The following is a 70,750-nucleotide window of genomic DNA, read 5'->3' as shown; positions in this document are numbered from 1 at the left end:
ATGAAAAATGCCCCAGAATTTCTCCCTGTGAAGACACTGTAAGTATAATGTAATACAAACATCACAATGACTGATACTGAAAGTATCTTTCATCTGATCTTTACAAAGAGATCATATAAGTTTATCTAAAGTCCGTATAAATTCACAAGCTAAACCATAAACCTCTTCTACCAGACGATAAGGTGAAAAAGAAAAAATATCAATTTTAACTATGAAACAATACTCAATGCCTTTCTATAATAATTTTTCATAAGTTATTTTCTCCATGATGTGTTAAAGCCAAAAACCCAAAAGAAATAGGAATTCAAACTCTAAAGTACTACTCTTGAAACCTTCAAGAAAAAAAAATACAACTTTAATTTAGATTAATACAACTCTTTAATATATTTTCAGAGAAAAAAAAAGAGTTTGAAAACATACAGAATAATATAGACTATATAAAACCTGGAATTTTTAGATTGCTGAGAGCAGTGTAATATGCTGGTCTATTTTTTAATTGTAAACCACCATTAAAACATTCTAAGAAAAAATAGGAAATGGCTTATAAGGCTATAATGTTATCCATTTCCCAGGAAAAGTGACTTTCTTCCCCTAAGTCATACCAAACATACCTCAGGCACAGTGACCACTACACATCCCACTTTCCTCTCAGGAACACTTCTGGTACCGAAGCTGAAATGGAGCTAAACCTATCTGAAAAGTCTGATGTTACACATCACGTTGGTTTTGTAAGAAGTCAAAGAACAGCAGAATGTTGCTGATATCATTTTTCCTTCTCTCTACCCTAGCAAAAGGCCAAAGTACAATTGAGCATTACAAATGAGCTTGTTATGCTTCCCACGAGCTAATTCAGTGGGGAATACATTTTCCTTTAGCATAAATAATCCTTTGTCCCTAACAGAGATCCACAGTAAGAAGCTTCCGAGACCATTTTTTAAAAATGCAGCAGAGAAGCTGCTCCCATTAAAATAAGGAGTCCCACATAATCAGACAAGAGCTTGAACAGTTGGAACTGCCAACCTCAAACAAAAGAAGGCTTAAATTATAAGGCGTGTGCAAATCAAGAACAGTGACACAGTCACAAAGCAGCTATCACAAGAATGTTTAGCAGTTGCATTTATTATGGAAAATTCAACAAAATTAGTTTTATGAAAGAAATGAAGAATTTGTGCACAACCTTCAGTCACTGAACTTTAGCAGTCTATTTAAATATAATATATATACACATACATATATATTTTTTTCCCACATCATTCTTATCTCATAGAACTACTTTAAAGATGACAAAAGGACAACCATCTTGATTACCTTTTAAAAGTAGTTATTTAATAAATGTTACTCAGATAAGTTATAACATATCTTCATATGTGGAAAACTATCATGTACACAAATATATGCTCTTACTGGAAAACTTTCATTAGTTGATGAGACTCTATCAGTGAATCATCAATTAACTCCAGAGTATTCACTGTGTTCCAGATACTAAGAGCCAGTGATTTGATATTTTCGAGTCATTCTCTTTCTAAGCCATTTCTGTCTCAAGCATTATAATCCCAAAAGCAGTTTCTTGTCTACTGCTAGCCCAGTCCCTAACCCGCATCACAACTGCAATTCTTGCCTCTTACTCAGCTTATTACCTACTTTCCTCTTATCTATCTTTCCCTAAAAGTCTCAGTCTCTACATTTTTTTCCCCACATAAACTAATTACACTGAATCAGCAACTCTTCACTTTGAAGCTGCATCTTAATTAGCAACTTACTGGCCTTTTTGGTTTCTGTTTTTTGTCTGTCTTTTTGGAGAAGACTACTTTAATTCTGGGCCATCTTGAGGAAGTCTTCTCCTTTAGATCTAGAGGGGGTCAGGGGGGTGGCGGGGGGGAAGCTCTCATGTGACCAAGGCCAGACTACTTGCTAATGGGAGTCTTCAACAAGACAAACCACAAGTGAGGAATACCACGCTCAATTTTTTAAATCTGGAGAAAATGTTAGAAGCACATAATAAGCTCATCTACCTGAAACTTGAACTGAATTTGGGCCTAGTCCACTTTGCCCATGGGGTCACAAAAGAGTTGGACATGACTTACTGACTGAACAACAACATTCAGAAATAGTTTCAGCCATGAGATCTTTAAGATTATTTATCGTAAGGCTCTTTATACCAATTTGACTTCAGATCATGATGGGAATTTAAAAAAAAAATGCCAGCCTGTGGAGCTGCTCCTTTGTTCCACAGCTGTAGGCTCTGAAACCAAGTACATTTTAATTCCTCACTCACATTATATTAATAAAATATGGTGGGGAGAGCACAAGTGGCAGGGCTCAGTCCTGGAACAAATCAAGGGCTGATTTGTAAAATAATGGCCAAAAAGCAAAGAAATAAAGTAAGATTCCTCAGAAAAATAACATTAATTGCCACTGCAACACACCGATAGCACCCAGCTGACAGATAACTGCCAAGACACATAAGCTGCAGGGATATGATAAATGCCCAGGTTGGCACAGTGGTCACTGCTGAGGAGGGAAGGAAGGTGAGATTAGGATGGAAATCCACAGAGGCAACTGTACCAACAAGATTCTCATTCAAGAGAAGTGGTGAGAACACAAGTGTTCTTACATTACTGTGTACTCCCTTCTGTGTGCCAAAAAACATTTCATCATTTTTAATGCTTCATTTAGAAAAACAGTTGGAAGAAAATATCCTGATTTGTTCAGGGGAATAAAAAAAACTATCTTCTCAGTTTTAAAATTCTGAGTTAAATATTTCTTAGTTGCCTAGAAGAGAAAATAGAAATGCTGTATTCATACCATCCCCTTCATGGATCACAGCCTTGTCGTGGTGAAGGGGCTTGCGTAACTCAACGAAACTATGAGCCATGCCATGCAAGGCCACCCAAGACAGACGGGTCATAGTGCAGAGTTCTGACAAACTGTGGTTCTCTGAAGGAGGAAATGGTAACCCACTTCAGTATTCTTGCCGTGAGAACCTCACAAACAGTATAAAAGGACAAAAGGATATGACACCAGAAGATGAGGCCCCCCAGCTTGGACGGTGTCCAATATACTACTGGGAAAGACCAGGGGGCAATTACTAATAGCTCCAGAAAGAATGAAGTGGTTGGGCCAACGTGGAAACAATGCTCAGTTTATATGCATTATATGCTCATTATATGCTCAGTGGATACGCCTGGTGGTGAAAGTAAAGTCTGATATGGTAAAGAACAATACTGCACAGGAACATGGTAAATTAGGTCCATGAATCAAGGTAAGTTGGATGTGGTTAAATGCGAGATGGCAAGACTAAACATTTATATCTCAGGAATGAGTGAACTAAAATAGACAGGAATGGGCAAATTTAATTCAGATGACCATTATATCTACTATTGGGGGCAAGAATCCCTTAGAAGAAATGGATTAGCCCTCATAGTCAATAAGAGTCCAAAATGCAGTACTTGGGTGCAACCTCAAAAATAACAGAATGATCTCAGTTCATTTTCAAGGCAAATCATTCAACATCATAGTAATCCAAATCTATGCTTCAGCCACTGATGCTGAAGAAGCTAAAGTTGATTGGTTCTATGAAGACTATTGGAGAAGGCGATGGCACCCCACTCCAGGACTCTTGCCTGGAGAATCCCATGGACGGAGGAGCCTGGTAGGCTGCAGTCCACGGGGTCGCGAAGAGTCGGACACGACTGAGCGACTTCACTTTTCCTTTTCATTTTCATGCATTGGAGAAGGAAATGGCAACCCACTCCAGTGTTCTTGCCTGGAGAATTCCAGGGACAGGGGAGCCTGGTGGGCTGCCGTCTATGGGGTTGCACAGAGTCGGACACGACTGAAGCGACTTAGCAGCAGCAGCAGCAGCATGAAGACTATAAAACCTTCTAGAACTAACACCAAAAAAAAGATGTCCTTTTCATCATAGGGGATTGGAATGCAAAAGTAGGAAGTCAAGAGATACAGAGAATAATAGGCAAATTTTGGTTTTCTGGAGTACAAAATGAAGCAAGACAAAGGATAACAGTTTTGTCAAGAGAACACACTGGTCACTGCAAACACCCTTTTCCAACAACACAAGAGAAGACTCTATACATGGACATCACCAGATGGTCAGTACCAAAATCACATTGATTGTATTTTTTGCAGCTGAAGATGGAGAAGTTCTATACAGTCAGCCAAAAAAAGAAAAAAAAAAAGACCTGGAGTGGACTGTGGCTCAGAACATGAGCTTCTTATTGCAAAATTCAGGCTTAAACTGAACAAAGTAGGGAAAACCACTAGACCATTCAAGTATGACTTAAATTAAATCCCTTATGATTATACAGGGAAAGTGACAAATAGATTCAAGGGATTAGATCTGGTAGACAGAGTGCCTAAAGAACTATGGACAGAGGTTCATTACGTTGTACAGAAGGCAGTGACCAAAACTATCCCCAAGAAAAAAGAAATGCAAGGAAGCAAAGTGGTTGTCTGTGGCGGCTTTACAAATAGCTGAGCAAAGAAAAGAAACTAAAGGCAAGGGAAAAAGGGAAAGATAAATCCAGCTGAATGCAAAGTTCCAGAGAACAACAAGGAAACATTAAAAAAAAAAAGCACCTACATGAATCAACAATGCAAAGAAACAGAGGAAAACAATAGAATGGGAAAGACTAGAAATTTCTTCAAGAAAACTGGAGATATCAAGGGAACATTTGATGGGCACAGTAAAGGGCAGAAACAGTAAGGACCTAACAGAAGCAAAAGAGATTAACAAGAGGTGGCAAGAATACACAGTAGAACTATACAAAAAAGGTCTTAATGCCCAAATAACCACGATGGTGGGTCACTCACCTAGAGCCAGATATCCTGGATGTGAAGTCAAGTGGGCCTTAGGAAGCATTACTATGAGCAAAGTTAGTGGAGGTGACAATTCCAGCTGAGCTATTTCAAATCCTAAAAGATAATGCTGTTAAAGTGCTATACTCAATATGCCACCAAATTTTGAAAACTCAGCAGTGGTCACAGGATTGGAAAAGGTCAGTTTTCATTCCAATCCCAAAGAAGGGCAATGCCACAGAATGTTCCAACTACAATTGTGCTCATTTCACATGCTAGCAAGGTTATGCTCAAAATCCCTCATGCTAGAGGCTTCAGCAGTATGTGAACTGAGAACTTGGAGATGTACAAGCTGGCTTCCAAAAAGGCAGAGGAACCAGAGATCACATTGCCAATATTTTTTTTTAATCATGGGAAAAGCAAAGGAATTCCAGAAAAACATCTACTTCTGCTTCTTTAACTACACTAAAGCCTTTGACTTTGACCATGCACAACAAGAGATGGGAGTACCAGACTACCTTACCTGTCTCCTGAGAAATCTGTATGTGGGTCAAGAAGCAACAGTTAGAATTGGACATGGAACAGCTGACTAGCTCAAAACTGGAAAAGGAGTACAACAAAGCTGCATATTGTCACCCTGCTTATTTAATCTATATGCAGAGTACATCATGTGAAACGCCAGGCTGGATAAACCACAAGCTGGAATCAAGATGCTGGGTGGAATAACAACAACCTCAGATATACAGATAATACTACTCTAATAGCAGAAAGTGAGGAGGAACTAAAGAACCTCTTGATGAGGGTAAAGGAAGAGGGTAAAAAAGTTGACTTGAAACACAACACTAAAAAACTAAGGTCATGGCATCTGGTCGCATTGCTTCATGGCAAATAGGGGGAAAAGTGCAAGCAGTGACAGATTTTATTTTCTTAGGCTCCAAAATCACTGTAGATGGAGACTGCAGCCATGAAATTAAAAGACTCTTGCTCCTTGAGAGGAAAACTATGACAAACCTAGACAGTGTATTAAAAAGCAGAGACATCACTTTGCCGACAAAGGTCCATACAGTCAAAGCTACACAGTTTTTCCAGTAGTCATGTATGGATGTGAGAGCTGGACCAAAAAGAAGACTGAGCGCCAAAGAACTGATGCTTTTGAATTGTAGCGCTGGAGAAGATTTTGAGTCCCTTGGACAGCAAGGAGATCAAACCAGTCAATCCTAAAGGAAATCAACCCTGAATATTCATTGGAAGGACTAATGCTGAAGCTGAAGCTCCAATACTTTGACCATCTGATGAGAAGAGCCAACACATTGGAAAAGACCCTGATGCTGTGGAAAACTGAAGGCAAAAGGAAAAGGGATCCTTTTGGAGAAGGTAGAGGATGAGATGGTTAGACAGCACCACTAACTCAATGGACATCAATCTGAGCAAACTCCAAGACAGTAGAGGACAGCGGAGCCTTGCGTTCTGCAGTCCATGGGGTCGCACTGAGTCAGACAGGACTTAGCGACTGAACAACAAATCTGTACAGAACACAGTTCCTGTTTTTTAATGTATAAAATAAGTCACCATAAAGGCACCATTGGGGTACTAGAAAGTAGCAGACCCATCTGGTTTGAATTTCAGATGATCTTGCGATAGTAAGCTTCCCTGGTGGCTCAGACAGTAAAGGGTCTGCCTGCAATGCAGGAGACCTGGGTTCAGTCCCTGGGTTGGGCAGATCCCCTGGAGAAGAAAATGGTGACCCACTCCAGTACTCTTGTCCGCAAAATCCCACGGATGGAGGAGCCAGGTAGGCTACTGTCCATGGGGTCGCGAAGAGTCAGACACAACCAAGTAACTTCACTTCCTTTTTCACTTGGGGGTAGTTAACTTCTCTAAATCCATGTTCTCATTTGTAAATGGGATACCACCACCTCCCTTGTCTGCTTCATGTAAAGATTAAATGAGGTGATACAAATAAAGTACCTGACACATACCTAGCACTTAACAAGTGAATTGTTGTGATGATACCATGATGAAACATAATTATAGTGTACTTAACATAATTCATCAAATTAAAAAGAGATAACAAAACTAATACTGAGAAATCATTAAATGTAATTTGGAAAGCTTCTTTTTTCTAACAAAAAATTTACAACGTATTGTAATATAGTTAGAAATGAACGACTCTTTGTGAGCCCATGGACTATATACAGTCTATGGAACTCTCCAGGCCAGAATACTGGAGTGGGTAGTCTTTCCCTTCTCCAGGGGATCATTCCAACCCAGGGATCGAACCCAGGTCTCTCACATTGCAGGCAGATTCTTTCCCAGCTAAGCCACAAGGGAAGCCCATAAATGAATATTAAAAACTCTAAAATACCAACAACCTAATTGGGAGTATACTCAAATATGGATTTGTGACCTACAAGTCTATTGCTAGAATAAGTCTTCAGGTGTGTCACAAAGAGGCTCTTTGCTCCACTCAAGCTGTCCCCCTCAGCATCCTCTCTACCAGTTTTGCTCATTTCTGTGGCTCTATCACTGTTCAGACGACATGTTCATTCAAGCACGGCCATTCCTTCATTTATCCAAGTATTTACTTACACCCTTTATTAAACTAGGCACCCCAGGCAAGAGATGCAGTGATGAGCATAACAGATGTGATGCTCTCATGGAGCCACTACATTTGTTTGTGTACATTAGTGAATACACAGATGAATATACAATGTTAAATCATGATAATTGCTTTGGAGGAAAGAACAGAGAGAGAACAGCAAGGGCCTACTTTAAAGACTCAGACTGAGTGATATAGGAATGGTTTTGCCAGAGAAAAAACATGAACTTGAAGAATGGTGGGAATCAGCCAGGGAGAGAGAAGAGGAAAAGTTCTATGCATAGAGAATACTTTTTACAAAGACTCTGAACAGAGAGCATTTGGTGCATTCTGAGGACTGAAAGAAGCCAGTATGACTGAAGCGTGAAGCACGTGTGCCGTAGGATAGGGCTGCAAAGTTAGGCAGTAGCCCCACCACACAAAGCCAAGTTGAGGAAATTAGATTTTATTCTAAGTGCAGTAGGAAGCCATGGAAGAGTTTTAACCAAAGGAAAGACATAATGTAATTCATAGTTTTAACAGATCTCCCGCAGCGGGGCAGGAGACATGGGAGCAAGATAGTGATGGGTTTAACAGAGAAAAGGGGGAAGGAAAGAGAAGGACAGGTGGGTAGAGACGTGGGGAAAAGAATCAGTGGCTTCAGTGAGAGAAGGAGAAGCAGAGAGGAGTGGAAACAGGGAGAGCAAAGGAAATTGAGCACATAGATGAGATGGAGAGCAGTCTGGAAGGGCAAGAGGAGTGGACCCACTGCAACAGTTCAGCGACAAATGATGGTGACTGAGCAGGGATGCTGATAATGTCTCAACCAGAGAGAAGTGGATGGATCTGACATCTATTTTAAAGTTAAGAATCAAGACTTGATAATGGTTAGAGATGGAGGGTGAAGGCAAAGGATGTCAGCGCAGAGTGAATTGTCAGGAATGACTCCAGGTTTTCTGGTTTAAGCAACTAAGCAAATAGATGATGGCAGTGTTTAGTGAGATGAGGCTGATGGGCATCTGAACAGACTGAAGCAGGGAACCCAGCAGAGATGGCAAAAGTGCTGTGATTTGGTCATGTTTAATTTGAGAAGCCTTTAAAGACATTCAAGCTAAAATGTCATTTTGGCAGTTGGAAATCTAGAGCTAAGAAGAAAGTTTGGGAGCAGACAGAAATTGTCAGCAATCCTTGGGAGATAAAGCCGCTAGAAAGAATGAGACCTTTCTGGAGAAATCAGTGATTAGGGCCTAGAACAAGTCCTGAGAAAATCCAACATCTAGACGGAGAAAAAGAGTCATCAAGAGGGACAGAGTCTTCATCTAGATTATTCCAGCTTTACAACTCTTCTGATTTACCTTCTCCCAGGAGCCCTTCCTGACTGGCCTAAATTAATTCTGCTTGTATCTGTAGCTCTTGAATTCACGTAGCATTTCTCCCAATTCCTTATTTATACACTGCTTTATACTATTTCTTCATTATTTCTGTACAGTGCTTGACTAAGTTGTGACCCTATGGACTTAATTCATTACATTCTAGTTCTTTGAAAATTGGTAATTCATTGATGACATACATAGCAACTTTCTGTTAAAACCCCTATTTTGTAACAATGTAATAATATGAGAAAATTTTTTGAGTTTTTAGAAGGAGAAACACTGAAGAGATAACAATTATAATTATTGCCTGCATCTTGTAAACATTACTTCTGAGGCATTTCTCTATGGTAGTTACATTTCAATTAAAATAGGGAAATTCAAAGTGAGACAACTGACTGACAGACTCAATTTTCCTATTCTCTCAAGTACTATGTACACTGCAAGCTTCATTAAGGATTTAAAAATAACAAAGTAGAGGGAGAAACAAATAATAGGAAGAAAGTAACACACACACACACAGAAACATACACAGCCAGTTTACAGTATGTATGCATTAACCTTAACCCCTTACTTTCCTCACAACAGTCAGCTTGAAAAACAATTACTGAAATAACTGAACTTTCATGCTCTCCAAACTTAAATTGAAATTGACAGGCAAAAAAAAAAAAAAAGACTGCTTCTTAGTAAAAAGTACAGTAAATACGCAAAAACTGAATGGGAAAATATAAATTAGGAAACATTACTTTTGAACTGACCAAGTCTCCAAACATCAATGGACTCATTTAGTTTTTTAGTAATAGCAGTATACTGTTGACATTATTCCTTTATCACACACTTTGATTTACCATCACAAATTACTTACCACTATTTTTTAATGCAGTAGTCAAAATAAACCGAAACCCATGGAAAAAATGAACCTGGGCCATACAAACAACTTTGTGCAAAGAAGCTTAATTCTGGGTATATAAATGCAAGAGTAGTGTGATTAAAAAAAGAGGCTGGACATTGGAGTGAGACAGTCTAGACTGAATTCTGGGTGAACCCAGGAGCTTAATTTCTTTCTCTGAGCTTCAGTTTCCTCATCTATAAAATGGAGAAAACACCAATGACACTGCAGGATTACTAACAGGTTTAACAATATATAAGTAAAGCATCTAGAACAGGACCTGATACATGCTAGGTAATAATGCATTTGATAAACAGTTGTCGTTATTGTTCCGGCTCTCAGTCATGTCCATCTCTTTGCGACCCCGTGGACTGAGCCAGCTGGGCTTCCCTGTCCTTCACTGTCTCCCTAAGTTTGCTCAAACTCATGTCCAGTGAGTCAGTGATGCCATCCGACTATATCATGCTGATAAACAGTAATGAGTACTTTACATGTACAAACTTAATTAATAAATGATAAATATTAATACCACTACCTCTGGTACTGCCTTCACCTTTTGCTCCTCCCTGCCCAGCAGCACAGAAATAATGCTAGTTACGTGTCAGGCAATGTACTAAACTAGTTACATGGATTATTTTATTTGAACTTCACAAACGTCAGAGCAATAAGGTAGCAACTATTTAATATTAACCTTTGTTTACACAGTAGGAAATACAGACTTAGAAAGATTAAATAACTTGCCTAAGGCCACATAGTAAAGTGTGACTTCAGAGCCCCCACACTTAGAAACACATAAAAAGAAACATTACTTATAATTCATTAATGTGGAAATAGCAGACAAACCTACCACGCAAAGTCCGTTGGTTTTTAATGAGGTTTTGAAACAGATGAGTCAGACAGACACATATCAGGATCTACACCAGACGACTACCACCAGTTTCCACTTCTTCATTCAAATCCATTCCAATCTCCTCCTAAATGGAATCTGAGGTGGCGAAAATGCCAATTCCTAATTATTTAAGTGCCAATTGAGATCAGACAGCAGTTCACAACATGCTTATCTTCTGAGACAGTAGGTATTAAAACTCTTCACACAAACGAAGCTAAACCCAAACTCTGACCTAGACTGGGCCGGCAAAGAAACATCTCTTCACTTAATAAGAACTGACCAGCTTCTCTAGCAGACGTTCCACGAAGCACTCTAAATCAGTAAGACTCAATCCTGCGGTTCGAAGAGATTAGTTAGGAACCAGGCGCGACTGAATGGCAAGCACAGGCTCCAAAATTTTCCTTCGACTTCCAAGGCAACCTACAAACCTCCCCGCAACGCAGCCCTTCAAACCGAAACGTGCGGGTGGGAAAAGCAGCGCTCACAGCTTTGAGGTGCGTCCCCTCTTCCCGTTCATCTCGGCGACATGACCCTCGGGTGGGCCGGAGGGAACAGAGAACAAACTTTTCCCTCTGCCAGATGGCAAAATAACTATCTGCACTTTCCCTTCCAAGGTCAGTGACTTGGAAGTTCTTCCCAGGGGCGACACCGAGGAATTTAGTGACCCTATATGAGCTAGGTGCTTGGAAACAAAGGTGCCTCTGGAGAGGCTAAATTTCAGACTCTGATCTCTTCCTGGATTCTAAAGCAGAGCGGCATGGAGTGATCACCTCATCCGCCGCCTAGCACACCTGCCGCCCCAGCACACCTGTGGCCCCTGCACCAAACCTGGATGGACAGGAGAAGGCAGGGACTTGCTTCATCTTGACGGCCCCAAGGACCAATCAGCGCAGGCGACTCCCGCAGCGGACCAATCGCACATCAACTTGAATCCCGCAGCTCCCAGCCCCTACCGAACCAACCTTTGAGTGGGCTGAGCGCGAGGCCTCTTCCAATGCCAGTTGAGGCACCGCAGCCCCAAGAAGGCGAGTAAGAGTCCGCGAGGAAAAGAGAACGGCAAACAAAGTACTCACCCGCACAGGCGCAGGAGGGTCACTTCTCCCTGCTGGGCAACATCTCACTCAATCTGTGCCTGGCCGGCACGCCCCTACCCAACCGCCGCCGCGGCTGCCTCAGGATCAGGGTTCGCCGCGGCCTGTTTCGAAGGAACCAATCGCCGCGGCCTGTTTCGAAGGAGGCGGAGAGGGGGCGTGGCTGGAGGCCCCGCCCCGCCCCCAGGCCTCTAGGGAGCACGAGACCTGCGTGGGTCCTGGTCAGGGAGCTAGTCTCCTTCCTCTGCCGTCACACAACTCTGGCGGCAAAGTCGCTCTTCTCACAGAAAACGGCTTGGTCACAGGGCACGTCCTTTCATCTGGCCCCTCAGCGACAACAATAAACCCTATTTGTCCAGATTAGCAGGAGAGGTGAATCAGTCTCTTCTCGAAGCATCCTGGAGTGTTGCTCAGAGTTGCCCTGAGTTTTATCCTGATCTGTTAAGAGCCCCTCCCAATCCTAAATCCAACCGAGATTTCACTGTATTGAGGGCGATGTCGTTTCCGGATACAAACTGTCATCCTTTTGAGGGGCTTGGGGAGAGGGAGAGAAACCCTGCAGTTCCAGACCACAACTGAAAGCAGAAAGAGGATGTTGGCTGTTCCTTCGGGAAACACCAGAGTAGGGCGTGGGGGAGGGGTGGGAGAAGGATTTGACCGCAACGCAATGAGAGATAGGAGGGTTGAGGTAAAGTGGAGACTGGTCTTGAATATAATAAAAGATAGGTCTCTGATCACTAAACGTGGCTTGTTAATATGGGGATAAAGTCAGAGCCGAAAGCCTGGAAGGCCAGGCCCTTTCTCTCAGCTTTATTTTGTCAAATTATGTCGCCTTTCTGGGTCTCAGTTTCCCATCTGTAAAGAGTGGAATTGACCAGGAATGATGCTCTTTAGCTGGAGAAAGAAATGGCAACCCCCTCCAGTATTCTTGCCTGGAGAATCCAGTGGACCGAGGAGCCTGGTGGGCTGCTGTCCATGGGGTCACACAGAGTCGGACACGACTGAAGCGACTTAGCATGCCCGCATGCATTGGAGAAGGAAATGGCAACCCACTCCAGTATTCTTGCCTGGAGAATCCCAGGGAAGGAGGAGCTTGTGGGCTGCCGTCTATGGGGTCGCACGGAGTCGGACACGACTGAAGCGACTTAGCTGCAGCAGCAGCAGATGCCCTTTAGCATTTATTCCTTCATTCACTTATCAAAAAAAGAAAAACGAAGAGGTACTGTTGCTTGCTGAAAGACTAGAAAGAGAAAAGTCTTTACCTTGAAAGTGCTCAGCAACGTGGTAAAGACTCAGTGGAAATCAGAGAATCTGTGAAAGAGGAAGGGTGACGGTCAGAGGCTTGAAAGGACTTGAATTTTGAAGGACAAATAGGAATCTGCCAAAGGAGAGGATAATTAAGAGTGAGGAGTGCTTTCTAGGCAGAGAGAATAAGCTTCCAGGGATGTGAGAGCATCTGGAATGCTCTGGGAATTGTAGTCCTGAATGACAAGTTTACGGATTTAGTGAAGTGAAGTCGCTCAGTCATGTCCGACTCTTTGCGACCCCATGGACTGTAGCCTACCATGCTCCTCCTTCCGTGGGATTCTCCAGGCAAGAATACTGAAGTGGGTTGCCATTTCCTTCTCCAGGAGATCTTCCCAACCCAGGGATTGAACCCGAGTTTCCCACATTGCAGGCAGACGCTTTACCATCTGAGCCACTAGGGAAGGGATTTAGGGATTTAGAGGTATTGATAAATCAGGCTGGAGGAGTAAGCACAGAGGAAACCTTTGTAGATACTACGGAATTTAGATTCTTTCTTGCAAGCAATTGTGACTGATTTGTGTTTTAAGGGGAAAAAATATTTTTGAGGGGTTTGGAGATGGAGCCTGGTGGGCTGCCGTCTGTGGGGTTGCACAGAGTCGGACACGACTGAAGTGACTTAGCAGCAGCAGCAGCAAAGATTGGCAGCAATTCTAAAAATTAAAAGATTATAATTACTTAAACTAGCTCAGAAGGGATAGTGAGAGGTGTCTGGAGATACTTAAAAGGCTGATTTATCTGGACTTGGTATCGTATGACAGTGATGCCAATCTAAGGAACACAAAGAAAACAACACTGGGGGGAGAATAATGCATTTTGGTGTGAGGTCATGTTCACTTTGAAATGTGAGGGGAATGTGCACGTTGAGGTGTTCAGAAGATATGGTTGGAAAATTAGGTCTGAAGCTGGTTAAACTGGTTTGTGCAAGAGACAGAGATTTGAGAAGTCAATTTAACAAATACACTTAAGCGCTTGTTCTGTACCAAACTCCATCCTACTATCATGTAAGAATTGAATCGCTAGTCTATGTCTGATGCAGGATACAGCATGCTTGGGGCTGGTGCATGGGGATGACCCACAGAGATGTTATGGGGAGGGAGGTGGGAGGGGGGTTCATGTTTGGGAACACATGTAAGAATTAAAGATTTTAAAATTAAAAAAAAAATAAAAATAAAAATAAATAAATAAATAAATAAATAAATATATCCTGACATTAAAAAAAAAAAAAAAAAAAAAAAAAAAAAACAAACTCCATCCTAAGCAGTGGGGTCCTGCTCTTGCAGAACTTACCTTCTGGGTTAGCCGGGTAAAGATGGTCATCAAAAAGTTGACATTTAAGTGATCATTGAATGTGATACCCAAGAGTGGTTGCTCCTTTTTTACTGGTGTCTTTACCAGAACCCTTTGTTGTCTATGACTGCAGTAGATCCATTTTCACAGGACCTGGTGTTCAAATCAACCTATGTTTTATAGCGGGGGTCCCCAAACTCTGGAATCTAATGCCTGATTAACTGAGGTAGAACTGATGTAATAATAATTGAAATAAAGTACACAATAAATGTAATGCACTTGAATCCTGCCAAAACCTGCCCCCCGCCCCCCACCACACACACACACACACACTCTGGTCCATGGAAAAAACTGTCTTCCATGTAACTGGTCCCTGGTGTCAAAAAGGTTGGGAACCAGTTTTACAGTGTTTCTGTTTAAAACTAAAGGGGCAATTTGTCATATCATTTCATTCAGCCAAACTTTTAGTAGAGTTCTGATTTTATGTTGGATTTGTTGAGCCCGAATATCAAATAGGTACACTGCTCTCCAGAACCTTAAGAATAAGTAAATTGTGTCACACAGATTTTGTTTGATGAGTCAATAGTTAACAGTTCTATTTTTTCTTACATGCATGGTATGTACCTAAACATTTGAATACGATTTATTAAAAATTGAAACTATGTTATGTGAAGTATGTATACATTCTCTCTCAAACACACTCACACACACACTCATACACACCACTTAATATTTCTGTAAGCCATTTGCTGAAATGTTGGCAGCAGGGTATTTTCATGGTTGGTTTCTTTTTATTTTCATTGTCTATTTGGTTTGTCTTGGTAACTCCTCTAGCTTATAAAGGACAGTGTGGTGAAAAGTAAATCCAGAGTCATGAAATCTGTGCAAATCAGATTCTCTAAGCCCATCTTCCTCATTGGTTAAAGATGGGGAATGGATGAGGAGTTCCCTTCTAGATTCTTTGATTCTTATTGCTTTTCCCTTATGAATACAAAAGTCCCCCATGTTGCTCTCTCAACCTCACTTTTACAAGAATTCTCAGTACCCCATCCCCCTAGTACCCCACCCACTAAGCACATTTACCATCTTACCTGCCTTGATTTTAACACTGCAATTAGTAATTGAGGGTTTCAACTAGTGAGCTGCAATTTACTTTCATGTGTAGATTTTCTAATTGGTGGTTAGGTTAATAGTAATGTTTTAGGTGTTCTCACTTGAAATTGGCATGGTTGTAACATGCAAAGCAAGCCTCACCAGTTTGCTTCCATCAGATGACAAAGTATCTTATTTAATAGTTCTAACTTTCTCCAGATTGTGATGAAAGCATCATGCTTGGAGATCTAAATTTTTCAAGTTATTACATTAGGAATATTCATTCATCTGACTACACATCTCTACAGAACACAGAAGAGTCACTCATAATCTCATAATCCTTGAATATTGAAATACAATTTGGTTTTTTCACAACCCTATAAGAATGCTCCTTTATTGCTTAAAGTTTACTGTAGTTGTTGGAGATGTTTTTCTTTGATTGATTTATTAGTTGTTTTGTTCTGCATTTTGTATTTTCTGCTGTTGTTTCTAATGTTTTGACATTAGCTATCAATCCATGGATTCTGCCTTGTGTGAACTACTGGATGAAATTTGGGGGCTACAGATGGCTTGATTCACTCAGTTAATTAAACTACTCATTCAGCAGATGATCTATTGAGAGCCAATGTTAAAAACAAGATTAAGTTCAATCTTAAAGAGATGTTATTGATTTACATTAACAAATATTATCTATATGTAATTCAATAATATAAAATTTTATAAGTTATGATCAATACTAAAATGTCATATTTACATAGTGAATCGAATAGCCTCCCCTCCAAAATTCATATCCACCTGGAACCTTAGTTGTTGTTCAGTCACTCAGTTTTGTGATCCCATGGGCTTCAGCATGCCAGGCTTCCCTGTCCTTCACTATCTCCCAGAGTTTGCTCAAACTCATGTCCATTGAGTTAGTGATGCCATCAAACCATCTCATCCTCTGTCATCCCCTTCTTCTCCTGCTTTCAATCTTTCCCAGTATCAGGGTCTTTTCCAATGAGTCAGCTCTTCACATCAGGTGGCCAAAGTATTGGAGCCTCAGCTTCAGCATCAGTCCTTCCAATAAATATTCAGGGCTCATTTCCTTTAAGACTGACTGGTTTAATCTTCTTGTTGTCCAAGAGACTCTCAAGAGTCTTCTCCAGCACCACAATTTGAAAGCATCAAATCTTTGGCAGCAAAGTGATGTCTCTGCTTTTTAATACGCTGTCTAGGAACCTCAAAATGTGTCCTTATGTGGAAATAAGATATGTATAGGTGACTCCCTCTTTAGGTTTGTTTATTTGCTAGTTTGGCTCACAGAACTCAGGAAAGCAGTTCACTTACTATTACCAGTGTATTATAAAGGCTACATCTCAGGAACAGTCAAATGAAAGAGACAAAGGGTAAATGGAGGAGGGTGTGGAGCTTCCACTCTCTGGCACATCACCCTCCTGGCACCTCGATGTGTTCATCAGCCCAGAAGCTCTCCAAATACTGTCATTTAGTGTTGTGTGTTTTTTTTAATTCGAATTTCCATTACATAGGTATGAATGATTAAATCATTGGCCATTGGCAACTGACATCGATCTCAATGTTCTCCCTTCCCCAGAGTTGGAGGAATGGGACTGAATTCTAACCCTCTAATCACGTGGTTGGTTCCTCTGGCAACCATCCTCCACCCTGAAGCATCTAGAGGCCCCCAAGAGTCACCTTAGCGTTAACTCAGGTATGGATGAAAGGATCTTGTTATGAATAATAAAGATCCTCCTATCACTCAGGAAATGCCAAGAGTTTTAGAATCTCCATGTCAGGAACTGGGGACAAGTTATGATACTTGCTATTATAAGGTCTTAACCACCTGAATAAATCCAGACCTAGGAGATTAACTTCTATCTCCATCTACAGGACACCCTCAGCTCCAGCTCAGTTCCCACCACTTGCTTTCCCCCTGATGCCTTAGGCTCTGGAAACACCAAACCGCTCAGTTCCCCAAACTGACCCTTCTCCTTCAGGCATCCAGAAATTTACTTCTCTGTCTTAAATGTCCTTTCCTCACCACCCACTTCCCTGGTGAGTTTGCAACTTCCCATTTACTCTTCATTCATCAGCTCAATTCCTTTTGATGGTGGGTTCTGAGATCTTTATTTTGCAGAGGTGAAACTGAGGCTTACAAAGGTACTGTGCACCCTCCCGCTCTGGCCCACATTACTTCTGGTCCTTAAACATCTGTACAGCTCCCCCACCTCCCCTTCTTTTGCTCCTAGCACTGTGTTCACCTTGAATCCTCTCCTTTCTTACCCATGAAGTCCTGACTTCTTCCAAGCCCAGGGCAAATGTCACCTCCTCCATGAGATTTTCCCAGGTAAGCCCACAGCACTTTCCTCTGCTTTTCTTTTAAGCCCCTCCAGGCAGTTACTGGGTCTTAATCATCTTTATTTCTCCCATGGAGATTAGCATAAAGATTTTACTTAGTGCGGACTCAAGTCTTTTTTCTTGTTGAAACAAATGGAAATCAACTAATGTTAGCCCCAACTCACTCCCTTCTCTACTGACTAGCCTTTGTTAGAACTTCAGGATTGCCTTAATATTTTAAAACTAAAAACTCTCTGCTGCTAAGCAAGCTCCAATTTGGCTGATTTCAGGAGTAAGGGACATGTAAACTCATTACTTACAGAAGGTGTTTTATTATATTTACTGAAGGATGGTGGGGAGAAGAATGCAACAATATAACAATGAAGGAAGGAAATGAACTAATTCCTGCTTTAGGGGAAGTATACACAGCTGTGCACCCAGCTGAAGGAGTGTTTTCCAAAAGCAAAACAAACAAATAAATGAAAATGAGTAATTACATGCACTAAAGCCAGTAGAGAGCACTGTTACGAGAGAAAAGGGAATGTCCCATCACTGGAGTTATCTGCATACTCTGAATGTGTAAATGCCACCTCAGGACCTTAAGTAGGGAAAGAAATTGCTTGATGGAATATTTTATGTGAGAATCATTAACTCTTCTGTATGCTATGCTCTGTGAACTTTGAAGAATAAGAAATTATCAAAGGGCTATCACAAATGAATGAATATTCACCAGGACCTCCGGGGATGAGAAAAGCACTATTTATGTTGTAAGAGTTTATCTTTGTGGAAATTACCCCCTCAGACTCAATAGGATGCCATTCATTGTTTAAAGAAATAAGTTTGTATATTTTTCAAAGTTTGTTCCCAAAGAAAAGCCTGTTGCCATTATGTTCGGTTTATTGCCCAAATTGAACACAACTCTTTAATAAAATATATGCAATAAGATAAGATGAAGAGCAAAGTGAGAGCTTCCCCTATTTCAACAGACTTACAGTAATGATTAATTTAATTTGGCAAACAGGGCAAGCCAATTTGAATGAAAAATTCCCTGAAGCTTTGTAAAATACAATACAGAGAGAGTATTTCAACCTAGCCCCATATTTACAATTGCTAGGGTTATATAACTACCACATAAATATAGAGAAAAATTCTGGCATGAAGCCAGGTACAAATGCAATAAAAGAAAGTTATGTATCAGATTTATATCAGGAAAATGAAGAGCTGGATCCTGCCTCTGCAGTGCTCATCACTGCACATCCCAGATTTCACAGAGAAGTGGGGTAAACTTGTGGTCATTCACTCTCCATGACATAAGCATGTCTGCGTGGTGATGGTTGAATGTCCTCAACTCAGTCAGGCGACCCAGAAGACAGGCAAAATGTTGAGGATTCTCAGGCTGATGAATTTTACATAACTTTTGTAGCACATCAAGCAGTGGTTCCTGAAGCTTCTCTACTGCCTCTCTGTCCTTTATGTATTGTCTGTCTGTTTTTCAAGTTCAAAATAAAATGACAAAAAAAGTGGAAAAGTAAAAATTTGGCATAATGACAGCAAGGTTAACTTTTTTTGAACTGTAACTTACAAATACTGTGTACTTAAAATTGGCAAAGTATTCACATTGATGAATTTTTACACATATGTATATATACTCCTGTAATTAGATCAAGCTATAAAACACAATTAGATCAAGCTATAAAACCTCTACTGCCCCCCAGCTGCTGCTGCTGCTGCTAAGTCGCTTCAGTGCGACCCCATAGATGGCAGCCCACCAGGCTCCCCCGTCCCTGGGATTCTCCAGGCAAGAACACTGGAGTGGGTTGCCATTTCCTTCTCCAACTGCTCCCAGAGGCCTGACTAATTCTTCCGATCAATGCGTTCAGGAAAGACTTCACACTACCCTTTGGTTTTAAACTGTATGCTCTGTTACCTGTGCTTAGTCATTTTAACTCTACACTTTGTAATAGAATGTTGCCTTGAGCCTGAAATATACAGAATAACCCATTCTCAAGGCTCTGACCTTTAAAGGTAAGACACTTTTCCATTCATTTAGAGATAAAATGTTGCAGAACAGAGAATAACATTTGTCTTGTTGGAGGTTTATAGGAACATTATAACCAGACCTACCTGAACAGCTGCAAGAACAAAGGATTCTAGCACCAAGAAGTTTGCAGCAAGCAACCACACCCCCTCCAATTTTATTATAAAAGAAGCCTGAATTCTAACTTGGGTGAGGTGGTTCTTTGGAACATTAGTCCACCATCCTTAGTCTGCTGGCCTTCCATAGAAAGTTGCTGTTCCTTATCCTAACAGCTCATCTCTTGATTTTTCGGACCACCATGTGGAGAGCAGTACAAGCTTGGGCTTGGTGACGAATGCACCCAGAAGGTAACCCCAAGAACAGACGTAAGTGTCATCCGTGGTGAGTATATTCTGAGGAGTGGAATTTCTGGGTCATTCTTTCTAAAATTATAATTTCTCATGGTAAAACAAAGTAACAACTATCAATAGCACCTGCCACAGTATCATATATTAAAATGGTTTAAGCTTAACACTGTAATTAGCTTTACAAATCAGGAACATGACATTACTTATTCCCAAATAGTTAATCAAAAAATATAGACAAATTTTATGTACAGAGATTCATTTCAACATTGTTTAAAACAAGAGTAATGACAAATCTGGAAACATCTTGAATATCCAAATGTGGTAACAACTGAGTAAATGATTACACATCATACAACATGATGTACATATTGCAACAAAATTCTACCAGTATGATTTTTAATGACATGGAAAAAGTATAAAGACAGTATATTCTTTATTACTTTAAAAAAGTAATAGTTTCATTTATGTCCTGCTCAAATTGCAACCCTTTAGATGAGCCTTCCCTGACTAGTGATTACAACAGCATTCTGCTGCCACTTTCTTTCCTTATATGACAACTTAATTTTTTTGTAGTATTACCACTCTCTGAAAATTCTTTTTGTTTCTTTATTCATTGTCTTTCTCCCTCTGCTAGGATGTGAACTACATCCTGCCTGTTTCTTTGCTGCTGCTATATCCCGCAATGTCTGGAAACATGTTTAGTGTATAAAGGTGTTCAAAATGCAATTATTAAATGAATGAGCATGATGTTCAGAAAAAGGCTGAGAAGAACTACACTGAAATGTTAACAATGGTTCAATTTGAGTGATGGAATTATAGGCCATTTTACTTTCTCTTTGTTTTTTTATCCAAGATTTTCCTTAATATTCCTACTATCCTTGAGAGGAAAACCGAAAAATGGGATAAAAATAAAGATATAACATTGAAATTACCTGGAGAGAGGATAACAATTGCTGTAAGCAGAGCATACTCTTCTTGAGTCATTTTCAATTCAGCAATACTTTTATAAAAGCTAAACATAGGCGTTATATATTCATCAGAGATACCTATGGGGGAAAGTTGAAAAATTGCAGAGGCATAATTAAATTTTTGAATGACTGAAAAGTGTAAAACTACAAACACATTATACACACACAGACAATATTTATATCCATATGTATACATTTAAATAATGACTATATATAAATATCCCCGTTAAAGGTGAGACACTGCAAAAAAGATCAGTTAACAAAATCCTTAAAATATAAACTAATCAATGATTTATCTTTGATCTTGACTGTGGCTTTGTTTTAGTCACAACTTTGTGACAATATTCTTGAATTACCAAAAGAATCTCTGAACTTCACCGTGTTCTAGATGGGGCTTGGTTAATCTTTTAAATATCACTATCTATAATCAAGACATAGACAGCATCTTAACCAACAAAAAATTATTGTTCTTTAGTCCGGAAGTATAAACTCTACTTAATACATTGGCTAGAGTTCTTTACAGAGTTCCCATCTCTCTCTGAAGTATCAAACCGTTTATCCACTGCCTACCAGGCAGTGGTACTTGGTTTCTCTCTTCAAACTCAGCATGTCCAAAAGCAAAGACACCATGTACAGAACTAAAGTCCTTATCTTCCTCCAAATCCACTTCTTTCCTGATGTTCCCATTCTTAGTGACTGGTATCCTCACCCACCCAATTGTCTCTACCTGGTAACCAAGATTCAGCCTCCCGCTAACTCAGTCCGGTGCTGAGTCCCCTGGATTGGACCAGCTAACTCTCACTTGGCACCTGGTTGACCTAGTTTAACTTTTTAATTGTTTTCATCTGGATTACTCCACTTGCCTCCTCACTGGTCTTCCTGTTTTCAGTGTGGTCCCTTTCAATCCATCCCTGAATCACCCTTCTAAAATTCAAACCACACCGTGTCTCCCCAATTCTTTCAAACCTTCAAAATCTCTCCATGGTTTTGGCATAAATGTCTTCCTTTTTACATAAGAAACTCTAGGCCCTGTCCCTGGCCTTTCCCACCGCTGACTACTCACCCACATGATAACAACAGAAGTTAACATTTGAGTACTCACTATGTATTAGGTGCACTTCTTGCGCTGGGAATCATTTAATCGAACACCCCATAAGATGAGCACAGAGAGGTTACATAACTTGACCAGACACACAGCTGGTGAAAAGTGGGACCAGGATTCAAACTAAAGCTAGTAGGCCTCACAGTCCTGGCTGTTAGTTGTGGCTAAGGGGTCCCATCTTTCTATCACACAACCTTTACTCCAGCTGTGTTCAGGCACTTGGAGTTCCCTAAACAATTCTTATCTTCTCAGTTTTGTACATGTTATTTTCTCTGCTTGCAATACCCTCCTCATCCTTTATAACTTACTCCTCTTCATAATTTAAGATTTCTTTGTGCCATTTCCTCCAGTCATTCAAGAGCAACTAGTTTGGGGCCTGTTCTGTGCTTGGCCCCACTCCAGAAAAGCTTTGATTAGGGAATTGTGCAGAAAGAAAAAAAAGAAAGTTTGTGTTGTGACTTATGGATGAATTAAGATGAGACTGAGTTTCCCAGAATTGGTTCACAATAGACAACTCTATTTCATCCCAAACTAGACCTAAAGCCTTAGAGCTTAGGTTGAAACATACCAAGTAAAATTGGACTCCAAATGCTAAAAAGAGTATAATTATCATCTAATAGTACATTTCACAGGCTCAGAAAGTCTGAATCCTCATTTTTAGATGAATCTGAAGAATCTTCTCAAATAGAATCCCTGACCTTTCTCTTTTTAGTCAAAATAGCACTTTTCTCCCCTTCAATGCTTAATCGACCCCAGTGGGCTCTCTTAACAATAGTGTCTTTGTTGACCAACTTGGGGGTGACATCGTGTGGAAGACTGCCCTCTATCCAGCTATTACAGATTGAAGTGAATGCCCATGATCAAGCTAGATACAGCTTAAAATTCAGACGGCTGGAGTATGTAGGCTGGGACTACTAGTCCTGGTTGCCAACAGACATAGTAGTTAAAGAGGTAGTAAGTCTGAGTCTAAAAGCTGACCTATGACGTGATCTTGGGCACCTTACTTAAACTCTTTAAGCCTCAGTTTCCTCACCTGTGAAATGTGAATTGTAACAATAGTATTATATGAGATAAAATATGTAGAGTTCTTAGCACCATGCCTAGGCTTTAGTCACTCTACTTGAAGGTAATTGTTAGGTACTTAGTATAGTGAAAGTGAAAATGTTAGTCGTTCAGTAGTGTCTGACTCTTTGCAACCCCACGGACTGTAGCCCTCCAGGCTCCTCTGTCCGTGGAATTCTCCAGGCAAGAACACTGGAGTGGGCTGCCATTACTTCCTTCAGGGGATCTTCCTGACCTAGGGATAGAACCCAGATTCCTGCATTGCAGGCAAATTCTTTACCATCTGAGCCACCAGCTCAGATGCAGCATTCTGCCTGGCTCATGGTAAACTCTCAGTAAATGTTAAACCCTCATAAATGTTAGAGCAAATAATCATAATAAGAACTATTATTGTCATTATTCAGGAAATTGGGTCAATACATTCGTTCCATCTTAATCTTTGATTAAGCTCATGTACTTTTGTATTTACAAAGCTGTATTTTTGCTTTTTGTTTTGTTTTTGCATTCTGCAGTTTGCTAGAGATGAATACAAACTGGCTGATCAGTGATTTGCCTCAGTATTTTTCTGGGTATTAAAGCTAAGCTAAGATCTGTATTTGTTAATAAGGCCACTCTTTTTCACTTTTGAGAAATGGCAGTCTTCTATATTTGAGTACTATACTCTTCAGTTGCAGTTACCTAAAATAACTCATGACTGTCATTATTTTAAATAATACATAAAGGTTTGGAGATAAGGTTGGTGGTGGTTTAGTCGCTAAGTCGTGTCCGACTCTTGTGATCCCATGGACTATAGCCTGTCAGGCTCCTCGGTCCATGGGATGCTCCAGGCAAGAATACTGGAGTGGATTGCCATTTTCTTCTCCAGGGGATCTTCCCAACCCAGGGACTGAACCCCCATCTCCTGCATTGCAGGCAGATTCTTTATGAACTGAGCTACCAGGGAAGCAGGAAACTGATTTGAAAATATTTATGAAATCATCTTTGACTACCTCATTTCTCATTTTGTTTTCCTAAATCCCTTTCATCTTCCAAAGATGATACCATTAGCTATCTAATTGCAACTGGTAATTTGGGGGGAAAAAACAGGTTAAACTGTTTATTAAAAATGTTCATCTTGTAAATGTTCATTGTAAAGACCAACAGTGAACATAGAGAAAATGTAGAAAATAAATAATAGAAGAGTTTAAAAAGTTATTTTCCTACAGGATAGATAAATATAAAGTTGCTTTTGGAATTAGAGTGGATAATCAGAATTAATCATGCCAGCATAAACAAAGAGATGCTTTAAGTATTTTTGAGTCAGCAATTTCTAACATAAGCAATGTAACAACAGCATCATCCTGAAGGGGCAGTCTTTTCTTGTTTTCCTGCTTCCTCCTCCAGAAACTTGTTCTAAATCCAGTTAGTTGATTTTTGATCACAAGAGGGGGCTATTTTCTAATTTAATCACAAAGCCTACCATGAAAATGTTAGTCGTAAAAAAAAAAATCAGTTTCTGCTTCTCTGTTTTTTTGTTTTCCTTAAAAAAGTCTGTGACTGATGAATTATTTTTCCAATGATAAATATTCTCTGAGAGAATAACCATGTGATAGAACTAACACTATGCTCTTTAAAGTTACTTTAAATGTAAATGTCTTTATTTCCTAATTAACTTCCTAGTTTTAATTGGGAGCAAAAATAAAACAGAGGTATGTGTGTGTGTATCAAACACAAATGCACATAGACAAGGCATCTTCATTTGGCTAGGACACCCTACTCATATTTCAAGGCCAGGTTCAAATTTTGCTTTTTTTGTGGAGCTCTTCCTGTCATTTTGAAGCAAAATTTGTTGTGTCCTCCTCTATGTTCAATTCTATTGCACCTCTCACAATTCAAATCTCTCCCTTCCATTAGAGTGTGAAATACCATCTACATTTTATAAAAACTGGAGTCAACTGCTCTATCCCCAGTGCTTGGCACACTGCCTGACCAATAAAGATGTTTCTTCTTCATATCTGTGTCCTTAGAGACTAGCATCCTACTGGAGACACACTAGGAGATTAATAAATGCTTATTAAATTATGCAATATTATGTTTTGTTTGTTCCTAGCAATGAAGGTTACATAGCTGTGAGATGTCCTAGGAGAAAGGATGCCATTCAGACAATGGAAACATTCCTGTGGTGCTAAGAGATTGGACCTTGGCCTCTTTCAATTGCTAACCTCCACCCAGTGAGTCATTTTTGCCATACTGTTGCCTTGATTCAAATATTTAAGATATTTAATACTTTCCAATAGTCTGAGTGGCTAAAATTTATCTTAGGATAATGGTGCTTAGGAGTTGCCAGGGTTTGGACTGTCAAATTTCGGATTCATCTCAACCGAATTCACCAATTTTTGTGCACCTTGTCTGTGCCAGGCACTGTGTCAGTGCTGGGAACAGTCCTCAAGCAGTGCACAGACTGATGGAGGAGACAAATGCATAAATAAATACATAATGTCCCAAACTGGACAAGTAAAACAGGCTTGGGGAATACTGCTGAGGGGCAATGGAAATATTGACACTTGTGTTACTTTAATACTATCTCTTACTTTGAAGGGGTTTCTTCCTATAATTTGACCCCCAAATTTGTCCCATGCCAAAATTATCAGGTGACCACTTTGAAAAGCAACATGAGAAGTTGTAAGATTTCTAAAGTTTAAGAATTAAAACTTTCTTACAAATATTTTGTCATTTGTCTCTGTACATTTCCAACCTTTCTTTCAAAGACAATCTATGAACTGACAGTTTAAGTCTGCTTCATTAGAGAATTTAGCTTTTATAACAATTTTCATTTTATGTAAGTTGCCAAAGTTAAAGCAGCAAAATCATATATATTTAAAAAGTAGAAAAAATATACTATATACGGTATGCTTTACTATGCTACAACAACTTTATCACTCTAATAAGCATCTCTCTTTCCTCTGACCTCATTGTCTCCATTCTATTATTTGCTTAAATGCAATTTCAGATTGATAGATGCTGCTTGTGCCTTCTCACTCAACCAAAGGGGAAGAACCATGTCTTAGTGGGTCTTTATATTCCCTACCAGCTAGTAGCTGGGGAAATATTAGATCTTAGCAAGTGACAGGTACAATGTATAGAATAGTGCTGGGCTTTGAGTAGAACACCTGTGTTCATCTCCTGATAGTCTGCTGATTAGCTGTATGACCTTGGGCAGGTCACTCAGCCCATGTAAGCCTTTCCCCAATTATAGTATAGGAACATAGCCCTCACCTTTAGAGGCCATTGGAAATACTAAGAAGATGATGCTTGTAAAAGCAAACCATTGCACAATCACAAGGTATATTGTCATCTTGATAAACACTTGCTGAATTGAATATTTTACTTATGTCTGTTGTGGGTAATCAAAAAAGGCCAAAAAACACTATAGTTTTCAGAGGTTATTTCAATTTGAAGTGAACATAACAGAACAAGTTGTTAAGTCTGTGAGAAGTTATTGCTGATTACCTTAATGTAAAAATGTAAACTAATTAGTATCAGCAAGCCCTTTTCAGTTCTATCATATTTTATGGCATCATATGATTATTCCTATTTTTATTAAAAATTCCAGGTTATAAATGAATTTTACATAACACCACATTAGTAATAAAAACCGGATGCACTAGAATTGTGCAAAAAACTCAGCCACAGGTTGTGCCAGAAATATATTCTGAAGCCTCAATTAACATAAATAAACACTGTAATCCTCACTAGGTAAATGTATCTTGGGAGACAGCATCTTAGTGGATGTAATGGGATTTAATAATAGCAAACAAAAGAGTATGAATTTGGAGAACAGGAAAAGAAATTTCACATTATATTCTTTAAAGAGCTCTGTAGGCTTAAACAGGGTAACTTTGAAATGTTATGCTATTCTGGAATTAAACATACAATAGAAATAAGAATGTATTATATTTGCATAAAAATAAAGTTATTCTGAAAGGTCATCTTGCAAGATCAGGTTTTTATATGGTGTGGGGAAAAGGCAATGTTCTGAAAATCCACTGGGGGGTGCAAATTCATAAATATTAATAAATGGAAGCATCACTGTAGATTAAAAATAGGAAGCAGCACATGAATTCGGATGGTTTTCATTGTCACAATATGTGGCTGATGTTTGGGTAAAGTATCTTATGAGCCAGAGGCATACATGTTTCTTTATACAGACTGTTCTAGAAAACTTCATTCTTGAACTTTTCTGAAATTTGCAGTATTACAAGTTCTGTAACTTATGTTATCAAGTAAGGTTTTTTCTTTTTGATCACTACATATTTTTAGTCTATAAGACCCTCATGTTTTCTCACCTGGTTATTGCATTGGTCTCTTTATAGAGACCTGCTACTTGTCTTAATTCCCCCAAATCTTCTTTCACAATAAAGATCTTTCCATAGTACTTTTATGGTCATATCGTATCTGTTCAGAATATTACCAAGAATCCCAATTACGTAAGAACTAAAGCTACTTTTGTGGCATTCAACATCCTTAATAATCTAGCATTCACTGCATTTTCAGCTCCACAAATATTGTCTTGCAGCAATATCAAGGTATTTGTCAGTCCTATACATGGATGCTCTCTCATTTCTCCACATCTTTGTACCTGCAATTTCTATATTATTATATTGTAAAGGCTCTATCTGTTGGAATGCCTTTTTCAGACTTTTGTGGCTTGACAAGTTCATAACCATTCTCCATGATTCAACTGTAATTTTACATGCCTTTTCTGACTCAGCAGGAAGATTTGGCAGAAGGGAGGCACATCTTTAGGCTTCAACTTCATTTTACATACATATTCCTTACACTCCTTTGGAATCACTTGCTTATACACCTTACTTCTCCACTCGTCTGAGTTCCCCGAAGACAAAGACCATACATTCTCATTTCCATACCTCCCCATCACAGTATTCCTCCACAGTAAGTTAAACTGTGTTATTCATTCATTAGTTCATCTGAGAGGCAGTGAAGTATAGTGGTTAGGACATGTGGCTTCTGAAGTCAGGCTTCCTGTCTATCTCTGAAAAAATTATTTAACCACTCTCTTAGTTTTTTCATCTATAAAATGGGAAGAATAATAGTACTTAAAGGATTTTTGTGAGGATTTGAGGAACCAGTATATATTTAGAACAGTGCCTGAAACCCAATAAATGATGTATAAATGTTGCTATTGGTATTGTTTCTTATTTGGCTTTGAACTGAGATAGATAAATAGCTTGATACACAGTCATTCATAGCTGAAGTTTCTGAATAAATGGATCTTTTTTTAGACTGAATAATCCCCACTCCTTTATGTTATTTTAAAAATCATATTAATTTTCCAATATTTAAAAAAATTTCGCCTTTGGTCCTTCATCTTAATTCAGTGAAAAGAATATTTTTGGTATTTTGCTATTACAACAAGAATTTTTGAACCAAGTCACAAAATTTGCATCTATTTAAATTGCATCTTTTCTTTTTTGTGTCATTTTCCATGCTAGTCACAATGGGCATAAATTACATAAGACAGGCAAGAGGCCTGCCTTCATGGCATATTCAAATTCTTACTTGCAGGAACAAACGCTTTTTACCATTAACCAAATTACTTACCACTCTTTCGAATTCTTTCTTCCAATAGGTCAGTATGTCCAGCTGGAAGTTTCTTACTGAAAATCTCAGCTGAACGGAGAAACATAGCTTCAACTGCAGACCCTTTCAGCAAAGCAATCTGATCTTCATGGTCCAATGTCTGAAATCCTGAATGAAGATGATAATCAAATCAGTATCAAAAACTGAATGTTCTATAACTATTTCCGGAGAAGGTCATGGCACCCCACTCCAGCACTCTTGCCTGGAAAATCCCATGGACAGAGGAGCCTGGTAGGCTGCAGTCCATGGGGTCGCAAAGAGTTGGGCACGACTGAGCGACTTCACTTTCGCTTTTCACTTTCATGCATTGGAGAAGGAAATGGCAACCCACTCCAGTGTTCTTGCTTGGAGAATCCCAGGGACGGGGGAGCCTAGGAGGCTGCCGTCTGTGGGGTCGCACAGAGTCGGACACGACTGAAGCGACTCAGCAGCAGCAGCAGCAGCATAACAATATTTCACCATCCCCACTGACAGAAAATTTCCATAAAGTGACTTTGTAATTGTTTAAGACTGAGTAGCCAAATTGAGTTAATAAGTATCTGTTATATTCCCCAAATAGAAGCTGACTTTTATATTCATTGAGCAGGATTTGTTCAGTGAGTTGGGCAAAAAAGGATATCAGGTCTACACCAAATATATATGCTTGTATACTATCGAAGACACAGGCTGATTCAGATGAAATACTGGAGACAAAATGTACTGTTTCTGAACCATTATTTTAGTCACATCAGAAAGGGTCAGAGAGGCTTGACTCTGTAGAATGGAAGTATCCACAAGCCAGAAAACATTTTACATGTACTCAGAGGTTTAAATGAATATTTGACCAACTCATGAGTCTTTAATCTATGTGAAGAAGCGGCATTCTACCCTCCTTGCCAAAAACACAATCAGGGTCACATTGAGGTGTCTGCTCTGAGCTCAGCTCTGCCCATGCAGGGTAGGGAAAATAAGAGAAGTATGGGAAAGAACTGATGACCTGAAGAAATACAATGCTGCCCGGAAAATCCAAAGTCCTTATGCAGGCTTATAGGCTGCAGTCCCCAGCAGCCTCTTTGACCTCACTTTCTCCTTCATCACCTCCTCTTCAGTCATTGAGCTCCAGCCACACTGACTCCTGCTTCTGCTGTGAGCCCACAAGTCTAATTTCGCTTCAGGGCGTTTGCTCTTCGCCAACTATTCCCATGCCTCACTCCCTCACTGCAGGCAGGTCTCTGCTTCAAGGTGACCCTACCTAAAATAGTACTTCCCAGCACTCACTAGTCCCTACCTTCTTTATTTTCATTCATAGAACTTAACACTGTCTGACATGATACTATAGGATTACTGGCTTATTTGTTAATCGTCTGCCACTCTCCTAGAGTATAAACTTTGAAGACAGAAACTTTGCCTGTTTCATTCATTTTTGTTCCAAGTGCCTGACATATAACTTGTATCCAAGAATTACTTGCTAAATAATTTTATAATGACTGAATGAATGGAAAACAAGCACAAACTCGTGTGCATATATGTATTAATACTCAGACACACATGGACACATGAATACAGGCAGAAATAAACTAATGCCATCAGAGTCTAAATGCTCTGGAAAAGCATTAAAGAGCAACAGAATTCACAGAAGAGAGTAATGCCAAGAATTAAAAGTCACTACATTGATGGCAGGCATTCAAAAATACTTGCTTAATGAATAAATGAATGAATTGAAGAACTGAAAACATAGCAAGAGTCCATTAATGGTGATTACCTAAATAAATTATGGTAAATCAGTATAAAATATGACAGTATGGAGGACAGTATAAAATAAGGTCTCTAAAATCAGGTTGCCTGGAATAAAATTCTGTCTCTGACAGTTGCTATCTTTGTGGTATTAGGAAACATAATCTTAGTGCCTCGCTTTCCTCATCTCCAAAATGGGGATTATAAAAGTACTTGCTCCTTAGGATTGGCAGAAGTATTAATGAAGCAATTGCATTAAATGCTTAGTACAGTTTTTGACATACAGTAAGTACTTAAATAATGTTAACTATTATTATTACAATAGAATACTATGCAGTTCTTAAAAGCATGAGACTGATTTACACATATGGACATGTGAAAATCATAGATGCTTAAAAATATATATATATTTTATGATCTCATAAATGTTAAAAAAACCTATGTATGTGTATGTTTGTAGAGATAAAAATATGTGAAAGAAATCAAACCAGACTTCTATTAATCATGGCCTAGAATAAAGATGATACAGGTGGGTGAAGAGGGGACTTTCTAACCCTAACTTTCTGCTCCATATATTTCTGCATTGTTTGAGTCAGGTGATTGAATTACTTACAACGGACACCAATTTATTCAGAGTTTTTCCATCTAAAACTTTAAAAATGAAGTGAAAGATTCCTTCGTTGCCTGCCTGCTGAGCCTGCCTTCTGAGATAGCCCAGATCTATGAGGTATGATTTTAAGGAGGTTTGGAAAGGTAGGAATTTTTTTTTTATCAAAGTCCATTAATCTTTTAAATTCATCCCCCCATTGATAAGCAAACATTTAAATCCTTTTCCATAATTTGTATTTTTCCCAAGTATAAAATCAGATTGTGAGAGTAAAGAATAAGCTTTTTCAAATTATATTCCCTGTCTACCTCCTACCCAAGACTCTGAATCACACTTTTAGAAGCTATGCCTCTTTGTTTCTCTTCCTAAAATATAACACAGAAACTTAAAATCAGTCCTGAAGTCTCATTTCCATCTCAGTGTCACAAATGCCTGATCAAGGCAAGTCTCAGAACATCTTCTGTAAGTAGCAGCTCGCTGTAACCATCTCTTTTCCTATTGGTAATGAATAACCTTCCCCTGTTCTAAGAATTTGAGTCTTTTCTGTCTCTTAAAAAAAAAAAAAAGTCACTACCTTAAAGACTCTAAGAGCTCCTCTGAGGGCGGGAGCCTTGCTGAGTCTCCAGCACCCTGGATAGTGCCTGGCACAGGTTATGTTCAAAGTGCTGAAAGACTCTTGCTGCGTCTTTCACAAAATACCCTTTCATACTGGTATTATATCACTATTATTATTATACATAATAATGTCATTTCTAAAGTTATTGTTAATCAATATTCTTAGTTTCTCAAGATTTTCTTGCCTTTAATTTCCTGCTGTACTTAAATTTTTTTCCTTCTACTTTACTCATAAAACATGCATTAATTATTTACACATGCATTAACTGTTTCTCTCCCTCAGGAACTATGTTAGGCACTGGAAATGAAGAGGTGTAAAAGATTCTTGCCACTGCTTTCAGATAAGCTACTTTCCTGTAAATAAGATTCTTTCTTTTCTTCAGTTATTCCTTGGTTCAATACCAACTGGCCATTTGAACTGAAAAGCCTCTTCCCATAAGCGACCAAGAACGTCACATTCTCCCTGTCCCAGTTATACCCCCCACCCGGTTTCCAGTCTTGTACAATCTTGGTTTTGATCAAGATTGCTCTAGCTAAATTAGCATGCAACAAATTAAGTTTCTCTTTCATTGTTAATAAAGGAATGAGATATATTAATGTTTCAATGATAACAAGAACTTTCTCCCCATGTTTTATGACTTTTGCATAAGCTTATATCTATCTATGACACATTTAATAAAATAATAGCATAATGCTAGCAAAAGAAAGCAAATTAAATGTCTAATTAAAATCCTACATCAGAAGTCACCTTCTATAACAACATTACAGTGTTGTGCTACTATACAAGGTATATATGAGACCATGGGTTTCTACGAGACCATGGGTTTCTAATGTACTAACATATTTTAAAAACACTGGAACAACTTAAACCTATTGACTTAGCATTGATAATGCGGCTGGAAAATGGGGGGTGAGGAGGGGCATAACTTTGGGAGATAAGAATCTTGAATTCCAGTTTATGCACTGGCACCATCTAAATGGGTCTTCTAAGGTGGCTCAGTGATAAAAAATCTGCCTGCCAATGCAGGAGACTCAGGAGACACAGGTTAAATCCCTGGGTTGGGAAGATTAGCTGGAGAAGGGAGTGGCAATCCACTTCTTGCCTGGAAAATCCCATGGACTGTGGAGCCTGGTGGGCTACAGGCCATGGGGTCACAAAGAGTCAGACATGATTGAGCATGCACACACAATCTAAATGATTATGGATAAGTCCCTCTCCCTCATCCCCCACATACAACTGTTCATCAAGCCCTATCAATTTTTGAGTCTCTCTTCATTTCCTCTTCTCTTTCTCTGCTATTGCTTTATCACAGGCCCTTTACCTAGATTGGTGTAGTAGACATACTAACTGATTCTGACTACCTGCAATGCTTCCCTTTTCAAATCCATCTTATACACACCCAAGAAAGTCATATCTCTGTGACATAAATTTCATCATGTTCTACTTCAAAAATAAATAAATAAATAAAGCCACCAAAACTCCTTACCATCCAGGGGATAAGAATTAAATCCTTTAGTTATGTCCTCATCAGTCTGGTACCAATCTGCCTTATGTCAAACCAAGGAGCCCACCATAGATACATTGAATTGTCTCTCCCATCTCTAATAATCCCATTCTTGTTCATGCCTCATTACATTTTCACAAGCAGATCTCTCAACTTGGAATGCCCCTTCTTTCCTATCACCAGGAAAACTCCTTTTTTATTTTATATCCAAATCAAATAAGATTCTTTCTGAAGCCTCCTGGTCTTTCTCAGGTACAATTAGGAACCACTTTCTCTCTGTTCAAACAGTGCTTTGTGTACATTAAAAAAAATTTTGGCCTTTAGTTACTCTACTTGAAGGTAATTGTTAGATACTTAGTATAGTGAAAGGGAACGTCTTAGCTGCTCAGTCGTGTCTGACTCTTTGCGACCCCATGGACTGTAGCCTGCCGGCTCCTTTATCCATGGAATTCTCTAGGCAAGAAAACTGGAGTGGGTAGCCATTCCCTTCTCCAGGGAATCTTCCCAACCCAAGGATCAAACCTGGGTCTCCCGAATTATAAGCAGATTCTTTACCATCTGAGACAGCAGTTGAGACGCCGAGTCAGACACGACTGAGCAACTTTCACTTAGTATAGAATAGGTATCAAAAATGCTTATTGGATGAATAAATGGATGAATAACAATTCTGCAAAGTTTCCATTTTTAATCTATCATTTGGTGAATTATTATTAATGATTTGTTGATGAGTGGAACATGATCTGGCTCTAATATTTCGTGTCTGTAGTAGACACATGAATTTAGAGCAGATGTGAGATGACTCCCATTCAATTGATAAACAGACACCTGCCTTTCAACATCACAAGAATACTGTATAGTAGACAAGTAAGTATGTGCAAAGATACCTGGAAGTTTTTTTGTGAATTCTACAAGAACCTGTACATGACTGGTAGCCATTTCAGTTAAAATGAGAAAATTTTCTTCTGCGCTGAATTCTTCTTTTAACTAAATTTTAAGAAAAAAAAGCAAACAATAAGTAGATCTGAGAAATCAACATAAAATTATTAGACTATAGAATCATATTTATATAATAAAATTTAAGACCCAACTCATATTTTCAGATCTTTGGAGAACAAATGCTTTTTACCAAGCTAAATATGAGACTTACTCTTTGTTTGATGTAGCAAAAAGTTTAAAATATAACATTAATTCTAAGCCCTAATCACTTTAAAGTAACAAATTCATATATACATTTGACCTCCAAGGTAGTCAAAGCTCCAGAAAATATTAACTTCAAACACATAATTTTCAGATATTGTACATACAATTTTATTTGTTATTTCCTGAGGCATCCTCTGCTTGCTATATGAATCCATAATATAATGAAGAAGATTCTGTTGATCTGGGGTGAGTTCAGTTTTCTCCTACACTGGCAAAAAAATAAAAGGTGTTAGGGAAGGTGGTTATAAGGCTTGTTTCTCATATGTACATTCATCTAGAGTAAACCGCTAGCAGAAACTGTTGAAAAAAGCCCTAAATATGGCAGAAACTGTGCATGCACTCTGTTACAATGTGTACTTGCTTTCTCTGGGCCATTGGACAAGTTCTATCACATTTCACTAAATTTGTCCAAAGTGGCTAATTTTCCTATCTACAAAACATGGATAGCAAAATATTCCTTTCATGTATTTCTTATGAAGAGATAATAATCTAGATATGAAGCCTACCAAGACAATTCACAAAATTACTGAAAATTCAAAGTTTAATCATAACTAAGAACAGCTTCCCACATATAAAATGGAGACTCCACGTAAATGTAGTTATGTGGAACAGGGGTCAACCAACTGTAGCCCATGGACTAAATCCACCTGGTTTTATAAATGTATTTCAATAGAACTACACTTGCTTTTCAGTGTATTGTCTATATTGCTTTTGTACTACCATTGCAGAGTTGAATGGTTCTCACAGAAACTGTGTGGCCAAGGCCTAAAATATCTGGTCCTTTATAGAAATGTTACCAACCCCTTAAGAAGTGAGTCATCAATCTGGACAATTCAGACCCCAAACACCTCTTTCCCTCTGATTAGCATCTTTTGTGAGATGAGACTAATTGTGTTAACTCGTTGCTTCCTTTACTAAAGTGTTATTGACAAAGCACAACAGCAAAGCAATATAGCCGACCCTTGAACAACACAGGGTTTGAACTATGTGGGTCCACTTATGCATGAATTTCTTTTGTTAAACATGTTCTGCTGCACTACGAATCTGTGGTTGGTTTTTGAATTCACGGACACAGAACTGAGGTTATTGGAGGGCTAGCATGTGAAATGACACATGGATTTTCAACTGCCTGAGAGTGGGTACCCCTAATCACCCTCATGTTGTTTAAGGGTCATCTGTACTTTTAACATAAAATTATTTTTTCTGAAATGAATACAACAGAACATAGCTGAAAAACTAAACATGGATGACATTTTCAACAGTGGTATAATATTGAGAAAGGTATGACTTGACTGATCATAGATTACTGGTTTTTCAACTAATGGAAAGTCAAAATTTTTCCAGAAGTCCTGGGCACCATCATCATATGTTTGGCCAAGCATCCAAGATGCTGTTCCTCCGTTTTGTCTGAAATCCTGAAAGGATTTCTTGGGTAATTTGTGACCTCGGTGGGAATGGCCTTTCTCTATTGATCCACAGATGTGTATTCACCCTGTCTTTACCCCATGAGGACTAATCCACAAGCCTCTATTGAATCCACATCCTTTCTGGTCTGAGCCTTCCTTCTCAATGACAAGGAAAAAAATGTCATCAAAATGTGGTTAAAAAAAATCCTCTTTATATCCAAAGCCATTCCCACTGGCAAACTTGGGGAAGCAGGAGAGGAATGGAGTCAGGAGATGGGAGCTTGCACTTACTCTACTTCATCCATGCTTACATGGGCTTCCCTGTATTTACTTCTGTGTTTCATGTGGCTCAGATGGTCAAGAGTCTGCCTGCAAAGCAGGAGACCCAGGTTTGATCCCTGGGTTGGGAAGATCCCCTGGAGAAGGGAATGGCTTTTGCTATCTTTTGAATTTTTACGTGGAAGCATATATTACTCTTTTGATTAAAAAGCAAAGAAGAGGGACTTCCCTGGTGGGCCAGTGGCTAAGACTCCATGGCCCCAACACAGGCATTGAATTGAACCCCTGGGTTCAATTCCTGGTAAGGGAACTAGATCCCATGTGGTACAACTAAAGATCTTGTTTGCTGCAACTAAGACTTGGCACAGCCAAATAAATATATAAATATTTAAAATAAATAAATAAAAAGCAAAGAAGAAATCCACTTGACGCACACTTGAAATGAAATCCTGATGTGGCTGTAGCCCTCGTCTGAAAGCCCCCCACCCATGTCATGACACCCTGGAAGCTCAGCAGCCGCTGGTTCTGACCAACACCGTGGCCCATCATTACCCTGCATGACTTAGTTGTCGAGGTTACTTGTCGCAGGTCACGTCCTTCACTGTCTTCATGGATGGCCTGATCTGCATGCTGCTTCACATTTTTTCTCAGTCGTTTAGATTTACACTGAATTTCAGTTAACAAGCCTGAAAAAATAAGCAGAGTCTTCACCATCCAAGGAAAGTCCTATTGTATGTGTGTGGTCACAAGGCAGCTGAGATATAGTCAGCTCTAAAGGTCTCCTTTGCCAGCTGGCACTGAGCTGATTCTAGCCCTGCTGACACTGTAAGACTTGACCTTGAACAAGAAATATATCTCCTGTGAGTCTGTTTCTTCCTTGATAAAATGGAAATGATATTTACCCTATAGAGTTTTTTGTAGATTAAATATGACTAGGTCACTTTTTAAAATGAGTTAACAAAGAATCTGTAATAACAAAGCATTGTACCCATGTAAGGTAGTCAGTAAAAGAAGGTGAATGACACTCACCCTCTTCCTGGCCTAGGGGGGCCTCAGAAACTAGTGTTTCAAAACATAATATTAATATTATTTTTCATTGATGTTTATATAATGTACTGTAAGAGTATATTCAATTTTACATTAAACACAGAAGTAAATATGTTGGGTAAAATGATGTCAACATCCTTTAGGGAAAAATCTTAAAGTTCTGTTGATTTTCAGAATTGTATAAATTATTGAGAATATAGTTATAGATGAAAATAACTCCAGGAGACTTTGAAATTTTTTTTTTTTTTTTTTGAATAATCATGGGACTTCCCTGGTGGCTCAAAAGTTAAAGAATCTGCCTATAATGCAGGAGATCCGGGTTTGCTTTCAGGGTAGGGAAGATCCCCAGGAGAAGGTACTAGCTACCCACTCCAATATTCTTGCCTGGAGAATTCCATGGACAGAGAAGCCTGGCAGGCTACAGTCCATGGGGTTGCAGAGTTGGACATGACTGAGCAACTAACACTTTCACACTTTGAATAATCATACGATATCATCATGAATTTTCACTTAAACAGAACAATCTAAAATAGTGGAGAGCAATCTCCCATGTTCCCATTTAACTTCCTCATTCTCTCAATGTTAATGAAACAAATCTCCAAGAATTTCTTTGTCCAGGGCATGTATTTTACAGGATCATACAAAAGTTCCTGTATCTGTTGCTGGATGAGTCTGTGTTTTCATAAAATTATAGACTCTTGTAGGTAGGTTCATGAAAAATGTCCTCAGGACTTAGCTGGAGCAGGTTCATATTTAAGTGATGAGGAACATGAACCACCTAGGATCGAAGCGAGTGTTTCCACTGTAAGATTGGATTCCAGCCGCAGCCCCTGCCGCAGTCTCTTGTTTCATACATGCTAAGAAGAGATTGTGATCGGCCACTATAAAACTTTCATCTATCCAGAGCTGGATTATTTACACTGCCCTATTTTTTTCCCCTTCCTGCACGCATTATTTCTTTGGGTCCATCCCAGTTGCCTATGGTTGGGGAACAATAGAACTGGAGTCACCTTCCAAAGGTTTTTATTTCATGCGGCACTCCCTCTCTGAATGTTATCATCTCCTTGGTGATGTTTGTTTGTCTATTTGTGTTTTGAGAAGGAAGAGGACGTATCTCAGAATCTGAGGGGTCTGCAGAATTTTCAGGATGAAAAATTAATATGTTACATACTAGCATGCATTCCAAATTCTGATGAAGATTACGGTTTCTCACAAAGCCAGCAGTTAATACAGTGTTTCTTTATCTGATCGAAAGACCAAATTATATTAAAACTCGGAGTAGTTAATTTCCTGTGTAAACCTATACAAATTGGTTCAAAGCTGCACAAAGAAGGAGTCTTAATAAAACGACTTGGTTTAAAACTCTATCTAGACAATTCAGAGGCAGTTATACCTTATAAAACATTTTTAATTTTCCTCACAGCTGTGAATTTTTATGCTAATTAATAAGTAAGCAGGATATTAAATTATATTTGGAGGAAATTTTAGACTTATTCTTTGTAGCTAATTAATCCGTGCTATTTTGGCTGTATGTTAAAGCCACTTCATTTCACATATAATTCATTGCAAGAATGGACACTAAAATACAGCTGTTTCTTTCAGGTGTATGAAGTGCTTCTGCAGCTGACAGTTTGGACAATTTCAGTGGTTCATTATTCTCTTCAAGAACTTAGATGGTTTACTAAGTCCCTTCCTCAATTTTTGACCTACCATTCTAATTATATGAATTACCTGACATCTGCCTCCTTAAGAGATTTTTAGTGGAATTTAATTGTTTGATGCAAATACCTGTATACATACATTCAGCCAACATTCCCATTTCTTTGCATTTCCTTAGTCGACACTCTTGGCACTTCCTTCGCATGTACATGTCCATCACGCAGTTGCCCCCATTTTTACACTTGTACACGGCATTTTTGGTAATGCTTCTTCTGAAGAAACCTGGGGAAGAAACACAGAAAGGAGTAAGAGGCTCCTAACAACACGCCGACTTCTGAGATGGCGGAGCATCTTCTCATGAACCCTGCAGGGTACCCAGGCCGTCCTCAACCACACCTGTGGCAAACGTCCTTTCAGTTGCACTGCATGGTCCAGACTGGCTGCTATTTTAATGACTTGTCTCTCAAAAATAAAGACATGCTTGAATGATAGCCTCTCTTGGAAAAACTCTTCATTTTAAAAGATAGATTACTTTCATTAGCGTATCTTTACAGGGAGACAATTACCTGCTAATGAGCTCTAGGTGCTAGTAGTAAAGAGTTGAATAAGTCATACCTGCCCTCTTACAGTTTATGGGCTGGTTGAGAACAAAGACATGCAAACAACCAAATCAGTGAAATTCCGTGTTCCTGGGCTGTGCTGGGGCAAAGAAGCTGGATGAATGGTCAGTTCTGGACGGAGAGGTCAGAATCAGAAGCGAGAAATGAGCTGTCTTAAAAAACAAAGGACTGTTTACCAGGCAGACAGGGAGAGGTCACATTTAAGGTTTCATTTCAGTACTTAATATACCCCGCTTGGTATAATAATAAACATGCAAACCTGGCTTTAAAAATAAGCATCTCCCTGAAGAGGATGTAGCCATACCCACTGCTGCTTCAGTTCAGTTGTCTGGAGTAGAGCAAGGGATTGCCTGACTCCCTCTCTGCTTCTCCTCTTCCTCCTCCACCCGTGGACCTGGATGACCATAGTTCCTGGCTCTTCCATGGTGAATCAAGAAAGAATTGTGGGAGGCAGGGGAGGAAGTGACAGGAAAGTGCTTACTTGCCTGGTGTTGTCAGAAGCTGGTTTCTACCTAGCGAATTTCTGAAATTGACTCTTTATCCCATGGGTCATGTTATTTTGAGAACTCCTCCCCTCTCCTTGATGAGGGCAAATATATCTCTCTTCTAGCCCATGGCTTGTATCTCCCTCTGCTTCTAAGAATTTGGCAATTCTCCTCCATTCTCTTTCTTCTGAGGTCCCTCCATGTGGTGCTTTTAGCATGGACTTAACTCCATGCCGTTTTCTCTGTTCCAACAAACTCAGAGAAAGTTTCTCCCACCTATCTATGAGCAGTCAGCTACCTGCCCTCTTGACCTTTCAACTTCTCAGGTGAAAGTCAGACATCAATCTCTGGTGTCCCTCAGCTGTGGGGAATATTTTTCAGTCTCCTCAAGTGATCCTGTTGACCACCCTTCCACTGGGCACAGGGCAGCAGGGCCTCCTTGGTGCACAGACCTTATCTGGGGAAGACGGATATCTTTTCCTAATTCCCATGAAAGCTCCATACTTTTTCCACTGGTGTTGAGTGTTTGAGTGTCTCCTGTGGAGGTATTTGTCAGCAGTGGCCTGCCACTAGGGCAGGGCTTCTGGATGCAGGAGACCTGGGTATGGCATAAACCCTCTTGGAAGAGATTGCCATTGACCCCACCACAGAGCCGCCAAAACTCACATAGGACTGGGGAAACAGACTCTTCGAGGGCACAAATAAAACCTTGTGTGCATCAGGACCCAGGAGGAAAGAGCTGTGACCCCATAAGAGACTGACCCAGACTTGCCCATGAGTGTCCAGGAGTCTGGCAGAGGTGTGGGTCAGCAGTGACCTGCTGCAGGATTGGGGGCACTGAGTGCAGCAGTGTGTGCATGAGAACTTTTGAAGGAGGTTGCTATTATCGTCATTCAGTTCAATTCAGTTGCTCACTCGAGTCCAACTCTTTCCAACCCCAATGACTGCAGCATGCCAGGCTTCCCTGTCCTTCACCAACTCCCGGACTTTACTCGAACTCATGTCCATTGAGTTGGTGATGCCATCCAACCAACTCATCCTATATCATCCCCTTCTCCTCCCACCTTCAATCTTTCCCAGCATCAGGGTTTTTTCAAATCAGTTAGTTCTTCGCATCAAGTAGCCAAAGTATTGGAGTTTCAGCTTCAGCATCAGTCCTTCCAATGAATATTCAGGACAGATTTCCCCTGGGATGGACTGGTTGGATCTCCTTGCAGTCCAAGGGACTCTCAAGAGTCTCCTCCAACACCACAGTTCAACAGCATCAATTCTTCGACTCTCAGCATTCTTCACAGTCCAACTCCCACATCCATACATGATGACTGGCAAAACCATAGCTTTGACTAGACAGAGCTTTGTTGGCAAAGTAGTGTCTTTGCTTTTTAATATACTGTCTAGGTTGGTCATAACTTTTCTTTCAAGGAGTAAGCGTCTTTTAATTTCATGGTTGCAGTCAGCATCTGCAGTGATTTTGGAGCCCCCAAAATAAAGTGTGCCACTGTTTCCCCATCTATTTGCCTGGAAGTGATGGGATTGGATGCCATGACCTTAGTTTTCTGAATGTTGAGTTTTAAGCCAACTTATTCATTCTCCTCTTTCACTTTCATTAAGAGGCTCTTTAGTTCTTCTTTACTTTCTGCCATAAGAATGGTGTCATCTGTATATCTGAGGTTGCTTATATTTCACCTGGCAGTCTTGAATCCAGCCTGTGTTTCATCCAGCCCAGTGTTTCTCTTGATGTACTGTACATATAAGTTAAATAAGGTGGGTGACAATATATAGCCTTGACATACTCCTTTTCCTACTTGGAACTAGTCTGTTGTTCCATGTCCAGTTCTAACTGTTGCTTCCTGACCTGCATACAGGTTTCTCAAGAGGCAGGTCAGGTAGTCTGGTATTCCCATCTCTTTCAGAATTTTCCACAATTTGAGGTGATGCACACAGTCAAAGGCTTTGGCATAGTCAACAAAGCAGAAATAGATGTTTTTCTGGAGCTGTCTTGCTTTTTCCATGATCCAGCGGATGTTGGCAATTTGATCTCTGGTTCCTCTGCCTTTTATAAAACAAACTTGAACATCTGGAAGTTCATGGTTCACGTATTATTGAAGCTTGGCTTGGAGAATTTTGAGCATTATCTTACTAGTGTGTGAGATGAGTGCAATTGTGTGTTAGTCTGAGCATTCTTTGCCATTGCCTTTCATTGGGATTTGAAGGAAAACTGGCCTTTTCCTGTCCTGTGGCCACTGCTGAGGTTCCCAAATTTGCTGGCATATTGAGTGCACCACTTTCACAGCACCATCTTTCAGGATTTGAAATAGCTCAACTGGATTTCCATCACCTCCACTAGCTTTGTTCATAATAATGCTTTCTAAGGCCCCCTTGACTGCACATTCCAAGATATCTGGCTCTAGGTAAGTGATCACACCATTGTAATTATCTGGGTCATTAAGATCTTTTTTGTATAGTTCTTCTGTATCTTGTTGCTACCTCTTCTTACTATCTTCTGCTTCTGTTAGGTCCATGCAATTTCTGTCCTTTATCAAGGCCATCTTTGCATGAAATGTTCCTTTAGTATGTCTGTTTTTCTTGAAGAGATCTCTAGTCTTTCCCATTCTGTTGTTTTCCTCTATTTCTTTGCACTGATCACTGGGGAAGGCTTTCTTATCTCTCCTTGCTATTCTTTGGAACTCTGCATCAAATTGGTATATCCTTCCTTTTCTCCTTTGCTTTTCACTTCTCTTCTTTTCACAGCTATTTGTAAGTCCTCCTCAGACAGCCATTTTGCTTTTTTGCATTTCTTTTTCTTGGAGATGATCTTGATCCCCATCTCCTGTACAATGTCATGAAGCTCTGTCCATAGTTCATCAGGCACTCCGTCTATCAGATCTAGTCCCTTAAATCTATTTCTCACTTCCACTGTATAATAATAAGGGATTTGATTTAGGTCATACCTGAATGGTCTAGTGGTTTTCCCTACTTTCTTCAATTTAAGTCTGAATTTTGCAATAAGGAGTTCATGATCTGATTCTAATTCAGCACCTACTGACCTGAGGAGTTCATCTTTCAGTATCCTATAATTTTGCCTTTTCATACTGTTCATGGGGTTCTCAAGGCAAGAATACTGAAGTGATTTGCCATTCCCTTCTCCAGTGGACCACATTTTGTCAGAAGTCTCCAACAAGACCCATCCATCTTGGGTGGCCCTACATGGCATGGCTCATAGTTTCATTGAGTTAGACAAGGCTGTGGTTCATGTGATTAGATTGGTTAGTTTTCTGTGATTGTGGCTTTCAGTCTGTCTGCCCTCTGATGGAGAAGGATAAGAGTTTGACTTTTGAAGGATAGTTTGTACTCAGGTCTAACCGAATGTGGTCCACTGGAGAAGGGAATGGCAAACCACTTCAGTATTCTTGCCTTGAGAATCCCATGAACAGTATGAAAAGGCAAAATGATAGGATACTGAAAGAGGAACTCCCCAGGTCAGTAAGTGCCCTATATGCTACTGGAGATCAGTGGAGAAATAACTCCAGAAAGAATGAAGGGATGGAGCCAAAGTAAAAACAACACCCAGTTGTGGATGTGACTGGTGATAGAAGCAAGGTCCGATGCTGTAAAGAGCAATATTGCATAGGAACCTGGAATGTTAGGTCCATGAATCAAGGCAAATTGGAAGTGATCAAACAGGAGATGGTAAGAGTGAACATCGACATTCTAGGAATCAGCAAACTAAAACAGATTGCAATGGGTGAATTTAACTCAGATGACCATTATATCTACTACTGCAGGCAGCAATCACTTAGAAGAAATGGAGTAGCCATCATGATCAAGAAAAGAGTCCAAAATGCAGGACTTGGATGCAATCTCAAAAATGACAGAATGATCTCAGTTCATTTCAAGGCAAACCATTCAATATCATGGTAATCCAAGCCTATGCCCCAACTAGTAACACTGAAGAAGCTGAAGTTGAATGGTTCTATGAAGACCTGCAAGACCTTCTAGAACAAACACCCAAAAAAGATGTCATTTTCATTATATGGGACTGGAATGCAAAAGTAGGAAGTCAAGAAACACCTGGAGTAACAGGCAAATTTGGCCTTGGAGTATGGAATGAAGCAGGGCAAAGGCTAATAGAGTTTTGCCAAGAAAATGCACTGGTCATAGCAAACACCCTCTTCTAACAACATAAGAGAATACTCTACACATGGACATCACCAGATGGTCAACACCGAAATCAGATTGATTATATTCTTTGCAGCCAAACATGGAGAAGCTCTATACAGTCAGTGAAAACAAGACTGGGAGCTGACTGTGGCTCAGATCATGAACTTCTTATTGTCAAATTCAGACTTAAATTGAAAGGAAGTAGGGAAAACCACTAAACCATTCAGGTATGACCTAAATCAAATCCCTTATGATTATACAGTGGAAGTGAGAAATAGATTTAAGATCTGATAGACAGAGTGCCTGATGAACTATGGATGGAGGTTCGTGACACTGTACAGGAGACAGAGATCAAGATCATCCCCAAGAAAAAGAAATGCAAAAAAGCAAAATGGCTTTCTGAGGAGGCCTTACAAATAGCCGTGAAAAGAAGAGAAGTGAAAAGCAAAGGAGAAAAGGAAGGATATACCAATTTGATGCAGAGTTCCAAAGAATAGCAAGGAGAGATAAGAAAGCCTTCCCCAGTGATCAGTGCACAGAAATAGAGGAAAACAACAGAATGGGAAAGACTAGAGATCTCAGCAAGAAAATTAGAGATACCAAGGGAACATTTCATGCAAAGATGGGCTCGATAAAGGACAGAAATTGCATGGACCGAACAGAAGCAGAAGATAGTAAGAAGAAGTGGCAAGAACAGACAGAAGAAAGTACAAAAAAGAGCTTCATGACCCAGATAATCACGATGGTGTGATCACTCACCTAGAACCAGACATCCTGGAATGTGAAGTCAAGTGGGCCTTAGAAAGCATCACTATGAACAAAGCTGGTGGAGGTGATGGAGTTCCAGTGGAGCTATTTCAAATCCTGAAAGATGGTGCTGTGAAAGTGGTGCACTCAATATGCCAGCAAATTTGGGAACCTCAGCAGTGGCCACAGGACTAGAAAAGGTCAGTTTTCATTCCAATTCCAAAGAAAGTCAATTGCAAAGAATGCTCAAACTACAGCACAATTGCACTCATCTCACATGCTAGTAAAGTAATGCTCAAAATTCTCCAAGCCAAGCTTCAATAATACGTGAACCATGAACTTCCAGATGTTCACGTTTGTTTTATAAAAGCAGAGGAACCAGAGATCAAATTGCCAACATCCCCTGGATCATGGAAAAAGCAAGACAGCTCCAGAAATACATCTATTTCTGCTTTGTTGACTATGCCAAAGCCTTTGACTTTGTGGATCACAATAAACTGTGGAAAATTCTGAATGAGATGGGAACACCAGACGACCTGACCTGCCTCTTGAGAAACCTGTATGCAGGTCAGGAAGCAACAGTTAGACCTGGACATGGAACAACAGACTGGTTCCAAATAGGAAAAGGAGTACGTCAAGGCTGTATATTGTCACCCTGCTTATTTAACTTCTATGCAGAGTACATCATGAGAACGCTGGGCTGGAAGAAGCACGTGCTGGAATCAAGATTGCTGGGAGAAATATCAATCACCTCAGATATGCAGATGACACCACCCTTATGGCAGAAAGTGAAGAGGAACTATAAGAGCCTCTTGATGAAAGTGAAAGAGGAGAGTGAAAAAGTTGGCTTAAAGCTCAACACTCAGAAAACTAAGATCATGGCATCTGGTCCCATCACTTCATGGCAAATGAAACAGTGGAAACAGTGGCAGATTTGATTTTTGGGGGCTCCAAAATCACTGCAGATGGTGATTGCAGCCAGGAAATTAAAAAACGCTTACTCCTTGGAAGAAAAGTTATGACCAACTTAGATAGCATATTAAAAAGCAGAGACATGACTTTGCCAACAAAGGTCCATCTAGTCAAGGCTATGGTTTTTCCAGTGGTCATGTATGGATGTGAGAGTTGGACTGTGAAGAAAGCTGAGTGCCGAAGAATTGATGCTTTTCAAGTGTGGTGTTGGTGAAGACCCTTGAGAGTCCCTTGGACTGCAAGGAGATCCAACCAGTCCATCCTAAAGGAGATCAGTCCTGCGTATTCATTGGAAGGACTGATGTGAAGCTGAAACTCCAATACTTTGGGCACCTCATGCGAAGAGTTGACTCACTGGGAAAGACCCTGATGCTAGGAAAGATTGAAGGTGGGAGGAGAAGGGGTAGATAGAGGATGAGATGTTTGGATGGCATCACTGACTCGATGGACATGAGTTTGATTAAGCTCCGGGTTTTGGTGATAGACAGGCAAGCCTGGTGTGCTGCAGTCTATGGGGTTGCAAAGAGTCAGACCCGACTGAACAACTGAATTGAACTGAACTGAACTTCCACTGGTGGCCCCTAGGGGAAGACAGCTGCACCCCACACCTTTGCAATGTGGATGTGGGATTCCCAGCACACTAGTCACATTTCCTAAACCTTTAAAGATCCCTCTGTAAATTCCTCCTCACTTCAAACCTTCAAAGTGGGCATGATATTTATCTAGTCTTTAACGACCCACCACAAGATGGGCTTGCTTAGAATTATAGTATCTATTGTTTTCTTGCATCTGTCAAAACTGAGACAGCTGTGTCCTTCTATTTTAACAGCCTATTGGAATAATAGCTGGCCTTTACCAAACACCCACTGGCTTTTGTTCTAACCACTTCACTTGCATTATTTATTTAGTCTTTATATCAATTTTATTATGAAGATAATATTATGTGTGCCCATATTACAGATGAAGAAGAAAGGTACATAGAGGTTAAGTACTTTGGTCATGAGCACATTGTTAATAGGTGGACTAGAAAGTTCAAATCCAGGCAGTCATGTACCAAACCCCACACTCTTAACCACAAGGCTATAATTGCCCCTCTCTCATCAGAAGAGAATCACTTAATATTAACTCCCTACTATCTGCAAGCTTCATCAAAGAATGCAAGAGCTACACCATGATGAAGAAAACATTCCTGTCCTCAGAGCTTCCAACTTAGTGGCAAGACAAAGAAGTAAAATCACAGTATAATGCAGTGGAGAGTAATAGGAGAGCTAATTAAGTAATAAATTACTGTAATGTAGATGAAAAAGTGATCATTCCATGGCCATACTAAATTCTTGTGAAGGATATGCCACATTAAAGGGGAGACAGCAGTTCCATCATAGACTTAGAGACTTGCACATTTGTTATTACAATTTCCCAAGCAGAAGGCAATAAAAATTGTTCTAGTAAGATAAGTATATGAAGCTTTCCCATCACTGAGAAGTCTAGTGTCATGAGGAAAGGCATTATATGGGCTGGGAATGAAAGAATGTGAAAGTGAAGTTGCTCAGCCGTGTCCAACTCTTTGTGACCCTGTGGACTATAGCCTACCAGGCTCCTCCGTCCATGGGACCCTGATTAATTCCAAGTAGCGGAAGTCACTTGGAATGATTCAGGGCTATTCTGAGCCCGTATGTCTTTTCCTCAAGACACTAGACTTGACCTGGGTTCGATCCTTGCAGGGGTTGGGAAGATCCCCTGGAGGAGGGCATGGCAACCCACTCCAGTATTCTTGCCTGGAGAATCCCCATGGACAGAGGAGCCTGGCAAGCTACTCTCCACTGGGTCACAAAGAGTCAGACACGACTGAGCAACTAAGCACAGGGGGAGTCACAGAACTCATGATGGAATTAGAATTTGAGCTGGACATCAGAGAATAAGTAGAATTTTGAAACATGGACTTTGAAGGAGGAAGGAAAGACTGGGAAAGGAGCAAAGGCATGGAGTTATGGAAATTCCAAAGAAGGGTAGAAAATCCATCTTGATGGGAGGGCAGAGTGTGGGGAGAATTAGTGGGAACTGGATGAGGGCATGTGGTAGGACAGAATATGGTTAAATGAACTTGAGCTCCAAGCAAAGAAGCTGAAATACCTTTAAAGGGTTTTGGCAGGGCAGGGTCTAACCTAATCTATATGTTGGGAAGATGCCTTGGAGCAAGATCAAGGTGGGACAGGGAGACTGGAGACAAGAGGCTGTTATGGCCAGAGGGGGATGGATGCCTGACTAAGAGGTAGGGAAAATAGGGAGGAGGAAACAAGGACATTCAGGCCTGGATAACTAACTCAATATGAAAACAGGCTGAAGAAAAAAAAAGTCATAAACTTGCTTGTAAATTTGTCAGCTAGTGTAACTCTCAGTAGGAAAGATACTACCATTTTCCTAAATGTCAAATCTAACCACATGAAGTCTAAAAAAAGTCTGTTGATATTGGGAGTGCAAATGCCAGATCATGCATTTCAGAAGAAACTATAGACAAAAAAAAGAATTTTTTTTCCTGGTACCAAATGATTGAACTCAGTGACCACTTTAGCCTACCTGAGTTAATATTTCCACTTATTCTCAGCCTCTCCCAAGGATGATTCCCTCTAACATCATGATCAATACTGATAGTTCAATAATTAACAGAAATAAAATTCCTTATTCCAAGATGAGTCAAAGGACAATTCTGGAGGTTTTTTTTTTTTTTTTTATCCTGTTAATACTGCATTAATACCGAGAAGGAAATCATTATCAGCTCAATAGCTGAATTAGTTAGCTTTCACTCTGAGGTGGCAACACAATACTATCATTATGTCACTTAAATAAGGCTACCTATACAGTATTTATACTTATGCAAATCCATCCATACACATACCTCTGCCTCTATTTAGTGCATATTCAACAATGCCCATATCAAAAAAGTCATTTGAAAATGAATAGAAAGAAATATTCTCTGAGGAACAGAGGCTCCCTGGTAGACAGGGCTGGCATTGCCATCTGAGGAGTATGTTGCACTAGGAGGGTTCCGGGGCAGGGGGCGGGGGGCAGGTGAATAGCTATGGTAAAATGGACCCCTCAATTATGCAGAACACTGGACATCCTGCTTTTTTGTTTGGGGCTTCCCTGGGCATCTGTCTGCAATGCAGGAGATCTGGGCTCGATCCCTGGTTGGGAAGATCCCTTGGAGAAGGGAATGGCAACCCACTCAAATATTCTTGCCTGGAGAATTCCATGGACAGAGGAGCCTGGCGGGCTACAGTCCATGGGGTTGCAAAGAGTCAGACACACTGAGCAATCAGTATTTTCATTTTCACATACAGACAGAACCCATATACTCCCAACTCATACATACATGCATGCCTATACAAACACAGATGCACACACTGGACTCCAGGGACTGACAGTAGGCCACCCATTAATTTGAAATCAATAAAATGTTGAATGTTTAAAACTTTAAGGGTTTTTTTTTCTTTTTTTTTGACCAAGGCCCAAGGCATGCAGAATCTTTGTTCCTTGACGACAACTCAAACTCGCACCCGCTGCAGTAGAAGCAAGGATTCTTCACCACAAGACCACCAGGTAAGTCCTCCCCTGGCTTTTTCAGTTCAGTTCAGTCATGTCTGACTCTCTGTAACCCCATGGACTGCAGCACACCAGGATTCCCTGTCCATCACCAAATCCTGGAGCTTAATCAAACTCATGTCCATTGAGTCGGTGATGCCATCCAACCATCTCATCCTCTGTCATCCCCTTCTCCTCCCGCCTTCAATCTTTCCCAGCATCAGGGGCTTTCCCAGTGAGTCAGTTCTTGGCATCAGGTGGCCAAAGTATTGGAATTTCAGCTTCAACATCAGTCCTTCCAATGAATATTCAGAGGTGATTTTTAGGATTGACTGGTTGGATCTCCTTGCAGTCCAAGGGACTCTCAAGGGTCTTCACCAACACCACAGCTCAAAAGCATCAATTCTTCAGCACTCAGCTTTCCTTGTAGTCCAACTCTCACATCCATACATGACTACTGGAAAAAACATAGCTTTGATTAAACGGACCTTTGTTGGCAAAGCAATGTCTGCTTTTCAGTATGCTGTTTAGGTTGGTCATAGCTTTTCTTCTAAGGAGCAAGCGTCTTATAATTGCATGGCTGTAGTCACCATCTGCAGTGATTTTGGAGCCCAAAAAACTAAAGTCTCTCACTGTTTCCACTGTTCCCAAATTTATTTGTCATGAAGTGATGGGACTGGATGCCATGATCTTAGTTTTCTGAATGTTGAGTTTTAAGCCCAATTTTTCACTCTCCTCTTTCACTTTCATCAAGAGGCTCTTTAGTTCTTCTTCTATTTCTGCCCTAAGGGTGGTGTCATCTGCATATCTGAGGTTACTAATATTTCTCCTGGCAATCTTGATTCCAGCTTGTGCTTCATCCAGCCCAGCATTTCACATGATGTACTCTGCATATAAGTTAAATATGCAGGGTGACAATATGCCTTGATGTACTCCTTTCCCAATTTGGAACCAATCTGTTGCTCTATGTCCAGTTCTGTTGCTTCTTGTCCTGCATACAGATTTCTCAGAAGGCAGATCGGGTGGTCTGGTATTCCATCTCTTTCAGAATTTTCCACAATTTTTGTGATCCACACAGTTAAGGCTTTGGCATAGTCAATAAAGCAGAAGTAGATGATTTTCTGGAACTCTCTTGCTTTTTTGATAATCCAACAGATGTTGGCAATTTGATCTCTGGTTCCTCTGCCTTCTCTAAATCCAGCTTGTACATCTGGGAGAAGTTCATTGTTCACGTACTATTGAATCCTGGCTTGGAGAATTTTGAGCATTACTTTACTAGCATGTGAGTTGAGTGCAATTGTGTGGTATTTTGAACATTTTATGGCATTGCCTTTCTTTGGGATTGGAATGAAAACTGACTTTTTCTTGTCCTGTAAGCACTGCTGAGTTTTCCAAATTTGCATACTGAGTGCAGCACTTTCATAGCATCATCTTTTAGGATTTGAAATGGCTCAACTGGAATTCCATCACCTCCACTAGGTTTGCTTGCAGTGATGCTTCCTAAGGCCCTTGACCTAGGAAGACTTGACTTCTCATTCCAGGATGTCTGGCTCTAGGTGAGTGATCACACCATTATGGTTATCTGGGTCATGAAGATCTTTTTGGATAGTTCTGTGTATTGGTGCCACCTCTTCTTACTATCTTCTGCTTCTGTTAAGTCCATACCATGTCTATCCTTTATTGTGCCCATCTTTGCATTAAATGTTCCCTTGGTATCTCTATTTTTCTTAAAGAGATCTCTAGTCTTTCCCACTCTATTGTTTTCCTCTATTTCTTTGCACTGATCACTGAGGAAGCCTTTCTTATCTCTCTGTGCTATTCTTTGGAGCTCTGCATTCAAATGGGTATATCTTTCCTTTTCTCCTTTGGCTTTTGCTTCTCTTCTTTTCTCAGCTATTTGTAAGGCCTCTTGAGACAACCATGTTGCCTTTTTGCATTTCTTTTTCTTGGGGATGGTCTTGATCACTACCTCCTGTACAGTGTCTCGAACCTCCATCCATAGTTTTCAGGCACTCTGTCTATCAGATCTAATCCCTTGAATCTATTTGTCACTTCGACTTATAATCGTAGGGGATTTTTAAACAGCAACAAACACATGGCTTTTTAAACAGCAACAAACACATAGGACTAAGCAATTAGTTATCTAACTTCCAATATGGCCTAAATAGAGTCAGCGTTTTTGCCTCAGCAGACTGTAGCATAAAAAGGACTCTACCACCCACTTTATAGGGGCTTCTCTGGTAGTTCAGACAGCAAAGAATCTGCCTGCAATACAGGAGAGCCAGGTTTGATTCCTGGGTTGGGAAGATCCACTGGAGGAGGGAATGTCAACCCACTGCAGTATTCTTGCCTGGAGAATTCCATGAACAGACCATGGGGTCGCAAAGAGTCAGACATGACTGAAAGACTAACACTCACTTATACATGAATTATTTTGTATCAGACGCTTTAAAACATTTTGCATATGGTGTTTCACTTAACATTCATAACAATCCTATGAGGTAGACTTATTCTTATCTCCCTCTTACAGATAAGGGGACTGAGTTACACAGAAATTAAGTAATTTGCTCAAGGTCCCACAGATAGTAAATAGTAGAGCTCAGATTTGAACCCTGATAGGCTCATTTCATGCAAAGATGGGCTCGATAAAGGACAGAAATGGTATGGACCTAACAGAAGCATAAGATAGTAAGAAGAGGTGGCAAGAATACACAGGAGAACTGTACAAAAAAGAACTTCATGACCCAGATAATCACGATGGTGTGATCCCTCACCTAGAGCCAGACATCCTGGAATGTGAAGTCAAGTGGGCCTTAGAAAGCATCACTACGAACAAAGCTAGTGGAGTTGATGGAATTCCAGTTGAGCTATTTCAAATCCTGAAAGATGATGCTGTGAAAGTGCTGCACTCAATATGCCAGCAAATTTGGAAAACTCAGCAGTGGCCACAGGACTGGAAAAGGTCAGCTTTCATTCCAATCCCAAAGAAAGGCAATGCCAAAGAATGCTCAGACTACCACACAATTGCACTCATCTCACATGCTAGTAAAGTAATGCTCAAGATTCTCCAAGCCAGGCTTCAGCAATACGTGAACCACGAACTTCCAGACGTTCAAGCTGGTTTTAGAAAAGGCAGAGAAACCAGAGATCAAATTGCCAACATCTGCTGGATCATGGAAAAAGCAAGACAGCTCCAGAAAAACATCTATTTCTGCTTTATTGACTATGCCAAAGCCTTTGAGTGGATCACAATAAACTGTGGAAAGTTCTGAAAGAGATGGGAATACCAGACCACCTGAGCTGCCTCTTGAGAAACCTATATGCAGGTCAGGAAGCAACAGTTAGAGCTGGACATGGAACAACAGACTGGTTCCAAATAGGAAAAGGAGTATGTCAAGGCTGTATATTGTCACCCTGCTTATTTAACTTCTATGCAGAGTACATCATGAGAACGCTGGGCTGGAAGAAGCACGTGCTGGAATCAAGATTGCTGGGAGAAATATCAATCACCTCAGATATGCAGATGACACCACCCTTATGGCAGAAAGTGAAGAGGAACTATAAGAGCCTCTTGATGAACGTGAAAGAGGAGAGTGAAAAAGTTGGCTTAAAGCTCAACACTCAGAAAACTAAGATCATGGCATCTGGTCCCATCACTTCATGGCAAATGAAACAGTGGAAACAGTGGCAGATTTGATTTTTGGGGGCTCCAAAATCACTGCAGATGGTGATTGCAGCCAGGAAATTAAAAAACGCTTACTCCTTGGAAGAAAAATTATGACCAACTTAGATAGCATATTAAAAAGCAGAGACATGACTTTGCCAACAAAGGTCCGTCTAATCAAGGCTATGGTTTTCTCCAGTGGTCATGTATGGATGTGAGAGTTGGACTGTGAAGAAAGCTGAGTGCCGAAGAATTGATGCTTTTGAAGTGTGTTGTTGGAGAAGACTCTTGAGAGTCCCTTGGACAGGAAGGAGATCCAACCAGAACATCCTAAAGGAGATCAGTCCTGGGTGTTCTTTGGAAGGACTGATGCTGAAGCCGAAACTCCAATACTTTGGGCACCTCATGTGAAGAGTTGACTCACTGGAAAAGACCCTGATGCTGGGAGGGATTGTGGGCAGGAGGAGATGGGGACGACAGAGGGTGAGATGGCTGGATGGCATCACCGACTCTACGGACATGAGTTTGAGTGAACTCTGGGAGTTGGTGGTGGACAGGGAGGCCTGGCATGCTGTGATTCATGGGGTTGCAAAGAGTTGGACACGACTGAGTGATTGAACTGAACTGACTGAGGCTCAGTTTCAAACTCTATGCACATAGCCACTATATCATGCTTTCCTTCTGGTAAGATTGCATTCCTAAAAATTATCTTTTGACATTAATGTCCCCAAATCCCTAATTCCTGTGAAATGCTCCACAGTTTCTTCCCTATTCCCCAAACTTTTTCGTGGACATTTCCCTGGTGGCCCAGTGGCTAATACTCCCCACTCCTAATGCAGGAGACCTGGATTTGATCCCTGGTCAGGGAGCTAGCTCCCACACGCTGCAACTAAGAGTTCACACACCACAACTAAAGATCCTGCAAGCTGCAACTAAGACCCAGCAGAGCTAAATAAATAAATAGACATTTAAAACAAAAAACCAAAACTTCTTCAGAAACATCCTATTCTCCCTCTCCCATCTCAGCTGTCTTTTCCACAGCTGCAACGGAGTACAAACTAGAAAGAATTGCTGCCAATACTAACCCAGGTAAACTTGGTTTCCATCACATAATTTCTTAGACCTCAGGATCTCAGTTCTTCTCTTTGAGTTGCTTGCTGAAAATTTTAGAACTCAACAACAGACTCCTGATCACCTAGCAGGTGACTGTTTTAGGTCACTGTTTTTGAAAAAGCAAACTCTCAAACTCTTGAATTACAGTTGATGAAAATTAGTCTTAACTATTTAGTTTATGCTAATGCCTTCTTTGGTGGCTCAGTGGTAAAAAATCCGCCTGCCAGTGCAGGAGGCGCGGTTCAATTCCTGAGTTGGGAAGATCCCCTGGAGAAGGAAATGGCAACCCACTCCAGTATTCTTGTGTGGGAAATCCCATGGACAGAGGAGCTTGGTGGGGCAAGAGGAGTCCATGGGGTGGCAAGAGAGTCAGACATGACTTAGTGACTAAATAACAACAACGTTTTTTTAAGTCCCCCCTCCCCCTTATCTCTTAGGGAGCCACAAAAATATGTCAACCTGGTTTTTCAACACTTACTTTTATCACTACCATTTCTCTTTTAAATTAATTAATAAATCTATTTATTGGCTCACTGGGTCTTCATTGCTGCAAGCAGGGGCTATAGTCGTGGTATACAGACTTCTCCTTGCCATGGCGTCTCCTGTTGCAGAGTATGGGCTCCAGAGCACGTGGGCTTTCAGTAACTGCCATACATGAGCTCAGTAGTTGTGGCGCACGGGCTTAGTTGCCCAGCTGCATGTGGAATCTTCCTGGACCAGGGATCAATCTCATGTCCCCAGCACTGGCAGGCAGATTCTTAACCACCAGGGAAGTCCACTACAATTTGTAATAATCTTTTTACCTTAAATAAGTTTTAAAAGATCTGACTTTGAATTATCTTTGGAAGTTGCCTAATGTCACTCCAAAGTAGACAAATCTGCAGACAACTAAGTAGTCAAAGGGCATTCATCATACCTCTATACTCCCTCTGGGGAAAAAAATGCCATGAAATAAGAGAAAAATTCAATAAAATATCATAGTTTATAAAAATATTTGAATACAACTCCATTAGTGCATCAGAAATGTTGATGAACCTCAGAAAGACAGAAGTCAGAGTAAATTTATGAAGAAACATGACCATGGGGCAGAAGAGTTCAGGAGTAGTAGCAATAGGGAAGTTCCAAGTTCAGATACAGGTAGATGCAGAGAGGACCCTGAAGCATTGATGAGGAGCACTGGGTTAAGCCAGGGGTTGGCTAACTACAGCTTAAAGGATCAGTTTAGCTTCCTATTTCTGTATGGCCCACAGCCTGAGAATGATTTTTACACATTTTAATGGTTGAAAGAAATCAAAAGAAGAATATTTGTAGTATGTAAAAATTACATGACATTTAAATGTCAGCATCCGTAAATAAAGTTTTATTGGAACAAAACCATAATCATTCATTTACATATCTACTTCTGCACTACAGTGACAGAGTCAAGAGTTGTGACTGAGACCTTAATACCTGCAAAGCCTAAAATACTAACTTTCTGCCTCTTTACATACAGAAAAAGTTTGCCAGCCCCTATGCTAAGCCAGGGATAGCAGTAGTACTTGCATGCGGTTTCAAGCATCGAATACGGGTCACTGAGGGAGGGCAAGGAGGAACAAGGAATCCTTATGCCCAGATGACAAGGACCGGAACATTCCATCTAACAGCAAATCTTGTCCTCCCTCCTGACGGGGAAAAGCAGCCCACAGAAACACAAAGAGCATCCTTTGAGAGGTGTCTACTCAATGAGATTACTCTTGTTTCTAGTCATTTGGGAATTGTCTTTGCACAATTAAGTGCTTCCTCTCTCTTGAGTCAATGAAGAGAGACAGAAGACATAAATTATTATTATCAGAAAAAAAGAGGGCCATCCTAATAGTTTTATGTAGCTTCAATGTGCCAGGAAGAAACACACAACATTTTAATAGCTTTATTTATTCCTGACGACACATCTGGAGTGGGGTCCTCCCTCCTGCAGGCAATCCTGTCATGTCCCTAGTCAGCATCCTCTCCTCTCCTAGACTTTGTTACAACCTTTCCTTTTCAGTCTCTCAACACCATGTCCATACTTCTGACTCTCAGCTAATGACTGAGCTTCTTATTTGACTGACAAAATTGAACCTTTCAGAAGAGAATTTCCACGTGTACCACGGTGAAATCCATCAACCTGTCTGTATTTGTACTACATAATCTGCCTTCCTTCCTTTTCTAAAGATGGACCAGTCCTCTTCTAAACCTAACCCACCCTAAAATAAAAGCCTCCCTTAGCCCCCATCCTTCCATTCTTTGCCCTGCTTCTCTGCTCCTCTTTATGACAAGACTTCTTTAACGAGTAGTCCACAGTGGCTGTCTCTACTTGATCTCCCTTTTCTCTTAAACCCATGCCCATCAGACTTTACCCCACCACAGCTGAAAAGGATCCTCCACTTGATTCAGTTCTCAGTGCTCATCTTGACGGAACCACCATCAGTGTTTGATACAAACAGTTATGTGCTTCCTCTCTCTTGAGTAAATCAAGATAGAGAGAAGACATTAATTACTACTATCAGAAAAAAAAAAAAATAGAGGGCCATTACTGCTAATCCCATGGATATTAAGAGCATAAAAAGAAATATTATCTTAAAAATTAAATGTGCCTTCTCTATATCTCTAATTCTGTGTTTGTAAGGAGGGAAGATAGCTCTGTGGAAATAGAGACTATCCAAATGACCAAAAACCAAAATGCAAAACACACACACACAAAAACGAAACCACAAGTGGTTATCAGTGTTTGCCTCTGGGAAGCAGGAGTTGAGGTGGAAATGGTTGGGCAGGGGCTTTTCTACCATTTGACTTTTGAAAAACGTGTGCTCATTTCTTTGCACAAATGTCTCAGTGCCTGAAGGAACTGAAAGCAAAAATCACTGACACCCTCACCCCTACTGGGTATCTCTGGGAGAATGAGGGTAAGTATAATGTCACTCTGTAGGAGTTTGCCTAGCAGGTCTTTAACAGCCATTTAAACTCCCAGGCAGGCAAATTCCCAGGAGTTGGAGGCTTACACTGTTCCTTTTAGTCACTACTTTCATATTTACATACTGCTTATATATTGGAACTTTTTTTTTATTTAAATCTAATTTTTGTCTTCAGTTTCTCTTATATCACTGCTCTATATTTATTTAAAATATCAATTTTTATCCATTGGAAATCACCCTTCTACCATTTCATTTTTCTGCATGTTCTTTTAGATACTATTTTATTACTTTTGTAATTTTAACCTTTTTTGTTTGTTTTCCTGATTTCTCCCTTTTATTTATTTTAGCTCAGCTGTGTGAATGGTTTTCCTACTTTGCTTTAAATGGTGACACTGAGTGTAATAAGTTCGTTTGTTTTGTTCACCATTACATTTCCTATGCTTAGAATAATGCTGGAATATAGCTGGTATTTAATAATATTTACTGAAAAAAACTGAATTAATTCAAATTCCCAGCAGCTAGAGGCTTAATTAGTTAACTAATGGGAAGAGAGAACTAAGATCATGGCATCTGGTCCCATCACTTCATGGCAAATTGATGGGGAAAAAGTGGAAGCAGTGACAGATTCTATTTTCTTGGGCTCCGAAATCACTGCAGACAGTGACTGCAGCCTCAAAATTAAAAGACGCTTGCTTCTTGGAAGGAAGCTATGACAAATCTAGACAGCATATTAAAAATCAAAGCAAAGACATCATTTTGCCAATAAAAGTCCATCTAGTCAAAGCTGTGGTTTTTCTAGTAGTCATATGCAGATGTGAGAGTTGGACCATAAGGAAGGCTGAGTGCTGAAGAATTGATGCCTTTGAATTGTGATGCTGGAGAAGACTCTTGAGAGTCCCCTGGACTGCAGGGAGATCAAGCCAGTCAATCCTAAAGGAAATTAATCCTGAGTATTCACTGGAAGGACTGATGCTGAAGCAGAAGCTCCAATACTTTGGCCACCTGGCGTGAAGAGCCAACTCACTGAAAAAGACCCTGATGCTAGGAAAGATTGAAGGCAAAAGGAGAAGAGGGCAACAGACGATGAGATAGTTAGATAGCATCACCAACTCAATGGACAGGAATCTGAGCAAACTTTGGGAGACAGTGAAAGCCAGGGAAGCCTGGCGTGCTGCAGTCCATGGGCTCGCGAAGATTCGAACACAACTTAGCGACTGAACAACAACAAATGATCCAAATTAGGGAGGCTGGATGAAGGCAAGAGTAACAGCGGGAACTCGTCAATAAAACAACAATAGCGCTTGCTTTTGAATACTCAAACATGCCAGGTACAAAGCTGCTGCTGCTGCTGCTAAGTCACTTCAGTCGTGTCTGACTCTGTGCGACCCCATAGACGGCAGCCCACCAGGCTCCCCCGTCCCTGGGATTCTCCAGGCAAGAATACTGGAGTGGGTTGCCATTCCCTTCTCCAATGCATGAAAGTAAGTGAAAGTGAAGTTGCTTAGTCATGTCCGACTCTTAGCGACCCCGTGGACTGCAGCCTACCAGGCTCCTCCACTCATGGGATTTTCCAAGCAAGGTACAAAGCTAGATGTTTCAAAATCAATGTCTCATATTACTCTTCATGGCAATCCGGTGATAACAATAGTAATAGAGGATAGACATTTATACTATGTTAACTGCTTTATATACATTACCTTATTTAAATCTATGTCAAAGGGCTTTCTTGAAAATGAAAAGTGTTAGTATATGTAAAAGTTAAGTCGCTCAGTCGTGTCCAACTCTTTGCGACCCCATGGACTGTAGCCCACCAGGCTCCTCCGTCCATGGGATTCTCCAGGCAAGAATACTGGAGTGGGTTGCCATTTCCTTCTCCAGGGGATCTTCCTGACCCACGGATCGAACCCAGGTCTCCCATAATAGAGGCAGACGCTTTAACCTCTGAGCCACCAGGGAAGCCCAGTATAAAGTCTCTAGATAAAGCCTACACAAAATCATCACTCAATATATGTTATTTATCTGTCTCTCATCCTCACATTACCATCATCATCATCTCACCCTCCTCCTCCTCATCTTTATTATTATCCTCATTTTACAGGTAAGGACTCTGAAGCCCAGAGACATTAAGTAACTTGGAAGAGAATCAGCTGGATGGATTTTGTAACACTTATTACAAAAGGCATACCATGCAGTGAAATTCTTTAAACCCCACCCCTTGAATCACACTCTAAGATAATTTGACCTATAGAGTTCTTTGAGATCCTTATTGCATTTTATAAAATCAGACCTCAAAATCAAATAGGATTTCAGTAAGCTTATAAGTTTGCGACCCCATGGACTGTAGCCTGCTATGCTCCTCCACCCATGGGATTTTCCAGGCAAGAACACTGGAGTGGATTGCCATTTCCTTCTCCAGGGGATCTTCCCGACCCAGGGATCGAACCCTGGTCCTCGACACTGCAGTCAGACTCTTTACTGTCTGAGCCACCAGGGAAGCCCTGTAAGTCAGTCAGGGTATCTCAGCTCTGAACAATGAACAAAAGATCTATTGGAAACGCTATATTAGCCCAATATACCACAATTGTTTCAATAATTCTGGAATCTTCTCTTAAACTTCAGAACTAAGTCTAATGTGGTTTCACTACCTTATATAAAAATAAGTTCAAATGGAGCCTCTCATTTACTCATAAAATGCCTTTTAAAACTTCTACTATTTTCTCACTGATAGGCTAGACTTTCCTGGCATGGAGATGGGTTGTGAGTGACATTGACCTATTTGTGAATGCAGCCATTTGAAATATCCAGTCAGATGCAGATCAGTTTTGTTAGCTGAGGCTTGAGGTTTGAATCAAAATTCATCCAGACCTTAGCATATTTCCATATGCTCCACTGATAACTGAAGGGGAGGGACAGGTCTTGATTTAATCTAGCACCAAGCAAATGACAGTCACTGGCACTCAGCCTTATGCTTGTGTTCTGCAATTATTACATTTTTTAAAAAAAAATCAGAATTTATCTTATTGATGCCATAAGTGCTTATATCAAATAAAACCTTAAGAAAAATTAAAGTATTTCTAACAGAAACAGATATAGAAACCAGTGAAATCAGGAAGTTTAACAAAGTTTAAAATCTTTCCTTTGTTTTTAAGCTTTAAAAAATTTTCTCGTGGGTATATATGAGTGTGTATGTGTGTGTTTAAAGTATTACATACATGACTGATCTGAGTGACGTCCTAAAGCAAGAGAGCTACCAGGATCTTTGCATATAAAAATATAATTTAATTGTCACAAACTCTGTGAAATAGATATTATCCTTAGTTTGCAGACTGGAGATTCAAAGAAGTTACATATTCTGTCAGCTAAGGACTGGCTAACTGGATGCATGCACCCTCTACTGTAAGGGCAGAATAGTTGAACAGTCTTTCCCAGACTCCCTTGCTGCTAAATGTGGATGTGACTTAACGTCTGCCAAACAGAGCCTCTTGTAAGACATTTGAAAAGTGAAAGTGAAACAAGAGCTGTGCTTCTGCTGTTCGTGCCGGCAAGCAGGATCACAAAGTTCTGCGATGACAGCATCCGGTTTCCAGTTGCCAGCTTCCAGGGTGACTGAGAGAGTTGCCACAGGGCCTTCATCTTTTGTATGTACAGATTTAGCAGCCACGCCATGGCTCTGGAGCCAGTAACTGCAGAAAGGCAGATCCCTGATCCCTAAAGGGCAGATATGTTGCTGTGTTCCTGAAGTCAACAGTTCTTTAGCTTCCTGACTCCCCATCTTCTCGGACAACAACTGCCCTAGCATTCCAGTTCTGCCTGTGACTTAGATTATCCTCCTGGAACACAGCACAGACGCTGCTCCTGTGCCCTTCCAACTTCTCCTGTATGGATTTTCTCTGCTTGAAATTCCGTTTCTGCTTTACTTTGTTGAACACTGACTAATTAATATGGTAAGTAACTTGCTTAGTCAGCCAGGAAGTACAGATTCAATGCATGCCTGTCAAATCCCAGAGCTTACACTCCCTTTGATGGAACATTATGGAGTGAGATTCCTTTTGCCTGTGGTAAATGCAGATACCCAAGGGGTGTGGGGTGGGGACACCAAGTTGGCCAAGCTGTTAGGCCCGCAGGTGTTGGTTCTTTGGCTTGTTGTCTACCCTATTCTGTGCACCTTCTCCCCATTCACTAAGCTAGAACAGTTTTCATTTGTTCCCTCAAGTGTGTTAGTTGCTCAGTTGTGTCTGACTATTTGTATCTAGTCTTTGCAACCCCATGGACTATATAACCCACCAGACTCCTCTGTTTATGGAATCCTCTAGGCAGGAATACTGGAGTGGGTAGCCATTCCCTTCTTCAGGGGATCTTCCTGACTCAGAAATCGAACTCTGGTCTCCTGAATTGCAGACAGATTTTTCATCAAGAAAGCATGAAGGAGCCAATTATTGATTTTTCAGTCACTAAAGTCTAAGCCCCAAGATCCTAGACACTAATAAAATTTCCCCAAATTGGAAGAGGCAGATAATCAAAGAGTAATGGCACACTGAATATCTGAGAAGGTCCTGAACTCTGTCCCTCCCATCCCCTATTTCTCAGACCGAGTCCTGGGGATTAGGTTTACTGAAAGCTTATAGGAACTCCACATCACTGGGGAATCCTAGAATAGAGGGATTCTTGTGCTTTTTCCAGGGGAGAGTACGGGGAGGCGCCAGAGGTTCCCTGCACCTATTGAGGTACAGAAGTGAATGATATGGCCACGTGGTTTCCCTGGGGAACCAGGCATTCCAGGTGACACTGTGGGGCTGGACAGGAAGGAGGAGTGTGGTCAGGACACTAGGACAGTGCCTCAGAGACCTTTCCCACTAATGACTGAAGATCAGAAAGAACATTCTTCCCCAGATGCTGGACTGAGTCCTAACCCTGCACCCAATCCCTCCATGTGCATGTGTGCATGCTAAGTAGCTTCAGTTGTGTCTGACTCTGTGCAGCCCTATGGACTGTAGTCTGCCAGACTCCTCTGTCCATGTGATTCTCCAGGAAAGAATACTGGAATGGGTTGCCTGACCCAGGGATTGAACCCATGTCTCTTACCCCTCCTGTACTGGCAGGCAGGTTCTTTACCACTAGCACCACCTGGGAAGCCCAATCCCTCCACAATGCTATGTAATTCTGGAATTCAGAGGAAATCTCAGAAAAATTCAGTAGAATCATCCTGAGTTAATGAAATGAGGTGTCCACCAAGGCTTGAAATTGGATTAAACCCAGTTACATAAAAGAAGAAATATTTTTCTTGCATGCATACCCTGAGTGTTGGGCTCTCTCACTGCACAACTCCCAGTTAATTCTGATGCTGGACTCAACTCTTTTACAATTAAGGTCAAGAAGAGTTACTGCTCTAGAACAGGGGTCAGCAAATTACAGCTAGGCCCATGAGCCAAATTCGGCCCACTACGTGTTTTTTATTCTCCTGCCTATTTTTGTAGGCTAAGTAAAGCCACTCTTTCGCGGCTGAGTTTGCCGAGTTGTGTAATTGCAACAAAGATCACTACAGTGCAAAGCCTACAGTATTTGCTATCCATCTCTTTATAGAAAAAAAAAAAATTACCAACCCCTGATATAGAACATGGGCCTTGCCTGGCTCTGTCTCATTTCCTGTCTTGCACGCTTGTCCTTTTGCTCTCATCATGGGGGCAAAGTCTCATATCAAAATCAATGGAAAAGCTCTGCCTTTCTCTGCTCTTACAAATGTATCCAGGTTCAGATCCAGCTCTTCCTCCCTGAAGTGCCCTGAGCATCAGTCCTCCTTAGACCAGACTTCTGTACCCTTGTCTCCTGACCCTGCATTTGCCTACCAGCCTCCCAGCTCTGACTTTTCTTCTGTATCCTTTGTGGGCGTCTCAGCCCATCTGCTTTGGGAGTCGCTGTTCCCTATGGTTGTCCACAGCACTCTGATCTTCCTCTACTCACTCCACCGCAGCTGAGAATTCTGAGAAGAACCAGATTTCACGCCAGCCTTCACCTGTGAGGGGGCCATCTGGCCCAGGTTATTGACTTCAGGGTTTTACTCCCTTGGCTTGGATAATACCAGTATTTCAGTGCCTAAATGGAGCACTTGATTCTCTTCCTTTGGCCACCAAGTTAGTCAATGTTAGCTTGAACAAATAGCTCAAAGAGCAGTAATAAAGGCTCTGGAGTCAGCTTTAGAAGCAGGAGATTTGAGGCTATGTCCCTTCTTACCTAGGAAGTGATGAGCACGGATTTTCATTGTGTCATTCCAAAAACCACTTATTCCACATTTTCTACATACCAGACACTGTTAGATGCTATGAGGTGCGGCAAAGCTGAAAAAGACATAGTCTATGTCTTCAAAGAATTTACACGTTCTTTCTATCCATATGGGCTTGACTCTCCACAAAAAGGATAAAAGTATTTTGAAGGCCATAAAAGAATCTTTAAAATTTTCTTTATAGACCTGTCTTAATTTTTTAATTTGGGGTATAAATACTGCTTTGGGGGAAAAAAAATCTCATGAAGTCGCACCAAGTTTTAGACAAGCTGATCATCTGAACTTTCTAAAGTTTGAAATGTCCTCGACCATTCTTCTGTAGCTGGGTCCTCTGTTTATTTTTGTGGCAATCACTGGCATCTGGAAACACTAAACTGGCCTACCATTCAACAGATTCTCCTCAAGGAATAGTTCTTAATCAGCTTTCAATGACCTAGACGCTAACATGGTAGCATCCCATAAATACTTGTTGAATGAACAAATTAAAAAATGAATAGGTAAACCTAGTAGTCCACTATGTTCTTCCTCTGAAATTTTACAGACTTATAATTTGTGCCCTCATTAGGGGAATGATCACATAGGGATTCATACTGAGTCATTTTCATGTTTCATATGTTGTATTTTATCCATCCTATACGGATTGCAATTTTATTGATTCCCCTACAGCACTTCTATGTCCCTGCTAAGTGAAATATTTGTTGAATATCAGCTATTCCTTTTTGTTTCCTTCTGTTTGCCTTCCTCTGTCTCTTTCTCAATTAGAGTACATGAAAATGTATTTTTAAATATTTACTGAATAAATCCTTATTCTCCTTGACCTTAATTTTAAGACAGAGGAGTTCAGCAACGTCTCTTTCTTAAAAAGACGATAAAAACGAACAAAACCCACAATCATAAATTCCTTCTAACTATATGTGAGGTTGTGAATAGGGAAAATGTTAGTTATATCCAAGCTAAATACTCTAATAAGATCTTCCTAGAAACCTATGACATCCCAATGTAGGTGAGGAGATAAGAAGAGGGAGAAGCAGAAGAAGAGAAATGGGAAGTTATTTGGGAAAAGAAAAGAATCCAGTTTGAGGGATTTCAACAACAAATATAGAAAAACCTTAATAAGGAGAAAACTGCCAACCAAAAGACGTTTACCTTTGCATCCCTCACAGGTCAGGGCGTTATAGTGATATCCAGATGCTCTGTCTCCACAAACAACACATAGCTCATCCCCTTTGATTCTTCCTGCTGATGCTCCCAGTCGGGCCTTCTTTGTTATGGGAATCTCCACTACCTCAGTCTCTCCCTGATAGAGAGTCTCAGCAGGCATTCGCCTGAGTTCATATATTCCAGGAGAGTACCACTCTTCAGGCTGCTGGGGATAGAAACCCACATTGGAATAATAGGAAGAAGGGGAAATCTGTGGTTGAACCTGGGGAAACTGAACGTTGTTGTATTGTGAGTACGGTTCCACTTCTAGATTCTGTCCCAGAGGACCTGCCACTTGTTCTGTTAGTACACCTGAAAAAAAGTGACAACAAAACTGGAATTGATATCATCATTCTATAAACAAGAGGCAGTTTAGCATATGATTAGGAGTACAGGCCCTAAGGAAAGACTGAAATATTTAAATATTTACATTAAAATTTTAACATAAAAATTAGCTTTTTACAGTAAAAATACTATTAAAAGATTAAACGACAAAATTAAAAGCTCAGAAAGATATTTGCAACATAGAGGACAGACAAAACACTCATATCACTAATATGTAAAGAGCTTTTGCATATCAGTAAGAAAATATTCAACACGGAAAAAAGGAAAACATACAAGGATGCTTAAAAGAAAAACAAAAAGGAAAGTTGGAAAAAGTTCAACAATTCATAGTAAAAAAGATAACAGGTAAACATACAAATGCTGTCTTTTTGTCATTTCCATCTCGTGAAATCCTATGAAGTGGATAATAGTATTATCCTCACTTATAATTGAGTATTCCAAGGCTGAGAGTAGTTAGGCAACTTTACTCCTACACACCTAAGTAGCTGAGATTTAAACTTTGAGTCTGACTTCAAAGCCCATGTGCTGAATTTTTCCTCTCTGCTGCTGCTGCTGCTGCTAAGTCGCTTCAGTCGTGTCCGACTCTGTGCGACCCCATCGATGGCAGCCCAGCAGGCTCCCCCATCCCTGGGATTCTCTGGGATGACTTCAAACGTGTGATGCTTTAAAGAATGATGGTAAAGATTTCCTCTTCCTTCTTTTATACTTGAGTTTACTAGTCCCTTCAGTGCCCCCATTTGCAGGTAACCTATAACTAGGCCTGCAAGACTATGCATGATCCTACTGTTTCTTTCTTTCCCAACCATTTCCCAATGTTCTGACTTCCGTATTCCTTGAATGTGCCTTGCTCCTTCCAGAATCAAAACCTCTCCCACATGCTGCTTGCTGAGCCTGGAACCTTCCTCCACACAGCTACCCACCTTCAAGAACATCATCTCACTATTCTCCACTTATCTTTAAATTTCCCATGAAGTACAGCTTCTCTTGGGAAGTATTCCTTGACCCTGGGTTCTGGGAGTCTTGGTTCTGAACCTAGTTATATGGTACTTACCTACACTGCCTATGCCTCCCTTATCTGTAAAGAGAAGACTCCACGCTTCATGATATTATAGTTCTTTATATCAAAAACTTCTATAAGTTTATGACCAACAGTTTATGGGCATTACAACTAACAGCCTTTCTACAGTGACAAAGTGGAAAATATGTATGTTAAATATTAATTGAAAAAAAAAAAGCTTTCTGCATTGATCCAGGAAATGATTAATGGAACACAAAGTATACAGTATCTGTGTGAAATCAATTTTGTTTCTTTCATGCCCAACTTATCTATATAAAATCAGCACTGAGTCAGTATATCTGTCAAACAGTTTTGGCAATGGTGCTTTGTCTTATGACCACAAAATGGAAGAATATAAAAATATGGAATTATTACAGAAAAAAGATAAAACATATACAAAATTTGGATCATTTAGTAGCTAAATATGATTAAAATTCCTGGAGTGAATACAACTGAAAATAGTGAAAAGCATTAAAATCATTAGTTTCACCTAGATTTATCCTCCAACCTATCTTACCCCTACTCAACTCCCCATTCCACCCCCAGCCCCAGATTCTCTCCATCTACAGGTCCAGTAAAGTTAAGCAACTTGCCTGAAGTCACATAATCAATTAAAGACAGAATGTTGATTCTCTAGAATATAAAGAAATGTATAGTCATTTTCTCTTTAAAATTCCAAGATCTCTGAGCGTTCTTTCAAGAAATCTTTTACAAATCAAGACACCATGGAATTCCAACTCAAGTCAAATCATGTTATCAGTATCATATCAATCTCTCGAATCATTTCAAATTAAACAGAAAGCTTTCACAAAGACATCAATTCTATTACATGAAATTAATAAACAGGGTGAGACTATGAAATATACACACAGTATTATTAAATAACACCTTTATTCTCAAAGCACATCCACTTCTAGTATTTCATAGTGTTCCCACCAAATCCCCACAGAGTAGAGACAATAAATATGCAGGCAACTTACAATTAAAAGAAAAAAATCCAGCATGAAAACCACGCTCCAAAAGAGTGGAACAAGAGCTTCCAAGAACTGACTATAAGATCTTAAACAACTGCCTGACATTTTTCTGTTTTCTTCTGTAAAATGAGACTACTAACAACCAGCCTTCCTATCTCATAAGGTAGTTTTGAGTATAAGATACAGTTTCTGAGAAAAAGTTTTGACAAGTTAAACACCATAAAAAGGCATGTTTGTTTCCTAAAGAACCCAGCAAAATCTTGATTCTAATGACAGTTATTTGATAGTTAATTAGTAAATATTAATACACATTAATCTGTTTTGATATATTATCTACCTTTTAAATAAGGTACATATATATATATATATATATATATATATATATATATATATATATATATCTTACAATTTGCTAAACACAGAACTAGGTTCTGAGAATAAAACAGTGAACAAGACAGAAAAGAGGCCCCAGACTTTCTCTTGTTTGTGTGCTGGGGGTGGGGAGGGGTAAAGGTATGTCAAGGGCTGGGATAAAACCAAGTAAATGAATACAGAATTTTCTGACAGAGCATAAGATGTGGAGAGGGCAAAGGTAGGTCAACTTTAGAGTGTACTTTCTGAAAAGGTAAATTTATTTTTGCTTTAATACAATTTATGAATGATTTCTTAAGAATCAGTTCATCAAGAAATAGGAGAATTTGGATTTCTTTATAATAGGAAATTTTCTGTGGGAGTTTAGGGAAGAGTTCTTAAATGGGAACACTTGAATGGACTCCAGGATAGTCTGAGACCCCCTGCAAAAGGAAGAAAAATTTTCTGGGTAGAGAGTCATTTAGTAGCATTTAATAGTTTCTCTAAAGGACTAGACCAAAGGGAAATTTCTGAGATGGAAGCACTCTATAGCTTTCAATGTGTTAGCGACTAACCATGTGGAATAGTGAACATTTGAAACATGGCTAGTGATAATGAGGAAATGAATTTTTCATTTTCTGTAACTTTAAATAATTAAAATTTAAAATAGCCACATGTAGCTAATGATGCCATATCCAACAGCACAGGTCTAAGGAGTTTGTGACCAGAACCACTGGGTACCCAGATGGGAGAATCAGGTTCATGTGAGGAGGATGGCGCTTTTTTTTGAACCTGTAGTTAACTGCTGATGAGACCAATAAAGGGTTCAGATTATATCCAGTTTTTCTCCCTGGCACAATGCTGACGCTGGTAAATGTTTCATGAATGGAAAAACTGCCTTCTTGTCCTTTCTTATTCCCTAACCCATGGTTCCTCAAGTAGATGATACGACTTGGTTTGTGAAATCGTTTGCCAGTCCTGGTGCCAGGCCTTTGTGATGTTGGTGCTTCTTCCCACCAAGTTTGTCAACCCATCGCCTGCTCTGTGACGCCTGATCCGGTTTCCCCAGGTAGAATTAATCTCTCTTCCCCTTTGCACACGCTGGTACTGCACACTCAGAAGCGTGTACCATTGCTGCTGTTGGTTTACAGGCTCGTGTTTCATGCTATATCATTTAGGGTGGTGGGACATACGCATTGCAAGCATCCGGCCATGCAGACAAATCTGGATTCAGTTTACCTGCAACATGCTGGAAGTATGAACTTGGGAAACACACTGAACTTCTTTAAGCTTCTGTTCCTTTCTTATAAAGCTGGGGTAATATAATACACTACTATGTATAAAATAGACTAACTAGTGAGAAGCTATGTATAGCATAGTGAACTCCACTCAACGCTCTGTGGTGACCTAAACGGGAAGGAAACCCAAAAAAAAGAGAAATATGTGTATGTGTAGCTGATTCACTTTGCTATACAGCAGAAACGAATACAGCATTGTAAAACAACTATATGCCAATAAAAATTGATTTTAAAAAGGATAGGACAATATAGTAATTGAAACAAAATATAGTACCTAGGTGAAAGGTTAAAGATAACCTAAGAAAAAGAATCTAAACTGCCCTGACTAAGCATAAACATTCAATACATTTTTGCTATTGTTGCGGTTAGTCTGTGGACTTTAGGGGAATACATTAGATTCAGTTCAATTCAGTTGCTCAGTCGTGTCCGACTCTTTGTGACCCCATGAATTACAGCACACCAGGCCTCCCTGTCCATCACCAACTCCCGGAGTTCGCCCAAACTCATGTGCATCAGTCGGTGATGTCATCCAGCCATCTCATCCTCTGTCGTCCCCTTCTCCTCCTGCCCCCAATCCCTCCCAACATCAGAGTCTTTTCCAATGAGTCAATTCTTCACATGAGGTGGCCGAAGTATTGGAGTTTCAGCCTCAGCATCAGTCCTTCCAATGAAAACCAAGGACTGAACTCCTTTAGGATGGACTGGTTGGATCTCCTTGCAGTTACTATATATTATATTCCCTTTTTTCCTTCATTTGTGGCACCTTATAGAGTGCCTGACACAGTTTAACTCTTTAATAAATGTTTATTAAATTGAAATGATGGGGAATTTGCTTCTCCAGCTTTCCATCTACTTTCCATTACTAAATACAGTCTCAGTCATTTTAAAATAAAACGTTTAACTAAAATAACATGCTGCGAAGTTTACAATCAGAAATATGTTCAAAATTACAATTATTGTAAAAATGACGAGTTTCTCTAGCTGGAAATTCGAAAGGTAAGCTTCTATTTTGAAAAAATATGAAAACAGACAATATTCTTTATACTATCTATATTTTGATTATAATCTGTATTTTAGTTCAGAGAAAACAAACATACTGGGCTTAATGCTGAACTCTTTACTCATCTGATTTTCCATTGACTTTTGGGAAAAACCTGTTGTGAAACTATTTCAATAAATTTTTTGGATCTCTTTTTATTTCTCTCACCATAACCCACAGTTTGAAATAAATCTTATATCATGATCCTTATACACACTTACACATATGTATAAATAATCTGAAACAAAATTTCCATGAAATAACATGTATCCTTACCCCTGACTGCACTCTGATATTTCTACTGTACTTATTCAGTTCTAAATTTTTAATGCTGGTCACAAGTCACAAAATAGATGTCATGACCCACTAGGATCTAAGACTCGCCATTTTAAAACACTGCATTAAACAATGTACTTTAAAATGTTTTTTCAAGTGTCTGAGGGCATTAATACTTTAGCTGTCTAGTGTTTAAATTGGAAGAACTGTGCTACTTTGACACAATATCCAGTGAAGAATTGTAGGGAAAACACACTTAGATTTAATCTCTATGAGATACGCACCTACCTCGAGCCCTACAAAAATCACCCCAGCCAGCTTTTCACCCCAGCCTTCTGGTTCTGACTGAGCCATCTTTGATGGAGATCTGTTGCTGAATCTCAAGCAAAAGTCCCCCACGTTTCCTCAGTCCATTGGCAGAAGCTCCACCGCAAGCAGCTGTGAACATTCTCTTACCTTTAGCGGACTTCATGCTCATCACTTCCATGGCGAATCCTGAAGATGTGTGGCTGTGACAAGGACTGATTTGAACTGGATTTTCTAACTCCTGAAACTGCATTACCATTCTTAGCTTACGCACAGCAACTGAAAATGAGACTAGGTGAGGAGTAACAGAGGCCAGAGGTTGTACGGTTTACTGATTAACTTCATTACTGAGCAGAATATTTGTAAATGTTTATGAGAAAAGTCCTCAATGCCAAATTGCCTAGTAAGCTGGAAACCAGCCTCTTAGATAAACATTTTGGGGGAGCACATTCCAATTTCGGAATTTTCAGAGGATAGATTTTGGTTCAGTGACTCTAAAAGTAGATTTGAGGGTC

General features: G+C 40.1%; 1 protein-coding gene across 1 annotated transcript; it reads right to left on the bottom strand.

The window, feature by feature from the left end:
• Positions 1–18,899: 18,899 nt before the first annotated feature.
• Positions 18,900–70,494, bottom strand: NR1H4 (nuclear receptor subfamily 1 group H member 4). The gene is made up of 9 exons (XM_052640843.1): positions 70,386–70,494; positions 64,536–64,901; positions 38,971–39,123; positions 36,688–36,821; positions 34,555–34,653; positions 34,135–34,234; positions 28,772–28,918; positions 20,971–21,084; positions 18,900–19,138 (listed from the first exon to the last, which is right to left on the bottom strand). Exons 1-9 carry the CDS (start codon positions 70,492–70,494, stop codon positions 18,900–18,902), a joined length of 1,461 nt encoding a protein of 486 aa, XP_052496803.1.
• Positions 70,495–70,750: the final 256 nt, after the last annotated feature.

The sequence above is a fragment of the Budorcas taxicolor genome, chromosome 5, assembly GCF_023091745.1.
Source record: "Budorcas taxicolor isolate Tak-1 chromosome 5, Takin1.1, whole genome shotgun sequence".
NCBI lineage: Eukaryota > Metazoa > Chordata > Mammalia > Artiodactyla > Bovidae > Budorcas > Budorcas taxicolor.
Note: the sequence above shows the minus strand (reverse complement) of the source record. Positions and strands in the feature narration are given on the sequence as shown.

What these genes read in the sequence shown, in the direction of transcription:
- NR1H4 (XM_052640843.1), bottom strand. Translation starts at nt 70,494, where the DNA reads ATGGTAATGCAGTTTCAGGAGTTAGAAAATCCAGTTCAAATCAGTCCT. An exon ending in GAGCATGAAGTCCGCTAAAG is followed by an intron (nt 64,902 to 70,385) that starts GTAAGAGAATGT and finishes ACTTTTTTTCAG; the next exon opens with GTGTACTAACAGAACAAGTG. An exon ending in AGAAAGAATTCGAAAGAGTG is followed by an intron (nt 21,085 to 28,771) that starts GTAAGTAATTTG and finishes TTTCCCCCATAG; the next exon opens with GTATCTCTGATGAATATATA.